Genomic DNA, 72,089 nt, shown 5'->3' with positions numbered 1-72,089 from the left:
CAATATTTGACCCTATGTTGGTCTCATCTCTCTGTATCTGATAGCAATAATTATGTCTTCTGGGTAGTTGTGGCACTGTATTGAAAAGGAAGATTTATTGATGGCATCAACAAAAAGAGTTACAGTAGAAGCATTTGATCCTAGAAACGCAATGTGATGTTTTCCTTGTGTGGAGATTTATGCTATTAATTTCATTATGCAATATTATATAATCAATGCAAAATATTGTACAACTACACTCATTCAGATTAATTAGGAAGAAAAGCTTATTTACTTTAATAATTACAACGAAATTATAAATTTCTTTTAAAAATAAAGCTGTGTCTGCTTCTTTCTGATACACGTAGTGACTTGTGGCTCTGAAAAGAGAGATAGTTTTCATGATTTTTAGGGTGCATATACAAATAATTCTATCATTATATAGAAATACATGCCTCTTATATGTTTGAAATTTTTCTGTTAAATAGATATTCTTGCCTACCATTTTGTGTACATTGATAACTTGCCCAGCAAACTATTTTAAGCAAAGATTTGTTTCACTCTAACCACAGTCTTATTTATTATAAATTCTAGATTAGCAAGGTAAAAAAAAAAAATCCTTAGACCTTGTTGATTTTCTCTCTTTAATTCAATGATCATAAGATTCAAATTTCAATGTTTGTTTCAAAGTCTCCCTGTCACCTTAATGAATGTGGCCTTTCTAGTCATATCCGTTACTCTTATCATTATAAAGGTAAAGAAATGTAGCTATATTTTTCAAATAAACAGTCTCTTTTTCATCTTAGAAGATTGGTAGCCTTGAAGTCAGGAAGTGTGGATCTTAAAGCTCTCTGAAGGCAATAGGAGTTGAATAAGCTGTTAAACAAGAGAACTGATAGTCCTTTGTTATCATCTGGGAACAGCATTGATTGATGTGAACAGAGCTCAGTATTGGTCTTAGATAAACAAGATGAAGACAAAAATTGAGAGTAATTGTTGAAGCTAAGTTGTAAGAAAAAATGTCAACAAAATAATTAACTTTTTCATTTCTCTGTTGCCTTCCCTTATGATCAAGTTCATGTCAAACAACCTGTGCGCTGAGCTACCTGCTCCATGCAGGTCAAATCCTGCATGAAAATGTTAGTTGCTCAGTCATATCTGACTCTTTGCAACCTCATGGACTGTAGCGCCCCAGACATCTTGTCCATGGGACTCTCCAACAAGAATAGTGGAGTGGGTAGCCATCCTCTTCTCCAGGGGATCTTCAGTTCAGTTCAGTTCAGTTCAGTTCAGTTCAGTCGTTCAGTCATGTCCAATTCTTTGATCCCACGGGATCTTAGGTGTTGTGTTTATTTACGTCCCCCCTTCCCATTTCACTGGGAACAGAATGCAGAGAAAACCAAACAAGCTGTACACACTTTAAAAAGCACCCCAAAATGTACAAATGAATTTATTTATAAAATAGAAATAGATTCATAGACTTCAAAGAAAGTTTATGGTTATCAAACGGGAATCTTGGGAGTGGTAAGTTAGGAGTATGTGATTAACGTATATACACTACTATATATAAAACTGGAAGAGGAAATGGCAACCCATTCCAGCATTCTTGCCTAGAGGATCCTGTGGACAGAGAAGCCTGGTGGGCTGCTGTCCGTAGGGTCACACAGAGTGGGACATGACTGAAGCGGCTTAGCAGCAGCAGACAATACAAAACACATAACGAACAAGGACCTACTGTATAACACGAGGAACTCTACTCAATATTCTGTAATGACCTATATGGCAAAGAACCTGAGAAAGAATGAGTATATGCATATGCATCACTGAATCACTTTGCTGTGCACCTGGAATGAATACAACATTGTAAATCAACTGCTGTGTTGTGCTTAATCCCTCCGTCATGTCCAGCTCTTTGCAACTGGTGGACTGTAGCCCCCCAGGCTTCTCTGTCCATGGGGATTCTCCAGGCAAAAACACTGGAGTGGGTTGCCATGCCCTCCTTAGGGGATCTTCCCAACCCAGGGATCAAACACAGGTCTCCCACATTGCAAGCAGACTCTACTATCTGAAAATGCCAGGGAAGCCCGTGAATACTGGAATGGGTAGCCCATCTCTTCTCCAGGTGATCTTTCAGACCCAGGAATAGAACCAGGGCTTCCTGCCTTGCAGGCAGATTCTTTACCAGCTGAGCTACCAGAGAAGCCCGTAAATCAACTATATTCCAGTATAAAATAAAAAAAAAGGTAAATTTTAAAAAGTAAGCTTGCTAATACCAGAGATCAAATTGCCAACATACATTGGATCATAGAAAAGGCAAGGGAATTCCAGAAAAATATCTACTTCTGCTTCATTGACTACACTAAAGCCTTTGACTATGTGAATCACAATAAACTGTGGAAAATTCTTAAAGAGATGGAAATTCTAGACCACCTTACTTGTCTCCTGAGAAACCTGTATGTACAACTACCTGTATGTAGTTCCATGTCAAACCAGACATGGAACAACAGACTGGTTCAAATGGGGAAAGGAGTATGTCAAGGCTATATATTGTTATCCTGCTTATTTAATTTCTATGCAGAATACATCATGCAAAATGCTGGGTTGGATGAATCACAAGCTGGAACCAAGTTTGCCAGGAGAATTATGAACAACTACAGATATGCAGATGGTACCACTCTAATGGCAAAAATTGAAGAGGAACTGAAGAGCCTCTTGATGAATGTGAAAGAGAAGAGTGAAAAAACTGGCTTAAACCTCAACATTCAAAAAACTCATGGCATCTGGTCCCATCACTTCATGGCAAATATTTGGGGAAAAATTGGAAACAGTGACAGATTTTATTTTCTTGGGCTCCAAAATCACTGTGGACAGTGACGGGATTTTCCAGGCAAGAATACAGGAGTGGGTTGCCATTTCCTTCTCCAATGGCTTTTCCAGAAGTCACGTATGGATGTGAGAGTTGGACCATTAAGAAGACTGAGCATTGGTGAAATGATACTTTTAAACTGTGGTGCTGGAGAAGACTCTTGAGAGGCCCTTAAACAGCAAAGAGATCAAACCAGTCAGTCCTAAAGGAAATCAACCCTGAATATTCATTGAAAGGACTGATTCTGAAGTTCCAGTACTTTGGCTACCTGATGCCAAGAGCCAACTCAATGAAAAAATTCCTGATGCTGGGAAAGATTGAGGGCAGAAGAAGGAGGGGACAAAAGGGGATGAGATGGCTGGATGGTATCACTGACTCAATGGACATGAGTTTGTGCAAACTCAAGAAGATAGTGAAGGACAGGGAAGCCTGGAGTACTGCAATCCATTGGGTCACAAAGAGTTGGACGTGACTTAGGGACTGAACAACAATGAATAAAGCTTGCAATTGCTGGGTATGACCCTGGCAACTCCCTCAATGAAGGCAATTCACTCCCATGAAGTCCCAGAAAAGATCATATGCAAGGCTTTGCTAATATTCATAAAGAAACTGTTGCTTGACACATCAGACATTGGTAATATAACAATTTTAATTTTCATTTCATATAATTTGGCCTGTTCCAGTGCAATTTGTAGTTCTCCAAGCCTGTCTGGAGGAGCGACATGGGATAACTCCATTGTAAAAATGGCTAAGAATGCCTCAGTTTGCAGTCAATCCAGTACCAGAAAAATAACATTACACTTTCAGATGCCCATCTTCTTTGTCTGGATGTTTCATGCAATGATTTCTTTACCTGGGGAGGCTTGCTGGAAGATGGATGATAGAAAATCCTAGATCCAGACATTACTGCTGTTGAATTTTTTAGGAAGCATTGCTAGGAACCTCTCGTCAGATTTTTATCTGCCAGGAATTATCTTCCCACCAGACATCTTGTATATCTAAGTGTATCTCACTTGCTAGCGAAGGACAGTTGATTTTCCATCACCTCCTACGACAACACTCTTGGTGCTAGTTATCACACTTCACTCTTAACTGGAGCATAGACTAATATTGGCCTCCTTAATGAAATCCTTAGTTAAAAAATTAAAACTGTAAACAAAAATAACCATAGTGAATTTTGAGCACCATATCAGTTCAGCCAATTTAGTCTCTCAGTCTTGTCCGAGTTTTTGCAACTTCATGGAATGCAGCATGCCAGGCTTCCCTGTCCATCACCAACTCCTGGAACTTGCTCAGTTTCATGTCAATCCAGTTGGTGATGCCATCCAACCATCTCATCCCCTGTCATCCCCTTCTCCTCCAGCCTTCAATGTTTCCCAGCATCAGGATCTTTTCCAAGGAGTGAGTTCTTTGCATCAGGTAGCCAAACTACTGGAGCTTCAGGTTCAACATCAGGACTGATTTCCTTTAGGATTGACTGGTTTGATCTCCGGGCAGTCCAAGGGACTCTCAAGAGTCTTCTCCAACACCACAGTTCAAAAACATCAATTCTTTGGCTCTCAGCTTTCTATATCGTCCAACTCTCACATCCATACATGACTATTGGGAAAACCATAGCTTTGACTAGATGGGCCTCTGTCAGCAAAGTAATGTCTCTGCTTTTTAATATGCTGTCTAGGTTGGCCATAGCTTTTCTTTCAAGGATCAAGCATCTTTTAATTTCACGGCTGCAGTCATCATCTGCAGGGATTTTGGAGCCCAAGAAAATAAATGTCTGTCACTGTTTCCATTGTTTCCCCATCTATTTGCCATGAAGTGATGGGACTAGATGCCATGATCTTAGTTTTTTGGATGCTGAGTTTTACCATATAGTAAAACACCATTTAGTAGCCATAAAACAAATACTAAGCAAACAGCCATTTACCAAACACCATATAGTAGCCACAAAAAGAATTGCTGATTGACTAGATATGGTTAAATTCCAGATTAATACTTGTTTACAAGTTTTGTCTCCAAAAATCTTAAATTGAGTAAAGTTAATCAGCAAGATATGTTATTTTTTAGGGGCTAGGGAATAAAATCCAAGTCAATGCTTATGTTTCCAGCTCTGAACGCTTTTAAAAAATTCTGAAGAGAAAGCAGTCAATATGCTAGCCATTTATTCCCTTAGGTATTTCCCCAAGGTCTTTACCTTATGACCTAACTTTCTGCCCTTCTTCCTTCATGCTCCCAGGATTCCACTGAGGCTTCTCCAGAACCAAGCACCATCCACTGGAGCTTAAAACACTGCTCTGTTAGAATTTAACATTTGGCTTCTCAACCAAACTAAATAAATGTCAGTTTAAAATTATTGAACATGCTATATATTTTTGTAAAGGGAATCAATTTTGGAATTTTCTTAATAATGTTAGAGTGACCTTTACTCCGTATTCATGATTTAGTTTATGTGATGCAAAGTTATGGGTTGTAGCTCTCACAGGAATTGACATAGGACAACAACATATATTAATAGACACAGGGACTTTGTATTCAATTAGATTTGGTGTTCACAATTCAATTAAATCATGGTGTTCTACACTAAATATCTCTGTGATCCTCAGCAAGTCACATAACCTCTTAAGCCTTAGTTCTCTCACCTATGAAATAAGAGTAGCATGCTTTCCTGGTAAAGTTGACATGAGGATTAATTAAGATACAGTGTAAAACAATTAGCACATTTCCTGGCACAGAGTCCTATTATTTTGCTGTGCTGTGCTCAGTTTTGTCCAACTCTTTGTGACCCCATGGACTGATCTCATCAGGCTACTTACTCAGTCCATGGAATTTTCCAGGCAAGAATACTGGAGTGGGTTGCTATTTCCTTCTCCAGGGAATCTTCTGGATCAGGGAGTATACACATGTCTCTTGCACCTTCTGCACTGGCAGGCAGATTCTTTGCTACTGTGTCACCTGGGAGGCCAGAAGATAACAAATCAAAGCCACAGTAAGATAGTACTTAACATTTAATAATATAACTATATAAAAAAGAGAAAAAATGGCAAATATTGGCATAAAATAGCAAAATTATATATCCATAAGTTACTAATATTCTGCTCCCAATTTAGTAACAAGGCAAGGATGACTGCTATCAGTACTGTTCAACACACTGGTAGAAATTTTAGCCATTGCAATAAAGAAAAGGAAACAAAATGCAAACAGATCAAAAAGAAGAAAATTAAACTGTTTAATGATTGTCTACACAGAAAATCCTAAACAATCTGCCAGACCTTGAATGGTAGCCTTAGAATTAATAAGTTCAGCAATTTTGCAAAATACAAGATACAAACACAGAAAATCAATTATATTTCTATACACTATCAATGAATATGTGGACATAGAATTTAAAATACAATACTATTTACAACTGCAAAGTTTCAGTTATTAAATATGATTTACTATGGTGTGAATCTAACAAAACATGTATAGGATTTATATGCTGATATCTAGAGTGATGATGAAAAATATAAAAGATCAAAATGAATAGAGAGGCTTATTATGTTCATTGATTAGAAAACTCAGTACATGACAAATGTCAGCTTTCCTCAAAATGAAACAAAAGTACATTTTACATAAAGTTTTTAACAAAATTCCAGCAAGATTTTTTTACAGATGTAAACAAGACTATTTAACAGTTTTATGGTAAGGCAAAGAATTAGAATAGCTGAAACAATGATAAAAAAGAAGAAAAAAGTATAAGAAGTCAATTTACTTGGGATCAAGACTTATTATAGGGGCTTCCCTGGTGGTTCAGTGGTTAAGAACCTGCCTGCCATCGCAACAGACACGGGTTTGATCCCTGATCAAGAGGATTCCACATGCTGTAGAGCAACAAAGCCAGTGTGCCACAATGATTGAGACTGTGCTCTAGAGCCTGGGCTGTGCAACCACAGAAGCCCCTTCAGTGAGCAGCCCTCATGCTGCAGCTAGCGCGCACCCTCTGCTCCGTGCGACCAGAGAAACCCTCACAGCAATCAGGACCCAGCACACCCAAAATAAATGAATAAAGAAAGACATCATATAGCTATAATCACCAATACTATAATGGAAATATAGACATGGATCAATAAATCAAATGAAGCAGAGAGTTAAGAAACAGACCCTCAAAAATAAGGCCAACTAATTTTGACAAATATGTGAAAGAAATTCAATGGAGACAAGATAGCTATGTAAACAAATGGCACCAGATTAACCATATATCCATAAGTTACAAAGAAGAGCTTCAACCCAAAGTATATATGTTACACAAAATCAACTCAAAAAGATCAACTCAAAATGGATCACAGACTTATACATGAAATGTAAAACTATAGAAATATTAGGAAATAATAGGAAAATAAATCTTTGGGTTCTCAGACCAAGTGAACACTTGGCCTTAGACTTTACACCAAAAACAAATCTATTTTTTTACAAAAAGTTAACAATTGGAACGCATCACAATTAAAATCTTCTGCTTTGTGAGAATGACCATTAATAGGGCATAAAGAGAATCTACAGCCTAGAATATATCTGACAAGGAACTAGTATCTATACTGTATAAATGTCAAACCTCAACAGTAAAACAGACCAAAACAAACTTAAAAACAAAACTAAAAAAAATTCATTTGAAAATGAGCTAAAGAAATGAGATATTTCACTGGAAAGTATATACCGATAGTAAAATAACACATGGAAAGATATTCAACACCATTAGTCATTAGGGAAATGCAAATTAAAATCATAAGGATATATTCCTATAGCTTGTCATAATGGTTAAAATGAAAAATAGTGACAACACCAAATGCTAACAAGGATATGGTGAAAGTAGATCACTCATAACATCGCTGGTGGAAATGTAAAATTCTAGAGCTACTCTGGAAAACAGTTTGGCAGTTTCATATAAAACCAAGGATGAAATTACCATACAACCTATCAATTACACTCTTGGGAATTTATACCAGAGTAATGAAAACACATTCACTCACGAATCTGAACATCTATTTGCATAAGAGTTTTATACAGAATTCCCCAGAACTAGGAAAAAAAAAAAACAGATTTATTTAATGGGTCAAAGATGGAAAGAAAATATGGTATACTTATTAGCTGACCCACCAGAGAAGTCCAAGAATACTGGAGTGGGTAGCCTATCCCTTCTCCAGGGGATCTTCCAGACCCAGGAATTGAACCAGGGTCTCCTGCATTGAAGGTGGATTCTTTACTAGCTGAGCTACCAGGGAAGCCCATACCAGGGAATACTACTAGGAAATAAAGGAAATGAAATATTTACTTTCATGATAACTAGATCAATCTCCAGAGGGTTATGCTGAATTAAAAAAAAAAATCAGTCTCTGAAGTTTAGACACTATCATTCCATTTATATAACATTTTTGAAATGACAGTATTATACAAAAAGAGAGAAAATTAGTAGTTACTGAGGGTTATGAAGAGGTTGTGGGCAGGAGGAGAGTGAGTGTGGCTATAAATGAGAATCACAGAGATCTTGGTGGTGATAGAATATCTTGTACCTTCACTGCATAAATCTTAATATCCTTGTTGTGATACTGTTCTATGATTTTTCAATATGTTGACCTGTTGGTGGAAACTGGTAAGACAGTACACACAATCTCTTTGCTTTTTACAGCTATTAATATATATCCAACTAGAATTAACTCAAAACAAAATGTTTAGTTAAAAAAGTGAATAATGTTCAAAACTCCTTTTGTGTTTGAAAAAGAAACAATAAACTGTGGACTGTATTCAAGTAGTCACTAAGTGTACCATTTACTACTGAGTCGATGTTTTAAATATCCCATTACTGTAAAGACATTAGACATAGATAATTAATAAAATCCATCATAATTAATTCCTTCATTGTTCATACACTCATAGTATATATTTCCTGAGAAGTTACCATCTAATTTGACATTAATGGAGATGGAAAATAGATGATTTTGACTTTATAGAATGATGTACACGAATCCTACAGAATAAGGTTTTCTGTCATTGAAAAGTACTTGTGCCTTTATAAAGCAAGACTGGGCAGTTATAATAGTTTGTCAGGATCAGCTCATCATTGTGATAGATTTTATGTCTATTGTGTAGGCACATAAAATAACAATGTCCTATTATCTTGGTTTTTCTAAGCCTAGGTTGTAGCTAGGTAATGTTTTATGCGATTTTACAAATGATAAGGATGGTACAAATGTGTCCTTTTCTTAGGTTGAAGTACAAGTTGCACAGAGTAGAATGAATAAATGTACAGTATATAGTTGGATCAGTTCTAACAAAACTATACTCACTTAGAATCCACATCCCTATAAAGATGCAGAACAAGCGTATCCCCCCAGAGGCTTCCTCCTGGCTTTCCCCTCAACAACCGCTTACCTCTCCCACCATGTAACCGCTTCCTCTGCATCACGTCCTTTCAGGTTTCTAAACTGTTGTTTTATAAAATCAGGTGAGCTGTGTTTCATTTATCAAGTTGTAGAAGTTCTTTTTTTTTTTTTGGCTACAAATTCTCTCTGTGAGGTACAAGGAGTGTGTAGCCTCCTTAAAATTTAAGCATTTTTGCTAAAGTATCATTTATTATTTTAATTGACTACCAATGGCTTAATGATTATGGAGGATTTTTTGAGGCTTCTCAAAGGTTTCTAGGAAACCTTTGCTTATCCCCAAATTACGAAATATTCCCCCATACTTTCTTCTAGAATTTTATTGCTTTAACTTCTGTTGAAGTCTGTGGGTTATCAAATATTTTGAATGGTGTGAGGAAATAGTGGAGTTGTCTTCCTTTCTTCAATATGAACATTCAGTTGTTACAGAATTACTTTTTAAAAACAATCTTTTGTCCTAAGTGTGTTGCTTTGTACAAATTGAATTGCTTATCACCTAACTATGGCTCTGTTTCTGGACTCTATTACATTTAAAACAGTTTATTGAAGTATAATTCACATACAATAAAACATTAATTTAAACTACAATTTGACAGACTTGTCATATACATACATATATATACATATGTATGTGCATATATATATACATATCTGTTGTTGCTCAATTGTGTTCAACTCTTTGTGACCCCACGGACTTCAGCGTGCCAGGCTTCCCTGTCCTTCATCTGCCAGAGCTTGCTTCTCATGTCCATTGATTCAGCGATGCCATCCAACCATCTCATCCTCTGTCATCCCTTTCTCCTGCCTTCAATCTTTCCCAACATCAGGTCTTTTCCAAGGAGTGAGTTATTTGCATCAGTTGGACAAAGTATTGGAGTTTCAGCTTCAGCATCAGTCCTTCCAATGAATATTCAGGACTGATTTCCTTTAGGATTGACTGGTTTGATCTCTTTGCAGTCTAAAGGACTCTCAAGAGTCTTCTCCAACACCACAGTTTGAAATCTTCATATATATACACATCTATGTAATATATATATTATACAGTGTATATAAGCATATATATACTGTAGCCCACTAGGCTCCTCTGTCTATGGAATTTCCCAGGCAAGAACTGGAGTGGGTAGTCATTCCCTATACCAGAGGATCTTCCTGACCCATCTGAGCCAGCAGAGAAGCCCCTATGAAACCATTATCACATGAAGATCTTTATGCACCCATTAACTCAAGAGTTCCCTCCTGCAGTGCAAAAATTCCTCTACTTTCCTCTCCTGTATTCACCCCACCCTCGACTGCCTAGCAACAACTGATCTGCTTTCCTCCCCTAAGGCTTAGTTTGCACTTTCCATAATTTTATATAAATTGGACCATACAGCAATTCCCTTTTGTCTGTCATTTTGCTCAGCATAATTATTCTAACATTAATCTATTGTATATCATATATCAATAATTAATTTATTCATTTTCATTGTTAAGTAATACATCATTTTATAGCTACATCACAGTTTGTTTAGTCTATCAAATGTTGAAAGAAATATGGGTTGTTCTGCAGTTTTGGCTTTTACAAATTAAACTACTGTGAACAGCTCTCTCTCTCTCTATGTATTTCCATGGTCCTACACTTTCATTTGCCATTGGTAAACAGTGGAAATTGAATGACTTAGATAATATGGTAGATGTGATAAGTCCATGCTTACCTTTTTAAGGAATGCCAAACTCTACAAACCTAGTCATCTGTTTGAAACAAGGTAGCGTTGTAAGAAGTGAAAGTTTCCTGCCCATTATTGATGTTTGGGTATCTTTACACCAGTACCGAAGTACTGTTAATACTGTTAATACAGTAGTTTCATATTAGAAAAAGTTTACTTCTATTTTTCACGACTCTTTTTCCTGTGCCAATCTCTTTGCATTTCCATATAAATCATAGTATCAGCTTTAGTATTTTCACACACATAACACAATCTGTTTGCATTTTTACTGAGTTTGCATTGACACTGTAGATAAATTTGGAAATAACTGGTATCTTAATAGTATACAATTTTCCAATTAAAAATATGCTCATGTAGCCACTTAGGCAAACTAATTTATCTCAACAAGTTTTGTGTTTTTTAATGTCGAAATTTTGAACATTTTACAATTAAATTTGTTTCCAAATGTTTTAAGTATTTGGATGCCACTGGAAATTATATTGCGTCTCTTAATTTTCTAATTGATTTTTTTAGCATATAGATGTAGGCATACAAATCTATAGATATATAAGTATACTCTGCAATTTGCTCACATTACTAATTTAGTTGAACTTATTTTTTGCGTGTATCATTTAGACTTTTATATGGAAATAAAATTTTATTTTCTGATAAACAAAATTGCACTGACTTAAACCCTCCAGTAAAGTGACAAAAACTTATGGGCACCCAATTGGAAACTGAAGAAGTAAAACAATCCTATCCTTATTCATAGGAAATAGATGACACAATCCAGTGGATAGAGAATCTTAATAAATTTACATAATAACAACTGGAACTAGTAAATGAGCTTAGCAGAAAACAAATCAATATACTGAAAGACTGCTATGCCAATAAACAATGGGCAAACCATATATGATGGCATACCCCTTTAATTCACTGAATCCTGCAAAAGCAGAATGAATAAATGGAATATTCGCTAGGATTGACCACAACTTAGGCTATGAAATAAACATCAAGGAACATGAAAATACTGAAATCATACCAAGTATATTCTTCCAAAAAAATGGAATAATTTTAGAAATTAAGTAGAGAGGAAATTTTAGAAATTTACAAATATATGAAAATTAAATTAGATTTCTAAGAATTCCAAAGTCTGCTGCTCAGTGCTGGAGTGGCAGCTACATGGCGCTGGAGACTGTGAGGAGATACCCCATGTCCAAGGGCAAAGGAGAAGCTCCAGCAAGATGGTAGGAGGGGCGAGGTCACATTTAGAATCAAACCCATACGCTCCAGAGGTGCTCAGAGGACTCAAACAAACCTTGTGTACACCAGGACCCAGAGGCGCCACAGAGACAGACAGAACTGTGTTTAAGCATCTCCTGAGGAGGGATGGGTCAGCTGGCCTGCCACAGGGGCAGGGGCTCTGGGTGCTGCAGACCAGGATATGGCATAAGCAAACCTGGAGGAGGTCACCATTAACCCACCACAGAGCCTTCAGAACTTACACAGGACTGGGCAAACAGACTCTTGGAGGGCAAAAAAAGAAGCTTGCACACACCAGGACCAAGGAGAAAGGAGCAGTGACCCCACAAGAGACTGACCCAGGCTTGCATGTGACTGTCCGGGAGTCTGGTGGAGGTGTGGGTCAACAGTGGCCTGCTGCTGAGTGTAGCACTGCCTGCATGGGACCTTTTGAAGGCGGTCATCAGTATCTTCATCACCCCCACCATATTTTGGCATGAGGTCAAATAATAAGGTGGGAACACAGACCCACCCATCAACAGATAATTGGATTAAAGATTTGATGAGCATGGCATTGCCCATCAGAACAAGACCCACTTCCCCCATCAGTCAGTCTCTCCCATCAGGAAGCTTCCAGTTCAGTTCAGTTCAGTCGCTCAGTTGTGTCTGACTCTTTGCAACCCCATGAATTGAAGCACGCCAGGCCTCCCTGTTCAATACCATCTCCGGAGCTCACTCAGACTTACGTCCATCGAGTCTGTGATGCCATCCAGCCATCTCATCCTTGGTTGTCCCCTTCTCCTCCTGCCCCCAATCCCTCCCAGTATCAGAGTCTTTTCCAATGACTCAACTCTTCTCATGAGGTGGCCAAAGCACTGGAGTTTCAGCTTTAGCATCATTCCTTCCAAAGAAATCCCAGGGTTGATCTCCTTCAGAATGGACTGGTTGGATCTCCTTGTAGCCCAAGGGACTCTCGAGAGTCTTCTCCAACATCACAGTTCTAAAGCATCAATTCTTCGGTGCTCAGCCTTCTTCACAGTCCAACTCTCACATCCATACATGACCACAGGAAAAACCATAGCCTTGACGAGACGGACCTTAGTGGGCAAAGTAATGTCTCTGCATTTGAATATACTATCTAGGTTGGTTATAACTTTTCTTCCAAGGAGTAAGCGTCTTTTAATTTCATGGCTGCAATCACCATCTGCAGTGATTTTGGAGCCCCCCAAAATAAAGTCTGACACTGTTTCCACTGTTTCCCCATTTGCAATGAAGTGATGGGACCAGATGCCATGATCTTCGTTTTCTGAATGTTGAGCTTTAAGCCAACTTTTTCGCTCTCCTCTTTTACTTTCATCAAGAGGCTTTTTAGCTCCTCTTCACTTTCTGCCATAAGGGTGGTGTCATCTGCATATCTGAGGTTATTGATATTTCTCCCGGCAATCTTGATTCCAGCTTGTGTTTCTTCCAGTTCAGCGTTTCTCATGATGTACTCTGCATATAAGTTAAATAAGCAGGGTGAGAATATACAGCCTTGACGTACTCCTTTTCCTATTTGGAACCAGTCTGTTGTTCCATGTCCAGTTCTAACTTTTGCTTCCTGACCTGCATATAAGCCTCTTATCCTTCTTCATCAGAGGGCAGACAGACTGAAAACCACAATCAGAGAAAACTAACCAATCTGATCATATGGACCACAGCCTTGTCCAACTCAGTGAAACAATGAGCGATGCCTTGTAGGGCCACCCAAGACAGATGGGTTATGGTGGAGAGTTCTGACAAAATGTGGTCCACTGGAGAAGGGAATGGCAAACCACTTCAGTATTCTTGCCTTGAGAACCCCATGAACAGTATGAAAAAGCAAAAAGATAGGACACTGAAAGATGAACTCTCCAGGTCGGTAGGTGCCCAATATGCTACTTGAGATCAGTGCAGAAATAACTGAAGAAAGAAAGAAGAGACAGAGCCAAAGCAAAAACAAAACCCAGTTGTGGATGTGACTGGTGATGGAAGTCAAGTCCGATGCTGTAAAGAGCAATATTGCATAGGAACCTGGAAGGTTAGGTCCATGAATCAAAGCAAATTGAAAGTGGTCAAACAGGAGATGGCAAGCGTGAACATCAACATTTTAGGAATCAGTGAATTAAAATGGACTGGAAAGAGTGAATTTAACTCAGATGACCTTTAAATCTACTACCTTGGCCAAGAATCCCTTAGAAGGAATAGTGTAGCCATCATTGTCAACAGAAGAGTCCAAAATACAGTACTTGGATACAATCTCAAAAATGACACAATGATCTCTATTCATTTCCAAGGCAAACCATTCAGTATCACGGTAATCCAAGCCTGTGCTCCAACCAGTAAAGCTGAAGAAACTGCAGTTGAACAGCTCTATGAAGACCTACAAGACTTTCTAGAGCTAACACCCAAAAAAGATTCCTTTTCATTATAGGGTACTGGAATGCAAAAGTAGGAAGTCAAGAGATACCTGGAGTAACAGGCAAATTTGGCCTTGGAGTACAGAATGAAGCAGGGCAAAGGTTAATAGAGCTTTGCCAAGAGAACACACTGGTCATAGCAAACACTCTATTCCAACAACACAAGAGAAGACTACACATGGATATCACCAGACGGTCAATACCAAAATCAGATTGATTATTTTTTTGCAGCCAAAGATGAAGAACCTCTATACAGTCAGGAAAAACACCAGGAGCTGACTGTGGCTCAGATCATGAACTCCTTATCGTCAAATTCAGACTTTAATTGAAGAAAGAAGGGAAAATCACTAGACATTCAGGTATGATCTAAATTAAATCCCCTGTGATTATACAGTAGAAGTGACAAATAGATTAAAGGGATTAAGTCTGATAAAGTGCCCGAAGAACTATGGATGGAGGTTCATGACATTGTATAGGAGGCAGTGATCAAGATCATCCCCAAGAAAAACAATGTAAAAGAGGCAAAATGGTTGTCTGAGGAGGTCTTACAAATAACTGTGAAAAGAACAAAAGCAAAACACAAAGGAGAAAAGGAAAGATATACCACTTTGAATGCAGAGTTCCAAAGAACAGCAAGGAGAGATAAGAAAGCCTTCCGCAGTGATCAATGCAAAGAAATAGAGGAAAACAACAGAATGGGAAAGACTAGAGATCTCTTCAAGAAAATTAGAGATACCAAGGGAACATTTCCTGCAAAGATGGGCTCGATAAAGGACAAAAATGGTCTGGACCTAACAGAAGCAGAAGATATTAAGAAGAGGTGGCAAGAATACACAGAAGAAATATACAAAAAGATCTTCATGACCAAGATAATCATGATGGTGTGATCACTCACCTAGAGCCAGACATCCTGGAATGTGAAGTCAAATGGGTCTTAGGTAGCATCACTATGAACAAAGCTAGTGGAGGTGATGGAATTCCAGTTGAGCTAAAAGATAAAGCTGTGAAAGTGCTGCACTCAATATGCCAGCACATTTGGAAAACTCAGCAGTGGCCACAAGACTGGAAAAGGTCAGTTTTCATTCCAATCTCAAAGAAAGGCAATGCCAAAGAATGCTGAAACTACCGCACAATTGCACTCATCTCACATGCTAGTAAAGTAATGCTCAAAATTCTCCAAGCCAGGCTTCAGCAATACGTGAACTGTGAACTTCCCGATGTTCAAGCTGAATTTAGAAAAGGCAGGGGAACCAGAGATCAAATTGCCAACATCTGCTGGATCATGGAAAAAGTAAGAGAGCTCCAGAAAAACATCTATTTCTGCTTTATTGACTATGCCAAAGCCTTTCACTGTGTGGATCACAACAAACTGAGGAAAATTCTGAAAGAGATGGGAATAACAGACCACCTGACCTGCCTCTTGAGAAATCTGTATGCAGGTCAGGGAAGCAATAGTGAGAACTGGACATGGAACAACAGACTGGTTCCAAATAGGAAAAGTAATATGCCAAGGATGTATATTGTCCCCCTGCTTTTTTAACTTCTATGCAGAGTACATCACGAGAAATGCCAGGCTGGATGAAGCACAAGCTGAAATCAAGATTGAAGGGAGAAATATCAATAACCTTAGATACACAGATAACACCACCCTTATGGCAGAAAGTGAAGAAGAACTAAAGAGCCTCTTGATGAAAGTGAAAGAGGAAAGTGAAAAAAATTGCTTAAAGCTCAACATTCAGAAAAGTAAGATCATGTCATCTGGTCCCATCACTTCATTGCAAATAGATGGGGAAACAGTGGAAACAGTGACAGACTTTATTTTCTTGGGCTTCAAAATCACTGCAGATGGTGACTGCAGCCATGAAATTAAAAGATATTTGCTCCTTGGAAGAAAAGTTATGACTAACTTAGACAGCATATTAAAAAGTAGAGACAGTTCTTTGCCAACAAAGGTCTATCTAGTCAAAGCTATGGTTTTTCCAGTAGTCATGTATGGATGTGAGAGTTGGATCATAAAGGAAGTTGAGTGCCAAAGAATTGATACTTTTGAACTGTGGTGTTGGAGAAAACTCTTGAGAGTCCCTTGGACTGCAAGGAGATCCAACCAGTCCTTCCTAAAGGAAATCAGTCCTGAATATTCATTGGAAGGACTGATGCTAAATCTGAAACTCCAATACTTTGGCTACCTGATGCGAAGAGTTGACTCCTTGGAAAAGACCCTGCTGCTGGGAAAGATTGAATGCAGGAGGAAAAGGGGATGACAGAGGATGAGATGGTTGGATGGCATCACCGACTCAATGGACATGAGTTTGAGTAAATTCTGGTAGTTGGTGATGTACAGGGAAGCCTGGCATGCTGCAGTCTATCGGGTCACAAATAGTCAGCCTGAGTGAGTAGACTGAACCAAACTTAAAAATTCCAAAGGATTTAAAAAGATACGTTAGAAAATATTTGAAGAGGGAAAAGGTAAACACAATATACCAAAATTGATGGAATGCACCTGAAGAAGTGCTTATAGGAAAACATATAGATATAAAACACCTTTTTTTTTAAAAGAAGAAATATTTCAGATTGTTAGGCAGAATAATGACCCTCTTCCATGATGCCCACATGTTAATCCCTGGAATCTGTATGTATGTTATTAATATTTCTTATACTTCCTGGAAAAAGGGAATTAAATGTAAAGAGAGGTTTACTGATTAGGTTTACTAATCAGCTGATCATAAAGTACAGAGATTATTCTGAATTATATGGGTATGTAAGTACACAGATCTTTAAAAGCGGAATTGATAAACACAAGAGGGAAGTATTGAATCAGAGGGAGTCTTGAAGATGCGTTGGTGCTGGTTTAAAGGTAACCACGAACTAAGGAATGCAGGAAGCTTCTAGAAACCAGATATGGCAAGGAAATATATTCCCCCTCCCCCCACCCCCCACCCACCCCCGCCACCCCACCAAGAACCTCTAGAAAGAACTCAGCCCTGCTAAGATCTTGATTTGACTTCAGTTGGACAAATACTAACCTAAAACTACAGAGCTGTGGGTGAATAAATTTGTGTTATGTAAGCTGCTAAAGTGAAATAGCCTTTGGACTCAAGGTTGCTGATTTGTGTATTAGATTAATTCTGTTTAAGCTGCTTTAAACTGCTGAATGAGTGCTAACTTATTAGAGCAACAACTGGAATCTAATACACCAATCAGCAACCCTGTATCTGAAGACTAGTAAGTTACATGCAAAGCAAGCAGAAGGAAAGAAATAATAAGAAAGTAAATTAATAAAATGGAGAATAGAACAAAAGGTGCCTTTTGGGGAAACATTTTTAAAATTCACTAACTCTTATCTAGACTAATCAAGAAAAGAAGATGAGAATATTCAAAGTACTATAATCAGTAATAAAATATGAACATCCCTACTGACTTTATAGAAATAAAATGAATAAGAGAATATTATAATAAAATGGTGTACATAATACATAAACTGTATTAAATAAATAAACCTGTAATAGGACCCAAATTACCCAATTACTCAGGAAAAAATACATGAGATGAGTAGACCTTTAAAAAGAAGAGAGAAGAAAGACATTATTTAAGAATTTCCTGCAAATAAAAGCCCAGCGGCAGATAGATTCGCTGGTAAATTCTACCAAATATTTAGGATTTAATACTAGTTTTTACAGACTCTTTTGAAAATAGAAGAGGAGGAATTATTTTCTAACTCATTCAATGAGAACAGTACTACCTTAATACCAAAACCAGATAAAGATAACACATACAGAAAATAAAATTACAAACCAGTATCCCCTACACAAAATCTTTAACAACAACAACAGAAAACTAGTGAACAGAATACAGCAATATTAAAAGAAAAAATCATAGCAATAAGCAAGTAGATTTTACCCCAGATGCAAGATTAGTTTAATATCAAAAGTTAATCAATATAATACACTGTATTAATAAAGGACAAAGCTGTATGCAGGAAAAACTAAGAACTGAAGGGATTCCTTGAGGAAAAAAGACTTTTCAACTCATTCTTCTGAGAAAATTGACCAAAGAGAAAAACAGAAAGGAAAAAAACCACTGGAGGGTGTTGCTAAGTCCTTCTCCAGATCTTCCCAGCTCGGGGTCGAATCTGCATTTCTTGTATCTGCGGCAATGGCAGGCAGATTCTTTACACTGTGGAACATGGGGAATCCAGAGTTATCTTGCTGCTGCTGCTGCTAAGTCGCTTCAGTCATGTCTTACTCTGTGCGGCCCCATAGACGCCAGCCCATTAGGCTCCCCCGTCCCTGGGATTCTCCAGGCAAGAACACTGGAGTGGGTTGCCAAGTTATCTTACACACACCTAAAAAAATGGTCCCCATTAAGTTATGGTACAACTTCAGTTGTAGGCTGCATTATAATGTGAAAAAACGCAAATTGTCCTATTGATGAGACTTTCATCTATTTTGCACCCCCTCCCAAAATAAATTTTTTGCCACCATTTCAAATGCACATCATTTAGAGACCATGGTTACTACTGGCTTCAAATGAGTCAAACCGACAAGTTTCCATTTATAAAAAAAGATTACATTTGATATCTTTATAATGGGAAGGAATGTATTAACCTACAGTTTCTTTAACAGAAAATTGTCCTCTTCATCCATCCTTCAATCATTGTAATACTATAAGGATAGGATTTTCAATGTTACAAAAGTGATTCATTCAGTTGAATATATTCAATTGTTATTGGTGATAAAATTATTATTTAATTACTGTCAACTCTGCTCCAGATATTACTAGTAGGAATAGAACACTGACAGTAGAATGTAATTTGTTAATCAATTTCATAGTACTGCTCAGCTAAGCATAAATTTACCAATTAAAGTAAATTAAATAACTAAACCTGGAAGGGTATATTTGTACCATTAGTATTTTCACCTTATATAATCACAATATTCATGGCCAGCTAAAAAAACTTTTTCTAGAAGAATGAACAAAGCTTGTTCAGTGCAGAATAATTAGATTTGTATCAGTAACATCTCTGAACAGCTATTGACTTCCTCCCTCTCACCCTGCAACCATCCTATATTCTCTTTATCTCTCACTTTTTTCCCATTCTTTCTTCATCCTGCTATCTCTTGCTTTCCCTTCATTCTTTCCTTTTTTTCCTTTTTTCTTTTGCCTGAAGAAATCGTTTGCTAATCTTCCTTGATACTTTTTCTTTTGATATTCCTTAATATAATTATGACTTTCCCAGGTGAGGCAGTGATAAAGAATCCGCCTGCCAGTGCAGGAGACATGGGTTCAATCTCTGAGTCGGGAAGATTCCCTGGAGAAAGAAATGGCAGCCCACTCCAGTATTCTTATCTGGGAAATTCTATGGAAAGAGGATCCTGGTGGGTTACAGTCCATGGGGTTCCAAAGAGTAGGACACAATTGAGCCCAAGCACAATATAATTATAATTTAAAAGCTTCACTTTTCCTCACAATTTAAAGGGAAAAATAACAAGTACTGATTAATTTTTAATCCTATATTCAAAATAGTTTGCTCTTGTTGTGATAGTGAGGAAACAAATTTATTAATATCTTTGCTTTTGGGGGCACTCACTATGAAGAAAAGACTGAGAAATTTACATATTGCATATTTTGTGGTCACTACGATATGTCCAACTCTTTGGGACCCCATGGACTGCAGCACTCCAGGCTCCTCTGTTTTTCACTATCTCCCAGAGTTTGCTCAAATTCACGTCCCTTGAGTCAATGATATTCCCCGAAGTTTTATCCTCTGCTACCCTCTTCTCCTTTTGTCTTCAATATTTCCTAGCACTGGTTTCTTTTCCAATGAGTTGGTTCTTCATATCAGCTGGCCAAAGTGTTGGAGCTTCACCTTCAGAATCAGTCCTTTAAATATTCAGTGTTGATTTTCCTTAGGATTGCATGGTTTGATTTCCTTGTAGTTCAAGGAGACTTGTTTAAATATCCACTTTTAAGTATGGTAGTATGGATTTAAGACTGCAAATTAATGCTATGCTGCACTTAGTAACTCAGTCATGTCTGACTCTGTGACCCCAGGGACTCTAGCTCACCGGCTTCCTCTGTCCATGGGTATTGTCCAGGCAAGAATTGGTTGCCATGCCCTCCTCCAGGGGATCTTCCCAACCCAGGGACTGAACCCAGGTCTCCAGCATTTCAGGCTGATTTTTTACCATCTGAGTCACCAGGGAAGCCCAACTCATTGTAAATTAATAACATTCAGTATAACAGTTGATGAATTAAACAAGCCCACGTGGAAGGAAAGGATGCAACAAGGGCCTATGACGGTCCCAGGAACTCCTTTCCTTCCTGTTTGGGTCTCCTTGGGGCAGAATCTACAGGTGATAAGAGAGATCTGATGAGGACCAGTAGGAGTTCCTGCTACAAGTATATGGAATAACTTCAGGGCCAATGGTTTGAGTGCATCAGTTGAGATAGAATGTCTTAACACTACATCTTAGATTTCCCGGGGGAAAGAAATAATCTGAAAGATGATCAACCCACATGCCATAGTGCATGTTCAAAACCCAATTTAAACCATAGCAGCAGGTTAACACTATTTCCCCAAATATATAAATTGTAGAGTCTTCTAAAGCAGCTCCTGCTCTGATTATAAGAGACAAAGGAAGGCAAAGTAAATAAGCTCATATCATTAAATTAAATCTCATGCCTCTCTTGGACTCAAAGTTCTCCCTATGCGAGCTATTTTCTCCAAGAGAATTGAAAGGAAGACTGAGCAGTATCTTAGGCGAGTAACAGATGGTTAGGTCCGTGAGTGAAATGCCACTCCAGATAGAACAGCAATGTGCAGCTGGAGCGCAAAGGACTTGACTCACGTGACTCCCTTCTTCACACAGGATTTCAGAATGAGTCAACACTTGGGGTGCCTAATACGGTATCATGGGTTGCTGCTGTAAGTTTGGGGAGATAATTTGTGGCCTCATATTTTATAAACTGAAATACTTCCCTTTCACTGGAAACTGCTTCTTGTGGCCCAGCTGGAATAGAAACTTTCCAGAGAAAGGGAGAGAGAGAGAGGACAAGCAAGCACAATATATTAGCAGAGCAAAGGGAGGAAGGAGGAGAAGTAGGAAGGATTAGAGAACGACTTCTTTTTTCTCTTGTGGAAGTATCGGTTTTCTCTGACCCAAAGGAGAGTGCTTTGTCATTGTTTTCTTTATAACACTGATGAATTTCTTTTTGAGTGGGTATTGGGCTTTATTTAGACACGACAGGAACAGAGATTTATAGGCAGTCCGCTCAGAGGCTGTCTGAAAGGCCCCACAATGCTTCAGGGCACAGCTGTGATTTCAGCGTTCACTTCTGGTAAATAACCAACAGTTTCATACACTCCACCCCTTCATCCTGATTAGAGAGCTCTCCTTGAAAAATGAAGTATACTTGATGAAATTCAAAGCAAAGGCAGAAGAGAGGATGGGAGGTAGGTTTTTGTGGAGTTTTTTTTTTGTTGTTGTTGTTTTGTTTTCATTTCAACTTACACATTCTTAGAAAAAACTGTGGTATTCAGCCTGTCCTTGTGTTTTTTATAGAGAAAGGCAATTTTGTGGATGACAAATTGTATTCTAAATACCACTAGACTTCTCTGTACAATCTGATAGTTCTAAAATTATCTCTCTCTCTCTCTGTATATACACATAAAATAAATGTTTCTTAGTGAAAGCAAAAAAGTGAAGGTAAGGACCTGGACACAAACTAATTACTATAAACATAAACCATAAACATATCACTGGATACCACCCCTTCTCTTATTCTCTCTCGTGTGGTATGTACAATCAGTTATAGATTGTTTTAACTCAAAACTCATTGAAAGTTTTTATAATGTTTTTATAAATCCTTGTTTAATAACTGTACCATAATTTTCAAAACCGTTTGATTTCAGATTGCCTATGTTTTCAATTTTTCACAATTTTGCATAGCACAAAAATTATATTTTGCACACAATATTTTTTCTTCTATTCCCTTAGTATTCCAAAAGGTATCCTAACTTGGTATGAACATTTTTAAGAACTTTTGGCTCATATTGGCAATGGCTTTTCAAAAGATTGGATCCATTTACATTTCTACAATAGCCTCTTTGTGCTATCCTCACTAATAGGTATTATTTTCAGATTTTAATAAAGTATTTCTCCAGTTATTTTTTAATGTTTAAAATTTACTAGGAAGGCTGAACAAACCTATTTTATTACCATTTACCAAATAGTTCACCTGAAAATGTCTTAGTGAAATCTTAATGTTTCTATCTATCAGTTCAGTTCAGTTCAGTTCAGTTGCTCAGTCGTGTCCGACTCTTTGTGACCCCATGAATGGCAGCACACCAGGCTTCTCTGTCCATCACCAACTCCCGGAGTTCACTCAGACTTGTGTCCATTGAGTCAGTGATGCCATCCAGCCATCTCATCCTCGGTCATCCCCTTCTCCTCCTGCCCCCAATCCTTCCCAGCATCAGAGTCTTTTCCAATGAGTCAACTCTTAGCATGAGGTGGCCATAGTACTGGAGCTTCAGCTTTAGCATCATTTCTTCCAAAGAAATCCCAGGGTTGATCTCCTTCAGAATGGACTGGTTGGATCTCACTGCAGTCCAAGGGACTCTCAAGAGTCTTCTCCAACACCACAGTTCAAAAGCATCAATTCTTCGGTGCTCAGCCTTCTTCACAGTCCATTTTACATATTAGAGATGCCATCACAGTACATTCAAATATTTACTTCCCAGATTTCCTTTGCTTTGAAGTTTTGACTATTTTAGAGATTTTGTTTATTTCCACCTATACAAAGTGTCAGATAAGGCTCAGTAGCATATTTTTAAAATGTTATGAGTTCTTGCCTTCAACAAAGGGGAGGCAAAAAAGAGTTAAAATTCTGACAATACAAAAGAATAAAACAACTGGATGACTTCTCTATGTGGGTGAAAGAATAAACTCCAGCAAAGCAGTAACTTCAAACCCAAACTGTAATCTTCAGGCCCTACAATATGTCTTTGGGTTCCATGGGTCCAGCTTATCAACAGGCTAAGTTCAAATAATAGCTAACATTTCTAAGGTATTGCAGAGTTCGACAATTTTCTCTTGGTCTCCTTGGTGGGAAACAGGGAAAGAAAGGTTGCATCTGTCCCATCTGGGGCTGAATAGATGTGAGAGAAAAGAGTGGGCAGGATAGCGTCTCCAGAGGGGAAGAACCCATACCACGGCCTCCAAAGGCACATTCCTTCCCTTTACCTGCGCTTGTCATGAGCCATCTCGTCACTAGCAGCGGCCCAGCTCAGCTGGTGAGGACAGGCAGACACTGGTGAACCATGCTAAGTGGGGGCACGTTTCCACTGTGCTCACTCAGATGCTGGCACATTTACCTTGTCTAGGAACCTGCATGTAGCGGAAACAATGCCCAGAGTTCAGAACAATCTCCCACAAACATCAGGGCTATCTGAGAAGGAATTATTTTTTAATTCATTTCTATGAAAGTAAATATCTACAATTTAGATCATAAAAATGGAAAGAGCTGCAACATGCCTTAAGTGGGTCGGCTACACTCATATAGGTGTTTGGAATTAAAGGGAAGAATTCTAACCCTCTGAACCTTCCAGAGTCTTTTGCTCATTTGGCAAATATGGGTCAATGCTTACTTTGTGCCATGCACTGTACTTGGTTCTAAGGCTGTAAGAATAAAGACACCTCTAGTCCTGACTTCTCTTTGTTCATCAGTGGTAATGACAGATGCAGGACTCATCATAAATTTCCATAAACTAGTTTCTTGAATATTCTCTCTTCCAAATGTCCAAGATTCTTCTCTTTATATTAGATGTGATTATTTAGTAGAAAAATAATTTGAAATTCATGAAACTCTTTTGGGAGCATCTTATGAAATTGATTTTAAGCATGCATATCTGAAAAGAAATGTCTGCTATTTTGTCAACATTGGCATTAATGCCATCAATGCCCACCAAACCAACTTTATTTTCTCAGTAGATCACTTTCTATATCCTGGTCTCTATCTACATCTGTAGACACAAACCACTGAGCTATGCATTTATGACAAAGATGGTCTGATTTAGTCTGAACAAGAAGGACCCTAGCCAACAGTTAAATATGCATTTAATGTGTTCTGGACTTCTAGCCTGATTGATATTTGGCTTTCAGAGTGCTTTCCAATAGCAGGATTTTGTTGATAGGATTTCCATCAGGCTCTATTTATTTTCTCTTTCATAACAATATACAAGGTAGATTTAACTCCTGGTTAAGAGTTTGAAGAAGTTAAGGAAATTCTTGATTTGTCATAGAAAAAAAAGTCTACTGATTGTTTAAATACTAAGTTTAGCATGATGTTTATTTCAAATCTATTAATTTCTAAATACTAATATAAGTTAGCTCATTAGTTAAGAACAAGAGTTTTGGAATATGGCAGACATTGGTTCACATCTTGACATCTACTGGGGACTAGTTTGGGTTTCAAACTCCTTGATTTGGATGCTATCTCCTCTCTGGCATGAGTCCTCTTAGGGATTCTTTCTGTACTCTCATCTTGCCAACTTTCTGAATCCAAACCTTTGATTTACCCCTGACCTCAAACCCACTGGAGCCCAATGCCCAATGAAGTGCTTCTTACTGCTGGATGCAAGCCTGGTCAAAACCCATTGGAGGTCTGTTCCCACTGAACTGTTTGCTCCTACGGAATGCAAGCCTGGTTAACTTTGCCCTTCTCCTGCTTGGGTATGATCTAAATTTTGCGCATAAAATCAGTCGGTACTTTTTCAGTTTTGACTGACTCTCTTCTTTGTAGGCTAGAGCCTTCTTTTTGAGTATGTTATTCCATGGGAATGTGTCTAGGTGGATAAATCACTGGATTTTTGTTTCCAAAGTTTAAGAATAAATATATGTGCTTTGCTCAATGGATGCAATGCTGTGGAACTACTGATTTTTCAGAGGACTTTTAAAGTGAAAGCAATGGATTGTGGCTAAGGAAACTAATTTAGGAGCAAAAAAAAAAAAAAAAAAAAAAAAAACCTAGGTCTAACAGCTACCTTAGATGGTAAAGGATACACCTGTAATGTGGGAAATTCAGGTTCGATTCCTGTGTCATGACGATCCCTTCGGGAAGGGAATGGCTACCCACTCCAGTATTCTTGCCTGGAGAGTTCCATGGACAGAGGAGCCTGGCAGGCTCCGTGGGATCACATAGAATCAGACACCACTGAGCGACTAGTACTTTAAATTTCACAACAGCTGCCTCCACTGCAAATTTAGCACAGAGCAGTGCAAGTTACTAATATCCATTATATCTAAAGTCTCCTACTGACAGAAAATAAAAATGCTAAATAAAGTGCAGGTGGCAAGAAAAAACTAAATATTCACTGAAAGAATGAATGAATGACAGAAACAGGAGGGGAGATGGTACAATTTACTATTCTTCTTACTCTGAATTCTTTCTTGGGTCATATTCATCTTTCTATTCATGGGTAGTTTCATGGCTTCTCCTCTTTAACTTCAAAAATACATCATCCACCCACATCCAGAGAATCCCCTATCAAAAAAACTATAAAGTTCTTAAAAGAAAAGATTCAAGTTAATTTTTTCCCTTCTATCTTTACTACTGAATTTTCTTTAAAAATGTGAGAGGAAGAATTTTTTTAAGTACATAAAATATTTTCCTTCATTCTTTCTTTTGAGTTGTCTAAGAGGGCCATAAATGTACTTACTCAAAGTCATGTAACTTGGGGATGAGTAGGAGAGAGTGATAAAGCAACTCCGCTTTTGATTGCTTGACAGCTAGTGTTAAATGCTGTCTCTGGTGATGGCGGAGACTTTACGATAAGTCTGCTGCTGTGGAAAGGGTCAGATAAAATGGGGCTCATGCTTGAAGGACATAGTGAATGGCCAGACTGAGAATTGAGAAGAGCTGGGTCTTTCCAAACAATTTGAGAGTGTCTCAGGAGCTTTTGAGAGCTTTTTCTACCACGGAGCTCTTGGGCAGAGCACTTTATCCAATTGGCAGGTCAGTTTCCATACACTGCTGTCACTTTTCAGCTCACAGAATTGCGTCCTGCTAGTGAAGCCAGTTTTTTATCTTAACTTTGCTATCACAATATTGTGACTCTGCTAATGTCTAGATGGAAGTATATGGACTGAAACATCAGAGTCTTTTTCCTTCTGGATTTGTATCACAAAGGTTGATTTAGATACCATTATATCAGTTATGTTTTGCTGTATAATAAACCACCTCAAAATTTAGTGGATTAAAAAATATTTTTCTCACAAATATCCAAGGGAGGAGGAAGGCTTGGCATGAAGGGGGCATGCCTTATCCCTGCTCCACTCAATATTAGTTGGGTTGGCTCACTAGGGCTGAGAGGATCCATGTTTAGGATGAGTCCCACACATGACTGGCAAGTTGATTCCGGCTGTCAGATAAGAACTCGGCCACGACTGCGGTTCTTCTCTATGTGGACTTCCCCATGGGCTTCCCCACAGTGTGGCAGCTATGTTCCAAGAACAAGTGTTCTAAAAGAGCAAGGCAGAAGTGAAAGACATGTATGACCCTGCCTCAAAAGTGAAAAGAAAGTCCAAGAAATTGTCGCTCGGTGGTATCTGACTCTGCGATCCCATGGACTGTAGCCACCAGGCTTCTCTGTCCATGGAATTCTCCAGGTAAGAATACTGGAGTGGGTTGCCATTCCCTTCTCCAGGGGATCTTCCTGACCCAGGGATCAAACCTAGGTCTCCTGCATTGCAGGCAGATTCTTTACCGTCTGAGCCACTATTACACCTGAGCAGAAGTCATATCAGTTCAGTTCAGTTCATTTCAGTCGCTCAGTCATGTCCGACTCTTTGCAACCCCATGAATCGCAGCACGCCAGGCCTCCCTGTCCATCACCTACTCCCGGAGTTCACCCAAACTCACATCCATTGAGTCGGTGATGCCCTCCAGCCATCTCAACCTCTGTCATCCCCTTCTCCTCCTGCCTCCAATCCCCCCAGCATCAGAGTCTTTTTGAGTCAACTCTTTGCATGAGGTGGCCAAAGTATTGGGATATATAACTATCTATAATAAGATAAATTATACACATCAGTGGGATGTGTATATAAAGCGTTACTAAACCAAATGTGAACAGAGATGGCTGATTATAACATATTATCACCCTAGCGGCTTCTCATATCACTTTTTCTTCCTGTTTACTAAGGTTAATTATAGCCCTTTCTTGTGAGGTGCTGTAGCAGGTTTTTTAAGGGAAGCATGTCTATAATACCCCCACCTTTCCTGGATGAACACAATGTTAATATGATATATCCTCAGAGCCCTGCAACATAAATTGGAACTGAAGTGCCAGGAAGTATGAAAAATGGCAGAGTGACAATATACTGTGTCAGTGCTTACAATCATAGGCTTTTAATATCCGGATCATTGAACTACTATATACATGATGTATAGTATCAGTCTGGGAACAACGTGTCTCTGTTGGCTGGAAGGCCATCCTGCTTCCTTAGACTTCTCAGTCTAAAGCATCAAAGGGAACACTCTCAGGTTGTCCCAGGGCCTTGGATCTGTGTGTGGGATCAATTCCCATTATGATGCTGCAAAACCACAAGGATCTCAGCAGTATTTTGTTTAGTCATCCCAAATGTTGCTTTGAAGAAATGCTCTAAAACCAACATTTAAGAAAATTCTTCATTTACATTAGCAAAGCTATCTCAAATGACTGTTCTTGTTCAGAAAATACCTACAAGTGTGAAACCAGATGTTTCACAGTTTAATTTTTGTTTCTGAAGTTAGAGAATAGTATCTTAAAATTTCTCCCTTCACCTTTTTATCTTAAAACCAAGCTTACAATTACAATCGTGAATTTTCCTAAAAATGTAAAATATATTGTTGAATTTTAATCTTTCCATTCAATTGGAAAAAAAAGAGCAGAAAAGGCTGAAGAAAAATTGTAAATTAAAACACTGACCAAACAACCCAACGCCAAATGCAAGCAAACAGACAGACACATACACAAGGCTGGTTTGGCTAACTGGATTTAATTTGTGTATTCTCCACATTTCATGGGTTTCCTAGATGTGCTGGTGGCAAAGAACCTGCCTGCCAATGCAGGAGTTGTAAAAGAAACGGGTTTGATCCCTGAGTCGGGAAGATCCCCTGGAGAAGGGCATGGCAACCCACTCCGGTATTCTTGCCTGGAAAATCCCGCGGACAGAGGAGCCTGGCGAGCTACTGTCCCTAGGGTCGTACAGAGCTGGACAGGATTGAAATGACGTAGCATGCATGCACGCACGTTTCATGAGTACAGTAGGGTTTGGAGTGTGTTATACTTCAGCTTCGGATCAAATATGCATTCGGTTCTGAGGTTCCTCTTGCTTAAATCTGTACATTCCTTAGCATTTGACCCTTAACTCTCCACCATCGTAAGGGTAGATTGCGTCATTTAGCTATCATCATAGACAAGAAGACACAAATGCGAGTTAATAACCATCAAAGGTGTCTATTTCCTTTTCCTATAAATCAGAGCATGCTTCCCTACTGAATTTTGCAAGAAGGAAAACAGACTCCCTCCTGCCGATGTGAGCAAGTAAAGCTAAATCTCCCTCAAGATTCGTTTTGGCTTCTTGCAGCTGTATGTTAGTACCTTTTTATATGCAATTTTACTTCATTTAGTCTTTAAGGTTGTGCCTGAGGTTAGTTTAAAAGGTTAGTTAAATGTTAATGGATGTTAATGCTGCAATTAAATTGTTAAATCAATTGAAAACTGGGGCTCCATTTCTATCTGCGTTAGTGCCGGCCTGAGCTGCATTGGCGTATAAATTAAAAGCTGTAAATCTAGCGAAGTCTAATTAGAGACCAAATTTCTCATTTATCTTATTTTCACAGGACTGTAAGCACTGATAGATAATCAACGAAGGGCTAAAACTTTTTAACATTAAAAAACTATTTTATCTATTTCAGGATTCAGGTGACTGATTATAATTCAGATCCAATTACTGTAAAAGGTCATATGTGAAATGAAGTTCTTTCAGACACTCTTAAGTTTTCTTTTACAAGTTTGCATACAACCCACTACCATTCCCATCCCCCAAAGCAAATAAAAATACATTATTCAAGACCACCTTTAATGGCATCTTAGAGTAACCTTGGTGCTAAACAGTGTGTTTAATAGACTACTTCATTAACGCAAAGGGGGAAAGATGGATTTGGAAGCCTTGTAGGAGATTCATTAGGGAGCAAAATTAAGCCTTCGTGGATGTCTAAGGTGAGGATTTTTTCACTGTTGCTTCATATTGGCTTTGCTTTACCCAGTGTCTGAGAATACGTGCATATAATCAGTTCAAATGAAAGGATTTGTCAAACTAAATCCTCCTCAGTTCAGTATTGTAGAACTCTGTTAAAATAATTCTGTGTATAATTCAACTTTGGTCCCACTTTAGTTGATCATACTTTAAAAAAAAACATTCTATTCACTATTCACTAACTTATGGCACTTAATAATGAGGTCTAACCATAGCTTTTGATATACGAATGTTGACATGAAGATATGTTAATTTCTACCTAAGTCAGGAGATCAACAATCATCTTCCCAAAGACTAGGAACACACACATAAGTTTTGGTTTGGAAAGCTGCTTTATTATTTAAAATTTTTAATGAAAATTATATTTTCCATGAATGTTAGTTTCTTTAATAAAATCTTCTGCCCAGAGAAAGTACTATTTTAGGAGAAGTTATAAATAGACATTCAACTCACTCACTCAGCTGTAAGAAGGCCTCATTCCTCTAATGAAGACACAAACCATGTCCTTCTTCATTCATATTCTGTAGTTTCAGCCACTGATTAAACCACAAAAGAACATCAGAAAGTGAACTGTTGAGCAGATTGAATGTTCTGAACTTTTAACTTTCTTAATTTTGTCATGAATTCAGATCTACTAAAACTCTTGATTACAGACTCTTGTAGAAAAGATAGGTTGCTTGTCCCCTGAAGCAAAGGAAAAAGATGTTCTATTTTTTCACCCTCAAAGAAACACTGATTTCCTAACAGCATGTTTGTTTCTTACAAGCATTTCAAACTCAGGAACTAACACACACACTAACACCAGGTGAACCAAAATCAGTCTACATTCGTGAATTGCTGAGACTTTGAAAAGGAGGGGTTTACAACATCTTAACCAGAGACTGTGCACATATGATGAAAAGGTATAGATGTATCAAGTACATACCTGCCAAGTACTTTCTTTCTCTCTTTCTTTAATTAGAGAGGAAAAGCAATAGCAAAAGATACAAGGCCGGCTTTTTTAGCAGGGTAGGAGTTATCACTCTACCAGGTAGAAAGAGGCTGGGAAAGTCTTTGAGTAGAAAAAGTAGGATGGGATATTAGATTTTTTTTTTTTTTTCTGATCACTAATCTTCTGGGAACAGGATTTTTTTTTTTTAAATATATTCAAGTGTTGACAGGAAACTATCCACTGAGAATAGACAGACACCTAAGGGCTATTACTTAACGATCTCTGAGAATGATTTGCAGCTGAAGCCTACAATTCTGCTGTTAAAAATAAATTCTTTTGAATTAGATATTTTTACTCAATGCACATGCAAACATCTTTTAAGTTCTACAAGCCACTGTCAGTCACTGATGTGACTTTCACAATGTGAAGCTACTTCGGATCTAGTTCTAGGGCTGGCGAAGGGCATGAGTGAGGCGAATTTTACTGGAGGCTGGCGAGGTGGGAGTCTGAGCAAGAATTCCTCCCCCAGTGGGGAGATGCAGAGACAGTGCTTGGAGGCAAGCTTTGGAGGCAACTAAGTTCAAACCTGGCTAGTTTGCATATGTTCTAGGGCATCAGGCAAGATTCCTAACCTCTCTTTGCTGGCATTTCCTCATCTTTTTCTTGGTCCTTCACCCATATTCCCATGGCTTTGAATGCTATCTGATTGCAGATGACTAGTGAATATATTTTTAGCACTGACCCCTGATTCCTAAATACTTTTGTTAAATAGTTTTACTGATACAGCTTCTTAGATTCGTTTATTCATATACTCATTTATTAACTCATTCGTTCATTCATTGTTGAGTGCTGGCAACATGTCAGGTCTTATAATACCATTAACGGTTCTAGAGTGAGCAGCATAAATTACTTGCCCTTTTAGCATTTATATTCTAGGGAAGGAGTAGATAGTGAACAAAGAAGGGAGAAATCTAACAATTTCAAAAAATATATACACTATGTAAAAATTCAAGGCAGAGTAGAAGCAAAAAGTGACTGAGCATTCTCTTTTGGGTTGACGGGACAGGGGACAGAGATTTAGAAGAGTTATAGGAACAGGCCACTAACTAATAGATATCCACAAGTGGGACTTGTCAAAAACAGCTTTTGTGATTGTCTAACTCCCTAGCTTTCTCTTCCTTGTGAATTTCTCTTCCTGTTTTCCCACCTCAGTTAATGGCATCATCATTTACATAAAAACCTAGAAGTTTGGGGGTTTTTTTTTAGTCTTCTTTTATCATTACTCACTCCCCTGCAAATCCTATCCACCAGTAGTGCAAGCTCAGTCTGTTCAGTTTTGTCCAACTCTTTGAGACCCGATAGACCATAGCCTGCCAGGCTCCTCTGTCCAAGCAGCAGTAGGTTGATATTAAAGCATCACCTTATAGAAAGTTGACTAATGGTCAGTGGACTTAGGTGACTAGCCCAGGGTTATACAACCAGTCAACGGTGGATCCCAGGTTTGTTTGGAATCAGACTTTCTAGCACCATTTTTGCATTTTTCCTTTCTGACTCTGAAGGAGGGGCTGCAAAAGAGACAAGAAGAGCTGTAAGTGCCCCATATTTGTTCAGAAGTTTACCCGACTCCTCAACTTTACCATACCTTACCTGACAATTTCTGCTCAAAGCTGGGTTTTACTTGTTTCCTGCAGTTACTAGGCCAGTTTGAACTCTCTCACATACTTTCTTCTATGTTATTTTGCAAGTACTCCCTGATCATTTTATGCTTTGTCCAATGTTATAGCTACATTTTAAGTCCCTAAAAGATAGAGGCCAATTCTTCTCCCTCCATATATACACTTGGTGTTCAATAAATGCTTGTTACAATTAAACATAGATTTTATCTTCTATTCTCAGAAAATTTACAATCTAGGAGGTGCCATAAACAAAGACTCATGACAAAACTTAAGTGATGGCAAATCATAGTGAGTAATGAAATGCCGTAACATCGAGTATTTTAAAAACTGATGAGCAAAAGAAATCACTGGAAAACTGAAGAATGAGTATTAGCTTTAATCAAGGAGGAGGAGAATGGGATGAATAGATTTCAAGTATGACAATGAATATGTCATTTACAGATCAGGCTACATGATGAGAGCTAAATGTTCTTCAAAAGATGAGCTCATGCACAAATATTTATCAAAATCTTACCAGATGTCACGTACTCTATAGCATACACAATAGCAACTGAAATAAATATTGTTTGGGTCTCATGTAGTTGATAGCTTAGCAACAAAAGACCAAGAATTTAACAAGCTATGCTGTGATGGGAGTTCATATCTGAAGCATCTAACTTCTGGAGGAGGAACATCAAGAGGGGCTTTCTGAAAGAAATGCTGTTTGCTGTTTGGAGAATTATTAATGGAAGGCAAAAGTTGAAAAATTTAGATTAGACTAGATCAGATGGCACTTTATATAGCCTTAAACAGTGGGGCTACCAAATTTGATGGTTAGAGGGAGGGAAAAGGGAAGGAAAAGGGAGGAGGAAGAAGAGTCTGGAGGGAGACATTACTGGGGGTGAAATGAGAACTTTTGTTAAGAAAGCCCCACAGGGACCCAAAGAGGGAATGTCTCCAGAGGACATTTGTTAAAACAGAAAGGGATGATCTTGAAGAGGGAGCCAATGTTCCCTATAGAAGTGAGATCTTTGTCTTCATACTTATGCTCCATATCACCCAACAACTATCTTTTCTTGCCACTTTGATCCGTACCAATGTATTCATTTCATTCTCTACCTAATTTTCTTTATTATCACTATCACTTGCTCCATCTTCTCCTACACTTCAAACACAGAGACATCTCTTTAAGATACACCATTGGCCTTACACTTCCTTAGCATAGTCATCATCTTTGTGAAAATTATGTTTTCCAAAATTGTACTCTGGTAGAGGAAAACAGAGCTGACCTAAATGACTTTGGAAATTAGTAAGTCATAAAACTAAAGATGTGCGAGTTGGACTGTGAAGAAAGCTGAGTGCAGAAGAATTGATGCTTTTGAACTGTGGTGTTGGAGAAGACTCTTGAGAGTCCCTTGGACTGCAAGGAGATCGAACCAGTTCATCATTAAAAAAATCAGTTCTGAATATTCATTGGAAGGACTGATGCTGAAGCTGAACCTCCAATACTTTGGCCACCTGATGCAAAGAACTGACTAATTTGAAAAGACCCTGATGATGGGAAAGATTGAAGGCAGGAGGAGAAGGGGACGACAGAGGATGAGACGGTTGGATGGCATCACCAACTCAATTTATATGAGTTTGGGCAAGTTCCAGGAGTTGGTGATGGATAGGGAAGCCTGGCATGCTGCAGTCCATGGTGTTGCAAAGAGTCGGACACAACTGAGTGACTGAACTGAACTGAACTGAAAACTAAAGTGAAATGAAACTGTAGATGAGCACTGTATTTTAGTTAAGGAAATTGTTTCCCATGGTGCTGTATGGGCTAACAGTTCTGATACCACACAGGAATGCCTCACACAAAATATGAACTCTGTCAAAGGGATACAGGCCCTGACAGAAAGAGTGCCCAAAGGCCTAACTGGAATAAATTGACCAAGAAATGAAAGTAGTAGTATGCTATAATTCAAAGTATAAAATAAATATCCATGTGTCAATAATGATCTAAATCAATGATTGAAAAATAATCATTAAAAAAATACATAATTATAGAATAGAGACATATTTTGTGCAGAAGGACTCCAAATAATTTCTGTAGATATTTCACTCTCAAGAGGATAACAGAATTCCCAGTCCTTGCTGTGGCTTCCTTACAGAAGTACAGGATGGAACGGGGCAGGAGGAAGAATATCTTGATAATGGAGAAAGCTGACAAACACTATCTCAGAGAAGTCATCAGTGCCAACACCCACAGTTATAAGTCATATCCACAATATGTACTCTCGATATGACGGGATGAGAGTGGCGCTGTGATCTTTCTTCCAAAGACATATAACCCAAGTCTAATCATGAGAAAAATATCAGACACATCCTAGTAGAATGACATTCTACAAACTACCTGGCTAGTACTCCTCAAACTGTCAGGGTCATTGAAAGCAAGGGAAGTCTGAGCATCTATAATAGCCAGGAAGACCCTGGCTAAATGGAATGTGGTGTCCTGATTATGATCCTGCAGCAGAAAAAAATATTGTTTTATATTAAGTAAAAATTAAGGAAATCTGAATCAACTATGGATTTTAGTTAATAATGAAATACTAATGTGTTAGCTTATTTAACTTATATGCAGTGTACATCATGAGAAATGCTGGGCTGAATGAAGCACAAACTGGAATCAAGATTGCTGGGAGAAATATCAATAGCCTCAGATATGGAGATGATAACACCCTTATGGTAGAAAGTGAGGAAGAACTAAAGAGCCTCTTGTTGCAAGTGAAAGAGGTGAGTGAAAAAGTTGGCTTAAAACACACATTCAGAAAACTAAGATCATGGTATCTGGTCTCATCACTTCATGGCAAATAGAAGTGGAAACAATAGAAACAGTGAGAGACTTTATTTTGGGGGGCTCCAAAATCACTGCACATAGTGATTGCAGCCATGAAATTAAAAGATGCTTGCTCCTTGGAAGAAAAGCTATCACCAACCTAGACAGCATATTAAAAAGCAGAGACATTACTTTGTCAACCAAGGTCCGTCTAGTCAAGGCTGTGGTTTTTCCAGTAGTCATGTATGGATATGAGAGTTGGACTGGGAAGAAAGCTGAGCAGTGAAGAATTGATGTTTTTGAACTGTGGTGTTGGAGAAGACTCTTGAGAGCCCCTTGGACTGCAGGGAGATCCAGCCAGCCCACCCTAAAGGAGATCAGTCCTGGCTGTCCATTGGTAGGACTGATGTTGAGGCTGAGGCTTCAGTACTTTGGCCACCTGATGTGAAGAGCTGACTCATTTGAAAAGACCCTGATGCTGGGAAAGACTGAAGGCAGGAGAAGGGGATGACAGAGGATGAGACGGTTGGATGGCATCACCGACTCAATGGATATGAGTTTGAGTGAACTCCGGGAGTTGGTGATGGACAGGGAGGCCTGGTGTGCTGCAGTCCATGGTGTCCCAAAGGGTGGGACACGACTGAGTGACTGAACTGAACTGAACGGAATGAAATGTGTTAGTCACTTGGTTATGTCTGACTGTTTGCAACCCCATGGACTTGCCAGGCTCTTCTCTTTGTGGAATTCTGCACACAAGAATACTAGACGGGCTTGCCATAGCCCATTCCCTCCTCCAGGGGATCTTCCCAACTCAGGGCTCAGACACAGGTCTCCTACACTGCAGGCAGATTCTTTACCATCCGAGCCACTTATAAAGCCCTATAAAGCATATGTACTTGCTTAGGGCTTCTGATTTACATTAACAAACTGTCCTCCAGAAATGTTCTACTACACCAATTTTCACACTCATCAGCAGTGTTGGGGAGAATATTTTGGCCCACAGAAGGTTTTGTTGTTGTTCGTTTAATCTGTACGTTTAGTAAGAAATCTATGAAATCTTCACAAACACGTTCTCAACAGGATAGACTATAAGTTCTACTTCCTCAGTTGCTATTTGCTGCATGCTTACCCTTTGGTAGACTTTGTGTTGTCCATTTACTTTACATCCCTCATCCAATGTGATGCTTACAAGATTCATCCTCCTGCGTTCAGATGTGAGAAGGGGAACAGCCTGCTAGTCACAGGCCTTTTGTTGTTCTTTAGTCGTTAAGTGGTGTCTGACTCTTTTGTGACCCCATGGCTGTAGCCTGACAGGCTCCTCTGACCATGGGATTTCCCAGACAAGAATACTGGAGTGGATTGTCATTTCCTTCTCAAGAGTATCTTCCCAACCCAGGGATCAAACCCACATCTCCCGCATTGCAGGCGGATTCTTTACCACTGAGACACCATCGGCTCATTAATTTTAGTAAACGTTAGGTGAAGAGTTGACTCATTGGAAAAGACTCTGATGCTGGGAGGGATTGGGGGCAAGAGGAGAAGGGGACGACCGAGGATGAGATGGCTGGATGGCATCACGGACTCGATGGACGTGAGTCTAGGTGAACTCCGGGAGATGGTGATGGACAGGGAGGCCTGGCGTGCTGCGGTTCATGGGGTCGCAAAGAGTCGGACACGACTGCACTACTGAACTGAACTAAACCATATTTATACAAAATGTTATTCAGAGGAGAAATTAGATATAAGGTCTATGTATACCCTTTACAATATCCACACAATTTTTCTATAAATCTAAATGGATTTTAAAGGTAAATTTTATTAAAAATCATAGTTTCAAGCTCAACTCATTTTCTGAGCAAGGACTCACATTTTAAGTACCCGCTGGACTATTCCAATGAAATGTTCTGTGGGAACCTCAAATTAAGTTGTCCAAATCAAAACTCATTATCTTAAGCATCACATCAACTAAGCTTCTGAATTTCTTTCTCTCTCATAAATAGACAGCAGTAAATAAAATTTAAGAAAATAAAATAATGACACACGATTATTTTAAAGATTTTTCAGACTGGACACTTGACAATCATCAGCCCCTCCTCCGTTCCTGTAATCCATCGACATCAGTTGCCAAATGCGCATTCTATGCCCACAGTGACTATTTGCTTATTATTTTCCACATTATTGTTTAGACACTCATCGATGTTTTGAGTTATTTTCAAGGGTCTTTAAAATGACCTTTTAATCACTCTTCCAAATACATATTGTTGTTGAGCTAATGTCATAAAACTTAATTCCATTCGCGTATTCTTTCAGAAAGTTACAGGTAGCTACCCACTGCATGACATCCATAGTCAACACTTTGTCTTGGCCCTTTGAGGTGCACCTTCAACCTTACTTTCCAATATCTGTTCCCATATTTCTTTATGAAATCATGGCAGCCTCATTCTCCCATTTCACACCACTCTCACAGCCTCTCTTATGCCCTCCCCGCAGAGCCTGTAAAATTTGGATGCGTGCCTGCTATGTGTCACATACATGAGTGTCATGCATTCCTGCTGGAGAGGAAAGAACAAGGAAAGACATCCCTTCCTCAGATTCCATATCTGCCTCTTTACTTGTACTTATCCTCCCCTGCCCTGGCCTACCCTCCCAGTTCTGGCTTTCCAGACCTTACTCACCCTTCACCATCTACCACAAAGATAAAGCCAGTTTAGTAAAGTGGCTAAAAGCATGGGTGCTGAGTCAAAGCAGACCTGAGTTTAATTTCTGGCCTTGTATTTTATTCTTTTGAAAAACTAGACAATTTGTGTCCTCTCTAAGTGTCTATCTGTGAAACCGGGATTTGGTGCAGATTATATGAAATAAGGTACTTGCTAATAAGTTCCCCAAATACAACAAATCTTTAAAATTTACTTTAAAGTTCTCCTTCCAAAGGTCAGCTTTTAATGAAATCTAGCCTATTTGTATATGCTTTTTGTTCATTTGTCCTTTTGATCCCCACTGGTTGAGATTCTGTGGGATTTTGGTGTCTCCTGTCTGCTACTTTCCCAGGCCCCCTTTGCTCCACGGTGTTTTGTCCTCTTGTTCCACAACATTGCCATTTTATAACAATCCCTCCGTGTCTCGATTGGCCTCTCTGTATAACAGAAATACTGACAGTACCTCCCTCAAAGGAGTTTTGAAGGTGAAGAGATTGATGTGTACACAGCACTTTGAACAGTGCTTAATATGTAAGAAGTACTAGATGCATGATTTTACTTTTTGTTAATAGGGTTATCATCTCATCTGCCAAGGTAACAGACAATGAGGTTCCTTTATATCCCCTATATTGACTAGAAAAAATTCAAGTATATAGTTGACGTTGAGTGAAGGCAAACAGGAGTGGAATCTGATGTGATGGGACACCGTCTTCCTTTCTCTGAGGAGGAAAATATGGATCAGTTAGAACCAAGGGCCAAAGCCATGGACAATCAAGGTGCAGGGCAGGTGACAAAGAGGACACACTGGGGAAGGGCCAGGCAGAAAGAGACGATTCAGGGGGATGAACCCGTAAGGAGCAAAAGTGCGGAGAATGAGCTGTACTAAATAAAGCAGTCTTTATTGGTGCCTGATGAATAAATGAACAACACTAATGCTCCTTTGTGCTTACTCAGAGGTGTGTTCACCTCCAGGATAAGTTGCTAGATAATAATCTACCATCAACTAACGTTCAGTAGTAGACGTGAGACAAAATTCCCCCAAATGTAAGTCTAAGTAAAATTTTTGCATAAGGTATGACTTGATTTTTATTTAATGACGTAGTAGTCTCTTGTCAACCTGGATTATTTTTAAAACCCATATGTGAAAGATTAGTACAGGAAACACTGGTATGCTTTTAGAAACATTGAGTGGTAGCCACATCTTTCCAATAGTAAACATCAGATAAAGTAGCTACCTAGCTCTTAGTGACCATCTTTCTGTTGTATCACAAAAGCTGTCGTGAGCAATCCAGACAAGGACTACAGGACCATTAATGGCTAATGTTCTGTCCTCCCCTTAAAACCTAAAACGTAATTGCAAGAGAATTAGAGAATTTCTTATTAATTAGAAATCTTACACATATATTTCCATTTTGGAAAGACATTAAGAGTCTGTTTGAATTTTTTTGCTTGGTTTTTCATCAAGCTTGAATTTGAAGGTCAATATACATGTCCTGTGTTTGTTATCTCTCATATGGCACTAGCATGTTCCAAATTCAGAGGAAGAAATCACACTTTCTCAAACCATTTAAGAAGAGGCAGCGATGTGGTCTGAAAAACCCCAACCAGATAGGGAACCCGTTCAGACTGCCCTGGAAAAGGTGACCTGAAGAACCTCATTACTTTTATGGGCTTGACCTAATCCCTCATAAAACTTTCCTCTGTGATTTCTCAATATAATCCTTGAAACACCGAAAAAGGGAAATGAAACCCTTCCGGCTTGTACTTAAACTCGACCCCAAAGCATATATGTTTATTAGCCTCATAAACCCAATGCAACGGAAGCATTCATGAATCGGGTTCAGGGGCTGTGAGGAAGGGTAATTTGTCACTGGCGATGACATCACTGTTATCACCTACATCACCATGGGACTTGTCTGAGCATCCTTGCACAGCAGTGCTCACCAGGCACTTCAGGCAACAGTGGAATAGTGGTTGTTGGTAGCAGTTCATGGAGGCTCCATCAGAGGCAAAAGATAAATTTATTCAGCATTTCTAGGGCCTATTTTGCGAGAAGGAGTAATTGAACCGTCAAATAACAGAGCTGTTAGAAATCAAGCCGTTCTCATGAGGCACCCTGTTTTCATTTCGTCAGTTCAACCTCAGGATGTTAGAAATCCTTATGGCTCGGTGTTGGAATTTGAATTTACCTATTATGTCTAATGGCATCACCGACTCGATGGACATGAGTCTGAGTGAACTCCGGGAGTTGGTGATGGACAGGGAGGCCTGGCGCGCTGCGATTCATGGGGTTGCAAAGAGTTGGACACGACTGAGTGACTGAACTGAACTGATTATGTCTAAGTTCTTATTTCCTTTCTTTCCTTCCGCTCAGGCTCTATAAAAAGTATGTATAGAGGGAAGTGGGGATGGGTGGGTGAGTCTTAGAGAAATGCAACAGCTGAAGGGTCATTCACTACCTCCAGTCTTATCAATAAGATAATGACTGGACCCCATGACCAGAATACCAGGGAGCCCAGTGGTTAGCAGACAGGAGACAGGAGCCCCCAGAGGCATCACTTCGTTTCAAAGTTAGTCAGTCTACCCACCTCCCAGCAAGGCCGCCTGCCGCGGGCTCCCTGGGAGAGGGTCGTGAACTGGGGTGGTGAGCAATTTCCCTTTTCCCTTTCCTGCCGGTGCGTCCCCTCCCCGCCCCCCTCCCACTCAGCCCCTCCTGGCCGCCCGGGCAAGTCTTGCTTGCAGCAGAAAGACTCAAACGCTGTCGTGATCTGACTGTTTTCAAACAGGCTTGGCTCCTGTGAGCCTTACCAGCTGTGACTAATAGCAAAGAGAAGCGGGGGTTGCGGCGGGGAGGAGGGAAGAAGCTTCTCGAGCCTGCAGGCTTCAGACAGGCAGGCTCTGGGGGAAACAAGAGAAAGCCATTAACTAACCACAGTGTTATCTTGATTCTCTGGGAGAAACGGGCTGGGGACGCCTAATGAACTAGCCTTAACGTTTCAAACTGAACGTGCCTCTGGGAGCTCTACTAGAACAAACAGCGTGACAGATCAATGCTTGGTTCCTATATCAAGAGAAAAGGTTATTCACCCCTCGAAGGAATTCGAGGGTTAGTATATCTCTATGATATACTTCCTCTCCTTTTAAAATTTTAACTTTTCTCAGCATGTTCAGGAATAAGCAGTGGGTAAGAGGGCGTGCCTACATGCGGACGGTGTGTTTAAACATCTGGTTTCAAAGTTCATTAAGAGGAGATACGCCTGTAAGATAGAAGAGCATTTCTTTTTACGCCTTCTTGACCATAGCTCATTTTTGAGGGGTTGCTGTTGCTCCGCACAAGGTAGATATTTCAAAAGAAATTATACAGCCTTCAATTTCCACACCTCAGACTGAGGTGGGGTCACGGTACAAGCAAGTAAAGCTCACTTTCTCGGTTCAAAAAGCCCCATGTGGCTACTAGCCATAGATTTTCAAAAGGTGACTGGGTTTCTTCACCAGTCCTCCTAACTGTTCATTTTCTAGGAGGCTTAACTGCCTCTCAGTTATCATTTGGAAGAATTTCTGGATATGAAGTGACATAAAATGCAACTTTCTCATCTTGTCGGTCAGTAATAACTGAGATGGAATGTGTTTTGTGTTGCCCTCCAGGGTAGCCAAGGGGCTGCCAATTGTACTCTGTCAAAAATGATCTTGGACTCCCAAATTAAAAAAAAAAAAGAAGAGAAAAAGGATAAATTTCAGGAAACTGTTGTTAGGTTCAGACTCATACTTGAATCCTGCTAGTCTTTATTCTTACAGGAGATTTTCATTTAAGATAGGTCACATAAATTCTTTCTTTCCTTGCTTTTTTTTTGGTGCTAATTTTTAGCCAGCTGTGTGTCCTAGTGAGTTTATGGATTATTTTCTCTCTCTATCCCAACCCTGGGATTTCTTTGGAAGGAATGATGCTAAAGCCAAAACTCCAGTACTTTGGCCACCTCGTGCGAAGAGTTGACTCATTGGAAAAGACTTCGATGCTGGGAGGGATTGGGGGCAGGAGAAGAAGGGGACGACCGAGGATGAGATGGCTGGATGGCATCACGGACTCGATGGACGTGAGTCTGAGTGAACTCCGGGAGTTGGTGATGGACAGGGAGGTCTGGCGTGCTGCCATTCATGGGGTCGCAAAGAGTTGGACACGACTGAGCGACTGAACTGAACTGAGCTGAACTGATCCTCTATGTCAGTGTCAGACTTTTTTGGGCGGGGGGGGGGGGGGGGGCTCCAAAATCACTGCAGATGGTGACTGCAGCCATGAAATTAAAAGACGCTTACTCCTTGGAAGAAAAGTTATGACCAACCTAGATAGCATATTGAAAAGCAGAGACATTACTTTGCTAACAAAGGTCCGTCTAGTCAAGGCTATGGTTTTTCCAGTGGTCATGTATGGATGTGAGAGTTGGACTGTGAAGAAGGCTGAGCACCGAAGAATTGATCCTTTGAACTGTGGTGTTGGAGAAGACTCTTGAGAGTCCCTTGGACTGCAAGGAGATCCAGCCAGTCCATTCTGAAGGAGATCAGCCCTGGGATTTCTTTGGAAGGAATGATGCTAAAGCTGAAACTCCAGTGTTTTGGCCACCACATGGAAAGAGTTGACTCATTGGAAAAGACTCTGATGCTGGGAGGGATTGGGGGCAGGAGAAGAAGGGGACGACAGAGGATGAGATGGCTGGATGGCATCACGGACTTGAAGGACGTGAGTCTGAGTGAACTCAGGGAGATGGTGATGTGTCCATCTCCATCCACACAGGCCTGGCGTGCTGCGATTCATGGGGTGGCAAAGAGTCGGACACGACTGAGTGACGGAACTGAACTGAACTGATCCTCTATGGAAGTGAAAATGAAAGTATTAGTAGCTCATTTGTGTCCAACTCTTTATGACACCATAGACTGTAGCCCACCAGGCTCCTCTGTCCATGAGACTCTCCAGGCCAGAGTACTGAAGTGGGTTGTCACTTCCTTTTCCAGGGTATCTTCCTGACCGAGGGATCAAACCCAGGTCTCCTGCATTGCAGGCAGATTCTTTACCATCTGAGCTACCAGGGAAGCCCTTAAATTCTGGTAATTTGATAATCTGTCTTTAATAAACAAAAGTGAAAGCAAGTTCTCTCTCCTCCTGGAATCTCACTCTCTCCTAGATTCCCAAGTGTTCTTTGGAACCGCTGTCTAAGCAGAGTTCCTTACATCAGAAAGGCAGCTATCTATGACTAGCATTTATACAGAACAGACCTCTTCACTACCCCTTATCCATCAACATGCCGTCCTATTCTGCAAAGTAAATTATTGGAGAGTAGTATACTATGCAGTTACTATTTCTGTGAAAATTTTAAAAGGCTTACTACATGCATACTTTGACCCAGCAATTCCAATTTCAATAATTTTTCTAAGAAAAATACCAAAGATCTGTTGAATTTGACCTATATAGTTATCACAGCAGCAATAATGTTAAACATGCTTTTCCAACAAGCATTCACTGTCTTGCCACCTTTCATTTTTCTTTTTAATACCTGCTAAGTAAACCAACTTTCTCTATTAAGTAAAAAATAGAAAATTAGGTAAATCTCACTTGAATTATTATGGTATATTAGCCTATTTGAGCTGCCATAACAAATATGACAGAATGAGTGCCTTAAGCAACAGAATTTCTTTCTCACAAGTCTGGAGACTGAAAATCTAAGATCAAGGTGGTGGCAAGGTGGTTTCCATTCTGAGGCCTCTTTGCTGGGCCACCATCTCTGTGTGCTCATGTCATTCCTTCCTTGTGTGTGGAGTGAGAGGGGGAGAAATGAGAGAGAGGGAGAAGAAAAGGGAAAAAGAGAGTTTTCTTCCACATCTCTTAATAAAGACACTAATCCTGTTAGATCAGGGCCTCACCCTCATGACCTCATTTAACCTTAATGACTTCCTTTGAGCCCCCTTCTCCAAATACGGCCACCCTGGGGGTTAGGGACTCAGCATAGGAATCTGGTGGTGATGAGGGGTATGATGGGGAACAAACATCCAGTCTACAACATGCAGTTTCCTAGTTAGTAAAAGTTTTTCTTAATGAGACATTCTTTAGAGAAGCATCTCATTGAGTCTCAAATAAGATTCTATAATTAGACCAAAGAAGCTTCGCACCACTGCTTGAAGCAAGTCTTCCTTGTAGCTGTTCACACATTCAGTCAGAAGGTCTGGGCTCTACCCTTAACCAGCTATGCAACCGGATACAAGGTTCATGACCTTTCTGGATCTTGATTTCCACATGTTTAAACAGAAGGAATTAAACCAGATGTCTTAGCTCCAAATTTCATGCATCTGTGACTTGTTTCTTGTAGCTCAATGTTCTCACACCTGTGATACAACTGTCAAAAATGATAATGTGGTACATAACATTCGTAGTTGTAAGAATTGCATATACAAATGATTTATGTGTGTGTACTGATTTTTTCACTAAGATCATTTATACATATCATTCTGGATCATTGTTATATTCAACAGAATAAAGTATGTAGAATTCCCTTTAATTCAATCCTTGAAGTTGGAAGCAAGTGGAATGAAATACAACTCAAATATAAAGGAGAAATTGGATCCATATTTGGAATTTCATCAAAAACAGGAACAGGGAGGAACATTCCAGGAAAATTATGTAATTCCTTTTATGAGTAGAATATTGGTGAACATATTTCAAAATCTGAGCCATATTAATACATTTTATATTAATATTTATTGCCTAGCAATTTCCTCCATATATGCCATAAAACAAAGACAGCTTTGTCTGATGAACTCCTAGTACCAATTATATAAACAAGTTGGTAAGGACATAAAAGGAAAAAGGAAAAATGTTTAAATATTGGATTTTACATCAACAAGTCTGTAAAAAACTCGAAGGTTGGAGGTTATCAACTTTGGTTTGACTCTTGGGTTAGTCTTCAGTCAGCTGGTCTTATAAAAGCACAATCTGCTGATGGGTATATTGAGGAAGTTGGAATAATCAGTCTCAGAAGGGGCTGCATTTCAGTAGTGAGTGAAATCATTCCTGGATTCGAGAGTCTAAAAAATTTCCATGATTATTAGCGACAAAAGTCTCCACTTAACTGTGTAGTATTTTAACAGATAGTTACTTTAAAAGACACTCATTAAGCAATTTCCATTAATAGACCCCACTGGGCATAGGTGGCTCAACTTTCAAGGCTTTCTGGGTGTGTCTTTTTATGTAGTATTTATTAATGTTTTATATTATCTTTTTTATATCTGCTTCTTGCTGCACCCCCTCATTGCCTTAAATACAAAGTTCTGGTCCCAACAAACTCCATGCCACACCCAATGCAATTTTAAGCTACTCTAGGTTAAATGAGATATTAAGAGGGTAAGAATCAGACAACAGTAAGGCACAGCACTTCTGTAATGAGGAAATAGGTTCACTGTAAGGATGAGGACATGTTCAGAAACAATGCTTTCAAGGTAAAGCTATTTCCAAAAGAGTTTAGCCTGGACAATTATCCAGATAAATGCAGCTGGAGAGATAATCAATTTGGAGAGGGCCAAGCAGAAACAGAAGATGTATAATTTAATTATCTGATTACATTATTTTCATAACTTCCATTTTACACGTAATTGCCAGCTATCTTTATGATTTTATAGTTTACAAAAGTAGTCAAATATTTCACAATGACCCATTAAAATGGAGAAAACTTGGGGGTTTGCACATGAATGTTTGAAAATTCCATGTCTTGTGCCAGCTGTTATAGTCTTGTTACCCAGCTGCTCCAAGAGGAGCTCTTGTTTAGCTGGCTTCAAGTTCAATACCCTCCCCCATCATCATTCTCCTGACATCATCCTGACATTAAATAACATCCAATCTCTCTTTATGATAGCATTCTGCTTTATTTTTGCCCACAAAATTATTACTGACTGATATTTTCTTGCTTGTTTTCTGTCTTTACTCATTAAAATGCAAGCTTTGTGAACACAAGGCTCTTTTCTCCGTGTTTATTTTCTAATTGAAGTATACTTGATTTGTAACGTTGCATTTGTTGTTAGTGTACAGAAAAGTGATTCAGCTCTTTATTATTATTATTATTATTATTATTGTAAATTTTTACTGGAATATAGTTGATTTACAATGTTGTGTTAGTTTTTGCCTACAACAAAGTGAACCAGGAGTACATATACATATGTCCACTCTTTTTTGATTCTTCTCCCATGTAGGTCATTGCAGACTATTGAGAAGAATTTCCTGTGCTATACAGTAGGTCCTTATTCGTTATCTATTTCATATATAATCGTGTGTATGTGTCAGTCTCAGTCTCCCGATTTATCCCTGCCTCCCTCCGTTCTACATGTATGTACATCTATATCCTTTTTCATATTCTTTTCCATTATGGTTTATTACAGAATATTGAATATAGTTCCCTGTACTATACTCTTTTTTAAGACCTTGCTTACCTGGATTTCCAAGGCTTAGAACAGTACATTGTACATAATAGTGTCTTATTTGTTACAGGAATATCAGAAGAATGAATTAATAAACGATCTTTAGTTGCCTCACTGCACTTGAGGGTGGCATTGCCTACTTCAGAGCTGACCCAACCACACAACAGGCAAATCCAGTTTAAAATGTTTTGCCTAAGAAGCACCCAGGAAATATTCATTTTTTCCCCCTTTTATCTTTTCATTTATTGCTTGATTGCAAGTAATGAAAGAAAAGAAAGTTTCCATGCATTGAATTTTTTACCTCTTTTCTTTAATATGAAAAAACTAAATACATCTCGAGGAAATAGGGCTTGATTCCCAACTAACGCCCACCGTCCTCCTTTCTGTAAAACAGTTGTTTGGATTCTGAGATTCTTATTTTCTGCAGTGTGTGTCTATTTCTCTCGATGGTTCTGTTTACAGGAGAGAGATACCTCTTTAATTTGTGTTTATGTGTGTTGTTTTTCTTAGTCTACTCCTGTCTTTTTTTCCTTCCCTAAGAGAAGACAATCAGGTTCTCATGTTACTACTAAGTGTTCTAGCAGATGGAAAAAGGTTGCCACATGAGGTCATTGCTGTGTGGATGAACTTGTAGACGCTGACATATCAGAGAGCATCTAAGGGAAATGTTATAGGGGCCATCAAGGCCGCTTCAAATTTCCTGATTGCATATATTAAAACAGGATAAGCTCCAATTACTGGAGTCCTCGCTTCAGTATAATGCAGAATTGGAGCTGTGTGTGGATTCTGATCTCTTGAAGCAGCCAAGTGTATCCGAAAATATGAAAATTAAGTTATCTATCTATAGTTGGAAGAGCCAGAGAGCTAAGCAACCAGCCCCTATCATTTTGGGCAAGAGAAAAGGGGTCATGAGAGTTCAATTTGGGTTTGTGGCTTTTCACCAAACACGGGGTAGACTTGAAATGCACAGCTTCGTATTACTTTTTCCTGGTGATAAGTCAGATAAGATACGGAAACTTAGCCTTAGTGGTTTTAAACCTTTCTATCTGTGATCATAAAGTGACCATTTACAAATTGGAATGCTTTACTGACCTGAGACCTGCTTGCTTCTGGACCTGTCACTACAAGGGGACTTCCAGCTAAAACAACAGCAGACTGATGCAAAAAGTTTCCCATCGTCTGTAGAGAGGAGTGTACCAGAAGACAGCTGCTCAGAACAGCTGTCTGCTCACACAGCCATCTTAGGGGAGAGTGATTAATGAACTCACTTGGGCAGCGAGGAGCCCAGTTCACTGATCCATAGTTGCAGCACAGGTATTGATGTGAAACTAATGAGAAATTTGATGCTCAAATTTGAATGTTTATTCCAATTACCAACCAACAGATCCAAATTTTTTTAAAGCTCAAAGCATTAACCTTTTGTTAAGAATGGGCAACATGAAACTGTGGTTTTACACTGTGTGCTGGGACTTGCAAATTGATGTGACTAGAGTCTGTTTTGACAAATGGTACACCTCCCATGCACATCACTTTCTTTAAATGTTAGGTTTTTAACCAAGGAAGGAAGGAAAAAGGACCAGTCCTGTGCCTGTCACACTGGCATCACTTAGCACTAAACACACAGATGTAATGAAAAGTCCCTCCAAAAGCAAACAACAAGAACTTAGGCTGCACATGTCTGAGTGTGGAGTCCGGAGTGAGGATACTGAGATTCTAGACTTTTCCCCTGCTCACCAGATCACATGCTCATTACTCTGCACACCCCTGACTTTTACCTTTAAGAAACATATTAACCCTTACTCGAGAGAAAGGGCAAGCATTGCAAAGATGAGGAAAAAAAGAATAAAATAAGAGATTTACTTAAGATGATAAAAGCTAGAGAAGAGAAGGCTTTAAAGAGTTGCAGCAAGTATATTAGGTCTACAGCATGCGTATAGTGAATATTTGCTGCCCATTCATGCCCAGCATCCATGGAAGATACTGTTAAACAATGCTCCCTTTTACATTAGCCGGGATCCGCTTTCAGTGGGGAGATGTGGACAGCACCACCAATCAGTCAAAACCAATAGCGGAGGTGACATCCATTTGCTAGTCCAGAGTGAGAAGGCTTGGGACCCCTGCATGTCTCCTCTTGGCCCCCCTCCCTCAGGTCTCCTCCACGCACACTCACCTGTCACCTTGTGAGAAGTTCTTCCCGGACCACTGACACAGACTCGCAGCTCCCTTCCTTACCCTGCATGCCCTGGCTCTCACTTCTACTCGACACTTTCCATTTTCCCTTATTTGTTTGCTTATCTGCTCCCTCTACACCCAATCCAGAACGTTAGTCCCATGAAGGAAATGAGTTCATCACTTTTGTTTGCTGCAGAGTCCCCAGCAACTTGCTGGGTGTCTGACTCATACCGGGTGCCCGGTAAATGGGTGAAGGCATACAGAAGTGGATTTTGAGTAAAATACAAGCAGGGATGTCCTATGGCAAAAATAATGGCTCTGCTCTCTGAAACCCATTCATACAGAAGTAGCTCAAGCAGTAAAAGTTTCTGAAAGTTAATTGCTATAAAGATCAAGGTCAATTGGATCCATCAAACAAGGTAAACAAGGTGGCTTTCTGAGATGGGAGACCTTTGAGAAAAAAGAACTCAGAATCTTTGTGTCCACCTGTCAGAAGAATGATAGACGAAATCCATGAATCATACAGAAAATGGACGACCACCTCCGAGGTCCCTTCCAAATGTTTTGTGACTTATCTATTCCTTCAGAGGCTGGATGTCATAGTTAAAGATTTATGCGGTTTCATTAAAGCTATCACACAATGCCCACAGGCTTAAAGGAGGTTGTCATGAGATTCCAGCCACTGTTCCTTCTTGGGATAAGGCTAAGAATATTCTTATTCTCATTCTTATTAGGCCCTACTCATGGAGGCATAAGAGTGATTTTGGTATATTCTTGCTAGGGAATGACTGAGGTTATCGCAGTATGTAAGCTATATCCTCGAAGCAAGGGTCCTTTCAAAGTGAAGGGAAATATTTCAGACTATTAGAATCTCATTTAGGAAATGGCAACCTTATTGCATGAAATGAGGCCATGATGTGCAGAAAGAGTTAAATGTTCTTCCAGAAGAGCCTGACTCTAAGCCAGGATATGGCATTAAGCACAGAGAAAATTGGGCTGAATAATCCCTTTAGACTCTTTAAGGTGCTGAGCTGACATTTTGATACGTTGCAAGTTGGCAAGTCAACGTTTCGTAGTTTATCTTCAAATTCCACATTTTAAAAGTCTTATTTCCTTCTTCTGAAAAGGCTATACCTGCAACCGCCTTTAGTCCTACCTACACAAAATTAGATATCTTTTTTGTTCATTCAGAACAGGGAGAATTTAATATTCCAAATTTTGTGAGAAAAGAAACCCCATTTCTCCTTAAAACCTGTGGCTTAAGTTTCATAATAGTCATGGAATCTTATAAAGACAATAAATTATGAAATGACAGCAAGATGTAAGACACTGCAGAGGCAGTGTTTTTGAAAATAAAAATGTAAGGTATGTTTGAAATATGAGTTTTAAAATCAGTTAGGGCTATTTTATGGGGTTTGATTACAGATGCCAAAATATAATCCCTTTTCTACTCATCAGACAGGCTACTGAGACTGTTTCCCTGCTAAAATGTCCAAATTTAACTGAAGGAGAGTTTTCAAACCTGACTAGTGTGTTGTGATAGCTAAAGGAATATAAATCAGGGTGGGATTGGAAAGGAGAGTCTGTGTTTGAAAATTATTGTATGTGATAGTCACAACAGACAATCTGTAAAATCAGGTCTTGCAAGTCACATGTACATTAATTTTCTTCCCTTATCATGCACACACCCTGTTCTCCAGAAAGCCTGCCCCATTCCTCAGCCTGTTTGCTTATCTTATGGCCCCCATTAGAATTCATCACTTCTTCATGCAATTTAACACACGGAGAATTACCTGCCCCTTGTTGCCATCTTTCCTAGGGGGTGGGCTTCATGAGAATTGGCTGTGTCCATCAGTATTTAAGTATCTCCAGCTCTGAAATAAAGTAGGGTCTGCATAAAATTTGCTAAATATAGGAATTATGTTTGAGCCTCGTCTACTGCAGGTTCTATGGTATGCTTGAGTCTCGTCTACTGTGGAATCCACCACAAGGATTCTCCGGCCTGGGTACAATCACCTCAACTACTGTGACTCCTGTTCTAGCCCATGACTTACTGGGACACACAGTCTCTAGGTTTCTGACCCAGAGACCTTCAGTAGAAGGAAGACTGAAAAGTCACAAAAGTGACCAGTACTACACTTGGCATCTCTGATATCTTACTTAATTCCTTACATACAGGAAGTTTCAAGAGCTGCTGGATAGGGTACGAATAACCACCAGTCATTGGCTCATGAGTAATTCTGCTTGTGTGGAAACCGGATTGCCTCCAATTTGCAAATGGGAAGGATTTAAGCCAAAGGATCTCTAGCTGCTTCCAGAACTTGCTAGTGCCACCCATGAGTGTGGTTATGCTGTTTTTTAATTACTATGTACATCCAAGAATGTACCATGTAATCAAAAGACCACAGCACTGTATATCTGTAGCAGAGAAAATCCTTTACCAGATAACAAGAACGGGATTTTCTAGCAACTTGTATGGTCAAGTTTTCATGTATCAACTAATGATAGAAGGAAACCTACCTAGACAGAAGAGCTTAGCTGCAGAATAGATTTTTTTGTTTTGCAAAAGTATATAAATACCACTATATTCACTCTCTTCCTTAAAAAGTGTGATAAAGTTAAAATATAAATTTCCAACTGTGCAGTGCCTCTGTATGCCTCTTTGTCTAAGTTGTTGACATCTGAGAGACAATCTCTCCTATCTGTTTCCCATTTTTTCATCTGCCTAGCGTGTGTGTGTATGTACGTAGTGGAGTCCAGATTTGAAAGGCTCCTTCACCTTTGAAATGTGTGCTCTCTCACACATGCGTGCACACACACACACACACACACACACACCCTTGAAATAAAGTGCCCGATCCCTGCTTTGGTTTTCCCCCTCTGGTGGGTCAAGGGTCTCTCTCTGCGGAGTCTGTCTGCGCACCAGCAGTCATGCGGAACCTGTTTCTGACCGTCAGCCGGTGCGCTTGAAAGGGAAGGCCATAGTGATGGGCTGACCTTCCGGCCCAGCAGCCGGAAGGGAACCCCATGGGGATCTCCTAAAGGGGATGTTTCTGCCTTGGTCACATCAAGGTTGTTCAGTTCAGTGACTCTGTTTTAAGTGTTCCTTGTATTCTCCACTGACCACTGGAAAAGGCAGTTTTGTTTCCTTGCCCCAGCTTCAGAGGCATTAAACTCTTCACCTTGACTTTTCTTGGAACTGCAAAACTAGGAAAGGGCGAAAAAAAGAAGAGCTGAAAGAGGTAACAAAGACCTTTGGCGCCCTTATCATACGGGTAACCATCGTGCTCACCCGGCCTATCGGGGAGGCAGTGGGCTAGCTACACAAGGGTGGCCCGTTTTACAACCCATTTGGCCCTTTTTATATGCAGGGAATTTTAAAACTGTTACGCGTTTCTGCCTTTTTTCATCGGAGATCTCTCCAAATATTTTTGAAAGTGGTGGTGGGAAAAGAAGACTTTTCAATTATGGCTACATTTCAGAAAAATCAATGATCTTAATACTCTGCACGGTGAGGTATTAGGGTGCAGGACTGACCAAAGGTGTGCTGAAAGTGCAGATAAATAGTTTTTCCTAAAGAATGCACATAGTTAGCATTATTTTATTTAGCTTGACAAAATCAGCGCTTCAAAGACACTTGTTAGCAGCTTTAAAAGATTAAATATTAGCCTTTGGACAAAGGATCCACGAGCCTGCATTTCATGTTGAACAATTACGGGCCACATTGCCTTTAAATGTTTCAGAGAGACGGTTAAATTTTGAAGGGGAAGCTTTTCTATTCGAGCTGTGTGAACAAAGGCAAGTTTGTATACGGGAGGGCGGCCCAGGGGATTTCTGCTAAGACAGATGAAATGATTGTGGTGAAATCAAACCACCTCGGCAGCCTCTTTGTCCAGGCTGTGCACCCTCCCCGGTGTTCTCCTTTTGCCTGGGAAAAAGTCCGGCAGTGGTCAAGCAGAGGTGGGTCAAATGAAGCCAGGCTGAATGTGCGCATTGACCTCCAGGGGCCTTGAGGACGATGAAAAACAGACTATGCACAGAGAAGCGCTTTGAAAATGGTGAGATGTTATTGTTATTACAATTATGATCTTTAAATCCGCAAGACATGTTCCTGGAGAGTTTGCTCCAGTTCCCTTTCTGCTGCTGGAGAAAGTAACCTGAAAGGTGGGGCTTTCTCATCTCTCTCTTTTTGAGCTGAGCTCAAATAAGACAAAATTATAAAATTCATTTTTGGTTAAATTGTCTGAGAGAAGTGACTGTTCATTCAACACGTTCAATTCAGAAATTGATGAAACAATTTCATGATAGCTATGAGGAACTGATACCGATTTGGAAAGAAAAATCACACCAAACACTGAGTCCTTTTACAGTGACTCGTAGAATCCTCGGTACCTAGGAAGTAAAGATGTACCCCATTTGACACACAGCATAAATCAGGGAGATAATGTTGACCCCCACGGGCTGAGGAGGTGATGTAGGATTAATAACTACCTCAGAAGTATTACTGGACTGGCTTGCCCCAAGGAGTGACAAACTTGGAGCCATCTTCCTTAGCAAATGGAAAAACTAAAGTTGCTGTACCCTAAAATTCCAGTCCAAATGAATTTGTATTTGGATCTGTTGATACACCAGGATAAGTCCCCAGCTAACAGTCCAGTTCCCCAAATTCTCAGTAACATCTGTCCAATTTCAACTTGTGGCTGTAGATTGAAACCATGCAAAATCCTGTGGTTACAGTAATTTCCACCAGGAAACCATGAAACAACGAGTGGTATGCAAATGAAGAATTTTCAGTCCACTTTTTGAAAAAATTTCCAAGCTGGAAATTGAGGTTTGGTAGCACACAGGGCCTAAAGTGATGAACTAACTCCAAACACAGCTCTGGAAGTGGAAAATTTGGAAGTTTCCTTTGCCCTGACAAGTGTTTTTAGTTTGTTTTTGATTTATAGGATTTAGTGTCTGGGAAAAAGTCTTTCTGAGAGAAAGCAAGAAGGAGATGGTAGAGGATTCCTTACTCCGCTCCCCGCCCCGCCACATGACCCTATTAAGAGCTATCATTTCCTCAGGAGGTCCTTTCATTGCATTGAATCCAGACCACAACCTGCAAAACAGGCATTATTATTATTCCCATTTAAAAGTCGCACTACATAAAGGTTGACTAAGTTTGGAGCAAACACTCAGACTTTAAACACTGACACAAAGCTTCAGAAACGCAAATCTTTCTTCCTTCGCAAATGGGACTTCAGCTCTGTCCTCCCCTCCTCTTCACTCCTAATACTGTTCTGACAGTTTCGGGCTTTGGAGACCCCCGGGAAGAACCAGGTGGGGAAGAAAGCACGTGGGCGACTCCTCTCAGACCGGGTTTAAGTGTGCTCTCATCCTCATCCCCATAGCATTAGCGCTGATGTTGGACTCATGCCAAAGGTGGGGGCGGGGGGGGATGCGTTTTGCAAGTTTGTTCTCAAGGTTGGTGGCCTCCAGTCAGGGCTTATCTCTAAGTTACTTCTCAGGAACGGGGCCAGATCAATACTGTATTCTCTCAGACCTCTCTAAACCCAGCGGGGAAGGCAATCACGGCCGGGCGGCTCCCTGCACCTTCTGGAGCGGATCAATACTCCGACAGCGTGGAGCTTTGTTCCTCCCCCGGCTCTAAGATGTTCCGCATGCTCTACATGATTGCTTAAAGGCTCGCCTTCCCTTCCCCGTGGATGACAACACCACTCCCACCCTCATCGTCCCTAATACTATCACTACAATTGCCTTGACATGAAATAGCAGCACAAACCCAGCGCCTGGGCTTTCAGGTGTTTTATCTTTTTTGAACATCTCTATTAGTAAGGGCTGTTGATTTGCCTTTAATATGTAGTCGGAGCTTTAATGCAAACCTGCACTTATTTACAGTGCTTTGCGAAACCCACTGAGATGATTTTACCTGTGGGAATCATATAGGGACTGTTGCAGGGGAGAGAGAGGTATAAACTCGTAAGCCCAAGAATATTAGCTTAAACTTTATGCGGCTTGAAGCCCATTATAGCTACCCCATACCGCCACAGAAATTGTCTTAGAAGAGCTCTGTGTCTTATTTACTTTTTAAATGATGCTGGGTAAAATGAAATATTTATTTTACTGTTTTTCAGCCAACATTCCAATAAGTGGTAAATAACACGGAGGCTCAACAGATCCTGTTTCTCCAGTTCCTGTTTGTTGCTGTTGCCTGCTAAGTAAAGTTATTGATATGCTCTGAGCCTTTACCACACACATGTCTCCTCAGTGCTCATCTCCCTCCAAATACACCAAAACAATAAAACATAAAAGATAACATATATTATGTGATAGCATTGAAATAGTGAAGTTTAAATGAAAACTCATTACTTTAGCTTAAGGAATAAAAGTCCAGCACTTTAGTCTCTTTCTGATGGCTTCAACCACATCCCTTGAGCTTCTTCCCTGTTGTTAATGCCCCTGTCCTGGGTCCCAACCTCCATTATTGCTCTTTTGTTGTTTCAAGACTTCTCCATACTGTTCAGCTTGTCCCTTCCCCTTAGACATGTGTAACTCTCGGCCTTTCTTTGCTCCTTTAAGTCCATCACACCCTTCAGGATCTGGTGCCCGTCTCAGCCCCTCTGGGAACCGCTGGAAACAGTCCGACCCAGTGGGTCACAGTGGAGCACTGCCGTTCATCGGTTATGAGTCAGACTGCAAGACAGCTGGACGTCTGCAGTCAAAAGCAGTTGAACTTCCAAAGTTTGCCAATAATTTTTTAATGATACTTGGGGCGATGGATATTGATGATTATCAACTGGTCAATTAAGACATGAAAGTTCAAGGTTATCCTTAATCTTTTTATTCTTTCACTGGTACACTGATGTATTTCTAAGAATAACAGAAAGGGCCACACATTCTTAATTGCACCTTCCTTGAAACTTGTCTTAGAGAACTTGTAGGCCACTGAAGGTCACCCACTGGTAGTATGAGATATCTAAGATGTGCTGTAACACTCCCCAATGGATCATTTTTATTTGTTGGGTCATCCACACACTCAGTGGGATTCCCAGATGGTGTAGTGGTAAAGAATCCATCTATCAATGCAAGAGATGTAGGCTTGGTCCCTGTGTCGGGAAGATCCCCTGGAGTAGGAAATGACAACTGCCTCAATATTCCTTTCTTTTCCTTTCTTTCAGTATTCTTGCCTAGAAAATTCTATGGACAGAGGAGTCTGGTGGGCTACAGTCCATGGGGTCGCAAAGAGTTGGACACACTGAGCTACTGAACATACCACACACCACAGACTCAACACTATACCTTGTATAAATCATTAGGCACTGAGCAAATACTAATTAATGTGTTGGCTGGTGGGAGTCATCTTTTAATAGAAACCAAGTATGTCTGTTGGCTGTACATGCACTGTGCCCATGAGGAAAAAAAAAAAAGGGAAATAATTTAGAATGTATCCAGTATTGCAAACTAATTAGATGAATTGTCACTTCTGATGGCAGATACACCAAGCAAAGTTGCTTTAGTTAGTAGTTTGCTTAATTTATTATAGAGTCCATTTCAGGTTGAATATTTAAGTGCAGCTCCTGAGTACACTGGACTACTAAGATATATAATTAAAAAGTCTAGCTGAAGCATTCTGATGCTTTAAGCTGTTTCATATAGCTGAGAAAAGAAAGCAGGTGTCAGAAACTTGACTATTTTACCCGGGAAAAAAAAGAATTGGTTTTACCTGGTGGATGAACTCAGAATGACAGCCATATAACAATGCAGTGTTGCAAAATACAACATGTAACATATATAATGTGTGCAGAGGAGAGAAAGAAAATGATACAGAGTAAATTATTTCTCCTTCATTCATGTAAGTTGATTACAAGTGAATTAATATGCATTTTCAAGGGCGTATTGTATTACGGCTAAAGAAGTTACAAGCAACATGTGCAAGATTTTATGAAATTTATTTTGAAAGCATCTGTCTGAGATAGTGATGTAGACAATGAAAGCATAATGGAGGACAGAAGTCATTATACAGAGGACAGGTAGCTGCTGAACAGTGAAACCACAGCAATTTAGAAAGTTAAAAGAAATTAAAATTCGAGTTCTGCATTTAATTGTTAATGTAATACATTTTCAACAAGGTAAAGACTTCCTTCCCTCCTTTTTTTTTGTATCCTTCTTCCTGCCTCTCCTGCTTTTCTCTCTGTCTCTGACTCTGTCCTTTGTCTCTCTCCGTTATCTGCTGTCTCTATGTCTCTGCCTCTGTCTCTGTATTTGTCTCTTTGTCTCTATTTCTGTCTCTGTCTCTCCCTCAGTGTGTCTTCCCTGTATGTCTCTCTCTCTCTCCTTGAATTCTATAAAGAGGAGTTATCAAAGTCATCGATTTGGACACGTTTATGACATGGCGGGAAGAGACTGGCTGATACTTTGCAATCTATGACCTTGAGAAGCTACTTGTTTTCATGATAATTTTCTTTTAGTATCATAGTGCTCATTCAAGCTGTCTACCCAGTATCCCACGCCAGCTTGGTAATAATATGCTGCGTTAACTTATTTTCGCTCATAGAATAAAAAGTGCTATACCAAATGAGAGGATCATTGATATCACCATTTCCTTAAATCCCTCATAGTTCTTGTCCATTATTCATTACTATTGCTACTCAGTGAACATCCACTCTGAGCCAGGCATAGGTTTTTAAAATGTCTTTGGATGGCTAAAGATCTCTATCAAGTAAATGTTCACATGTGCGTGCTCAGTCGCTCAGTCACGCCTGGCTCTTTGTGACTCTGTGGACCATAGCCTGCCAGGCTCCTCTGTCCATGGACTTTTCTGGGCAAGGATACTGGAGTCGGTTGCCATTCCCTCCTCCAGTGGATCCTCTTGACCCAGGGATCAAACTGATGTCTCCTGTGTCTCCTGCATTGGCAGGTAGATTCTTTAGCACTGAACTACTTGGGAAAAGCCCATCAACTGAATGTACTTCATTGTTTATAAGAATACCACGTTTAGCATAAAGACTTTCATTTGAATCTTCCCCCATGTCTACCTGGAAAGTATTTACATTTTCATGCTAGTGATGGCATGGGTTTAGTATTTAATATTTAGTTTGGGGCATTTTTAAGCATAAAAAATCAAGCTGGCTTAGATTAGCCATTTTCAATCCAAAAAAGTTAACTTCTGGAGAAAAATTCATCTAACAATCTAACTGTTTACCTAACCAGACAAAGTTCAGTCCTTTCTGTGACAGGACCATAGAGGTGCACAGAGGTGTATTGAACACTGTCTTCAGATTATTTTCCCCACTTTCTAAAGTTATATCAGAACCATACACTTTTTAAAATAAAATTTTGCTTTTTAAAACATTAGACTCACAGTGAGTGAAGTCGCTCAGTCATGTTCAACTCTTTGCGACCCCATGGACTGAGTGTAGCCTACCAGGCTCCTCCCTCCATGGGATTCTCCAGGCAAGAGTATGGGAGTGGGTTGCCATTTCCTTCTCCAGGGGATCTTCCTGACCCAGGGATTGAACCCAGGTCTCCCATATTCTAGGCAGACGCTTTAACCTCTGAGCCACCAGGGAAGCTTGTAAAAAATTGTACCATCAATCTACAATGAATGAATGAATGTGCAATTTGTCATCTTCCCAGAATTAGGTCAGACTTCCCAGTCCTTCTTATGTCTGGCACCAGCTAGATCCTCACGTATGCTCAACTTTCTTTAGGGGTCCCCCTGAGTTCCTCAGGGTTGATAGTCTGCTTGACTGAATCACAGAACTCAGGAGAGCTCTTTACTTATAATTATAGTTTTATCCTAACAAAAGGATGCAAATTAGAAACAGCCAAGGGCAAGTCTGGGAGAGTCCCATATGTGAAGTTGCCCTTGTTAGAGAAGCTTGCTCAGGCTTTAGTGTCCAGAGTGTTTAGTGGGGCTTCATTAAATAGACATCATCCCTGAAGTCATTGGTCAAATGACAATATCCAGGCCTTCTCCTCTTCCCAGAGAACGGGTGGGTGCTGAGTAACTCAAAGCCCTACCCTCTAATTACCTGATTGATCTTTTTGGCTTGATTCTCTTCCATCTTGAGTAATTTTATTAGCATAAACTATGTAGGGATTCACCATGAGTCACTCAGCATAGACAATAAGATGTGGTCCAAGGGGACCACCAAAAGGAAAAAAGACAGATAATCCCAAGGCTGTAAAGAGACATTCCTAAAGATAGGAAGTTCCAAGTGTTAGAGTAGACCTCCCAGGGCCCAGGGACAAAGCCAGCTAATGTCTTTATTATACAGAAACATTATTTTGCTGAACCATATAAGATACAAACACCTAAGCGTTTCCACATGTTTCTCTTGTAAGAGCAAGGATATTTTCATAGTAGAGTACAACATTTAAAATAATTAAAATGTAACTATTGAAACTACGGAAATGAAATACATATAAAATAGTGTTATTTAATACATAGTCCAAATTCAATATTTTGCAGTTGACTCAACTTTTTTTTTTCCTTTCAATTCTGTTTCCAGTCTGAAATCACACATGTCAGTTAATGGTTCATCTTATTACTTTTTTTTAAAACAGAAACCATTCCTTAGTTTTAGTCTTTTCTTTCATGACATTTGATAGTTGGGAAGAGCATAGACTAGCTGTCTATACCCATTATTTAAAAAGGTGTTTTTAAATAAAGGTGTTTATTTAAAAAGCCTCCCAATTTGGAATTATCTGATTGTTCCCTCCTGATTTGATTCAGGTTATTCATTTTCTGCCAGGATTATTGTATAAGTTTTACCCTGTCCTTCTCTGTGAACCATATCAGGAAGCACATGATGTTGATTTAGGTTGTTTATACACTATTTTTCTACTGTAAAGACCTCTAAATTTTTTTTTTTTTGCTCTGTAATTAATAAGAAATCCAAATGGAGATATTTGTAGACTATGTGGACACACTATTCTTTAACAAAATCTCACAATAGTTTTATGATCCATTGATAGTTCTTATCTATATTAATTATTACCATGATCATTCCAAAGTGGTGATTTTCTAACCCTGTTTGTCCTCTAATATTTGTTACTTACTAGAAAAGAGCTTTCTCTTCACTCCTTTGTATTTGCTTGTTTGTTTAACTTTTAGCATCAAAGTCTGGATTCTTTTTTATTTACTATATTGTTATAATTCTGCTAAATTTTCACCTGTGAATGTATGTGTTCAGCAATAATTCACAAGCCACTATATGTGAAATGGTGAGATTTAGGAAATACTAGTTTGTATCTCTTACAAATAAGAAAGCTGTCATTTGGAAACAGTCAGAATAGGAATCCTTCATTTAATTCCTAACTTTTTAGACCTTCTCAATGAAATATGAATGTTGCAATAAACATTGTCCATTTCAAACAAGCAAATAAATAAGAGTACAAAATCTTTCTAGCTGTAACTGTAATTTTGCAGAGAATGAGCTTTTATTCAAACGATCACAAAAACTGATTCAATCTGTACTCCAAAACATATCCCCTATTGAGAGAGGAACTGAACACATCCTTAAAGGTCAACTGGTTTTAAAATTATACCAATCTGTTTCATTCAATCATTATACAGTGATTTCAATGGGAGGATGAACACGGACCTCCTGAAATTCACCATGTGCAATGAGATAAGCCATGGAGTATAGAGAGCTCTACTGGATGTAAAGCTTGTCATTACCTTCTGACACAACAGTTCCCTTTTACCCACTGCCTGCCTGTCAACACTGGCAACTCTAGCATCATGTTGTCTTCCCTGGCATCTCAACTAGACTCCATCCCCCTTAGCAGCATGCGTGTAAGATAGTTCCCTCTTCTGAAGACCTGGTAGCGCACGTTGATTAAGGTATACATCCTTCCCTGAGAGAAGACTTGCAGAGCAGGTTATCAGGAAAGAGGACGGAGGGAACATAAAGATGCTGGGTGTCTACTGGGAAGGCAATTATCTATTGTAAGGAATGAGGAGGCAGATGCCCCAAGACAATGTAACCTGCCTTCCAGCCTGGTCACTGGCTAATCTGGCCACACTTTAATAGATGCTTTCTCGAGACACTGCCCTACACCAGTGCTCTACTCCAAGGGATGCTTGGAGAGAGGGAGCCACATGGCAATCATTCAGAATGACATTTATTCAGACATGTCTAAAAACTGGCCATCTAGCTGACCATACGGAATTTCTGCTTTCCATACCCAGCTCTATTTCTCTTTTTGTCCATGAAACTCCTCTCCTTCTAACATGTCATACAATTTACTTATTTACAAGGATAATTTATTTCCTTATCCTGGAAGACAACTCTTACCACCCCCATCCCTCCCCCAACTAGAATGTAAGCACCAAGAAGGCAAGTATTCCTGTTTTATTCCCGGATATGTGTTTGGCTCTTAGGATATAGCAGGAGCTCAATATTTGTGAAATGAATGAATGTCTACATTGTGAATAAAGTGCTCTCTCATTTTCCCTTAAGATGAAAGTCTGTAACTTAAATTCTTTGTTTCTATCATTTTAAAAAGGGACAATTGGACACACACCAGGTTTTCTCATTAACATCAAGTTAATTCTCTACCTAGACGTTTCCCAGTGTTCTTGGATATTTTGCAAACAGTTCCGTTCAGTTCAGTTCAGTTCAGTCATTCAGTCATGTCCAACTCTCTGCGACCCCATGAATCACAGCATGCCAGGCCTCCCTGTCCATCACCAACTCCCAGAGTTCACGCAGACTCATGTCCATTGAGTAGGTGATGCCATCCAGCCATCTCATCCTCTGTTGTCCCCTTCTCCTCCTGCCCCCAATCCCTCCCAGCATCAGGGTCTTTTCCAATGAGTCAACTCTTCGCATGAGGTGGCCAAAGTATTGGAGTTTCAGCTTTAGTATCAGTCCTTCCAATGAACACCCAGGACTGATCTCCTTTAGAATGGACTGGTTGGATCTCCTTGCAGTCCAAGGGACTCTCAAGAGTCTTCTCCAATACTACAGTTCAAAAGCATCAATTGGTGCTCAGCTTGCTTCACAGTCCAACTCTCACATCCATACATGCCCACTGGAATAACCATATGGACTTCCCTGGTGGATCAGACGGTAAAGCGGGAGACCCGGGTTCAATCCCTGGGTTGGGAAGATCCCCTTGAGAAGGGGTACTCCAGTACTCTTGCCTGGAAAATCCCATGGATGGAGGGGCCTGGTTGGCTACTATCCATGGGGTTGCCAAGAGTTGGACATGACTGAGTGACTTCACTATCTATGAAACCATAGCCTTGACTAGACAGACCTTTGTTGGCAAAGTAATGTCTCTGCTTCTTAATACGCTGTCTAGGTTAGTCATAACTTTCCTTCCAATGAATAAGCATCTTTTAATTTCATGGCTGCAGTCACCATCTACAGTGATTTTGGAGCCCAAAAATAAAGTCAGCCATGGTTTCCACATCTTTTTCCCATCAAGTGATGGGACCAGATGACATGATCTTGCTTTTCTGAATGGTGAGCATTAAGCCAACTTTCTCACTCTCCTCTTTCACTTTCATCAAGAGGCTTTTTAGTTTCTCTTCACTCTCTGCCATAAGGGTGGTGTCATCTGCATATCTGAGGTTATTGATGTTTCTCCTGGCAATCTTGATTCCAGCTTGTGCTTCTTCCAGTCCAGCATTTCTCATGATGTACTCTGCCTAGAAGTTAAATAAGCAGGGTGACAATAGACAGCCTTGATGTAGTCCTTTTCCTATTTGGAACCAGTCTGTTGTTCCATGTCCAGTTCTAACTGTTGCTTCCTGACCTGCATGCAGGTTTCTCAAGAGGCAGGTCAGGTGGTCTGGTATTCCCATCTCTTTCAGAATTTTCCACAGTTTATTGTGATCCACACAGTCAAAGGCTTTGGCATAGTCAATAAAGCAGAAACAGATGTTTTTCTGGAGCTCTCTTGCTTTTTTGATGATCCAGCGGATGTTGGCAGTTTGATCTCTGGTTCCTCTGCCTTTTCTCAAACCACAGTGTCTCTTATTGTTGTTATTGTCTTACTAAGTTCACATATACGACACTGAACTGGATGTTTTTACAACAGGGATTAACATATACACAAGGCACAAACACATACTCTGCAAAACACTGTGCATTTCCAGCCCAAGGGTATTCCAAGGAATGGGCAGTAATGTTTTGGCTTTTTGAATGTTACTGACAACCTGAAAAAAAAAAAATGGTTGCTCATTGCATCTCACGGAGTCAAATGTAGTTCATAAACCTTCTACAGTTTAGCTTGAATTAAAGCCTTCGGTGTAATTCAGAAATTCCACACAACTAGAGAATGAAGAAGTCAGTGCTTATGAAGACTTCTATGAGTGAACTGAAGAAGCTCTTCAGAAGTTCACCCTTTGCTAGTAGCATTCAGTTAGGAACTTAAGATAACCTGTATGTGAATATTAGAATAATTCAGAGCCTTCACAGAGGTTCTCGGTATGATTTCCAGGGATTCCTAGAAGATTTAGTTTCATGTGTGTATGTGAAATATTCTGTGAGGAGTCCATACATTCCATGTAGTTCTCAAAGAACTCCATGATCCCCATGCAAAGGAAAAAAAAAAATGCAGATTGTGTGTTAAAATCACTAGATTTTTATCTGATGTCTTTGGAAGTGATAACAAAAACTGTGGAAACTGACTAATTCAAGGCCAGAAAGAAGATGTACCTAGACAATGATTAAGGAAGAACAAGGACAAAACCCCAATTTGTTGATCCATGGTGGAGTTTTCTGAGGATAATTGTCTTTTTCTGCAAAATGAACTTAATCACATTTGCCGTGTTCACGTGCTTGTTCAGAGATTGAGTGAGGGGTATGTGGAATGGTCTTTATAGCTTATGAAAGTGAAAGTGAAAGTGAAGTCACTCAGTCTTGTCCAACTCTTAGTGACCCCGTGGACTGTAGCCCACTGTACTCTGTCTATGGGATTCTCCAGGCAAGAATACTGGAGTGGGTTGCCATTTCCTTCTCCAGGGGAATCTTCCCAACCCAGGGATCGAACCCTGGTCTCCCACATTGCAGGCAGATGCTTTAACCTCTGAGGCACCAGGGAGACTTCTTATAGCTTATAGTTATCTTTATTACCACATGCACAGCATTATGTAGACGATTTCATCTGTGTTATGTGTGTGCATGGAACTATATGAACAAGTTAACCCAGATATGATTGCTCTAAGATCTCCAGTTGCTTCAATTCTGTAATTTTTGAAATTAACCTTTTCAATGACTTCTAAACTTTCCCAGAAAGTGCACATTTTCCAAGACAAACTCCTCCATTTCTCTGAGGTTTTGTAAGTATTAGTAGATTTTACTATATTCCTAGGTTGTTCTGAAAAGGTCTATGCCACATCATTGATAAACACAACTTGCTATCAACTTAATTTTCTCCCTCATTTTCTCTACCATATATATATATATATATCCTTCAACTCCTAACATTTTCTCTTTTACTTTTTAGGACGATGCAATCAGCAGCTTTTCACCATCCTTAGAAGGTGGATGCAGTATAAGATGCAACATATTATTTTTAACCTACTCTGCCAATAATTGCCATGTAATGTAAGCATTATTAGAACATAAATAGATTTAATTATTTAAATATATAAAAGGGTTGAGGAATCACACAAAAGGGGACAACTTATCATTTTAAAATCTCAAAATGGGTAGGAACATTCTGAACTGAAGGTACTATCCCCTATGTAAGTAATCCCTGAAAATCTCATCTGTGCCAGGCACTGACTTCAGGTCTGGGCCATCAGAATCTGTTCCCTAATATAGAGGATAGGAGGCTTCCCTAGTGGCTCAGAGGTTAAAGAATCTGCCTTCAATGAAGGAAACCTGAGTTTGATCCCTGGGTCAGGAAAATCCGCTGGAGAAGGGAATGACTACTCACTCCAGTGTTCCTGCCCTAGAGAATCCCGCGGACAGAGAAGCCTGGTGGGCTAGAATCCACGCGGTTGCGAAAGAGTTGGATGCAACTGAGCAACTAACACTTTTACTTACATAGAGGATAGAGAGAGAAAATAATCCCTAAACACATCAATTCCTCAAGTGATCTTAAATGGCGATAATTTTTCAAAATAATGAGAGTTATCTGCTTCAAGACAGAGATATGTAGAAAAAAAATTAACGTTTGTTTATTTAGTTGTGCCAGGTCTTAGGAGTGGCACACCAGATATTCGGTCTTCATTGCATCAAGTGGAATCTTTTTGTTGCATTATATGGGATATTTAGGTGTAGAATGTGGCATCTAGTTTCCTGACCAGATCGAACCCAGGCCCCCTGAAATGGGATCATAGGGTCTTAGCCATTGGAGCACCAGGGAAGTCCCAAAAAACATAAGATGACCAGAGCAGACACCCCTGAAGCGGTGCTATTTGAAAAGATGCCCTGTGTATGAAAAGGAGACAGTCCCGCAAAGACAGAGGGAAAACTCCTGCAAGCAGAGAAAGCAAGAAGCACAGTGTCAGAGTTTGAAAAATAGAGAATAAACAAGTGTATCAGTGATTCATGCTTATTTGGAGGAAGGTCAGCCTGGGAAGGCAGGCTAAGTCCATACATTTTGAACTTTATTTGAAAAGCTTTTATTCAGAAGATTGTCATGAGGAGATTTTACATTTTGGAAGATCACTCCATGAGCATCAAAGGGCATGGCTGAAGTCAGAGTGCTGAGGATCCAAGGCACCTCCCTGGGGGAAGTGACAGTGGTCCAGGTGGGAGGAAATGATGATGACTGATGAAGATGGAAGGAGCAGGAGGGCCACTGAGGCTGGAAGACTGATCACTTGGAGTGCTGGAACAGGGAAAACAGCCAAGAATAGTTCTTAGGTGTCCAACTTGAGTGACAGTATGGAGGATATTGTCATCATTGGAAATGTGGGCTATCAGGTGTGAAGATACGAAGTCCTACTGTATAGCATAGGGAACTGTATTCAATATCCTGTGATAAACCATAATGGGAAAGAATATAAAAACATACGCACTATTATACATTTAATAAATATATTAAACTAATATATATACATATATATATATATGCATACATACTAAGTCACTTCAGTCATGTCCAACTCTTTGTGACCCTATGGACTATAGCCCACCAGGCTACTTTGTCCATGGGATGCTCCAGGCAAGATATACATATAACTAAATCACTTTGATGTACAGTAGAAATTACCACGGAGAAGGCAATGGCACCCCACTCCAGTACTCTTGCCTGGAAAATCCCATGGACGGAGGAGCCTGGTGGGCTGCAGTCCATGGGGTCATGAAGAGTTGGACACAACTGAGCGACTTCACTTTCACTTTTTACTTTCATACATTGGAGAAGGAAATGGCAACCCACTCCAGTGTTCTTGCCTGGAGAATCCCAGGGACGAGGGAGCCTGGTGGGCTGCCGTCTATGGGGTCACATAGAGTAAGACATGACTGAAGTGACTTAGCAGTAGCAGCAGAAATTACCACAACCTTTTAAATCAACTATCCTCCAATAGGGGCTTCCCTGGTGGCTCAGAGGTTAAAGCGTCTGCCTCTAATACAGGAGACCTGGGTTCGATCCCTGGGTCAGGAAGATCCCCTGGAGAAGGAAATGGCAACCCACTCCAGTACTCTTGCCTGGAGAATCCCATGGACGGAAGAGCCTGGTAGGCTACAGTCCGTGGGGTCGCAAAGATTCGGACACGACTGAGCGACTTAACTTAACTTAACTTATACTCCAATAGGAAAGGATTGAAGTTGAGGAAATATAGGGGTATCTGACACATAACTTGGAACTAAAGAGGCAAAATGTATCACTGACAGTAGCTAAAATTAGCTATTCAAGCACAGTAACTTCTGCATTAGAATGTGAATTTCTTGAGAGCAAGGACCCTGTTTTCCACGTTGCTGTATCCCTCGTATATAGGTAAATGCCTGGCATGTAGATCCTCACTAATTATCAACTAAATGGACTAAATCATTGAATTTGGGAGAAAGGCACATTGACACCAAATTATTGGCCACTCCAACAGTACCAATTTATGTATTGCTTTTTAACATCATGAAGTGAATGGATGGGATTTTCTTCAAAACCAAAGAATCAACTTTACTTGAGTTCTATGAAGACTGAAGTCTTTTTCTTTAAGACAGTAGACACTTCACATTTATTTTCCCAGTCTCCAAGGGTCCCACTCTGGTGCTTTCAGCATGAGTTCTCTCCCATATCTCTACCAAAACCAACTTCTTAAAACTAAGAGATATATGTTAATATTAAGAGTAGGATGGTTTTATTTTCACAGAGGACAGATAGTTACTCCAAGGACCAAATCACTGATAGTGAAGATTCAGGCCTTGAAAATCTGTAAGCAGTGTAAAATGTGGACTAGAATAAACGGTATTTTGGATCTAATTCACATTGTCATGGGGAAGCCATTGAATCTTCCTGTGACTTGGTTCCTTCATCTGCAAATATTATGCACTAACTGCCTTGCTTCTCTTTCAGTGGGATATTGGCCAAATACAATGTTGATGTAGGAATTGTGCTTTCTAGGTCTCATTTTATTCCTAGAACTTTATAAAGTAGTTCTCTGTGCACACAAGTCCCTTAATTAGTACTTTTGACACCTGTTGAAGTATTTCAGGTGAGATATCAAAGTTTGTCCTGATTAACTGTAAAAAAAAAAATCATTCCCACAATAATATAATTCACAATATAGGTTCATAGAAGTAATTTAATTGGTGATGAGAATATTTAAAATCAACTCATTTTTAAGACTTTTCCAAGATGCTTGACCGAAAGCTTTATACAATGAGTATATATGAAGTTCTAAGAAAGGATTGGCATAAACGCCAAGATTTTCTGGAAATTTCTGTTTTTCATTTGGTTTTAATATAAATGACAGAGATATACATTTATTTATAACCAACACATACTTTTAAACATTTACCATGTTTTTTAATGAAAAACAACAACAACAACAACAACTGAGAAGACTTGCTGGGTCAAAGAATTAAAGGATTTTGTGTGTGTGTGTGTGTACGCAGGTGAATGCACACATATGTGTGTGTGTTCGTGTCTTTGGAAGCAGCAAGGAGATAAAAACATAATTACTGTACTGTACTAAACATACTGTACTAAACATTGAGGTGGGCACAAAATGCTGTAAGAGTACAGGGAAGAAGCCATCAATTTTCCAGAGGATTCAGGCTTTACAGCTAAATCTGCCCCTTCCAAGGCATTTATGCTAACAATCAATAACTCAAAAGGGACCACCAAGCACTGCCAACTTGTGATAAGACCATCTTCTCCTTACCTCTCGCCTCCATCAACAGATGTCCAAAGGGAACACCAAAAAACTTGTCTGTAGTATGAGAAGCAGGGTAGTGGTTATGTAGTAGCCTGAAGGTGACTCAAAAGGTAATACAAAGTGGGTTGGTGATGCACTGATCCTTGATGTGGGCACTGTTTACATGGGTGTTTTCAGCTTATAAAAATTCACCATTTCTGTTGAGTATGAACAGTTATACACATCTTAGGCCAGGTTCCAATTTTTTTAGGTTTAATTGAAAGGGAGAGAGAGTAGAATCCTTAAGAGATTTGTGTGTCCAAATGAGACTCCCTTACTCAGCTCCCACAGTGCGATGGGCAGGAACAAAAAGAGGCCCCCAGAACTGTGTCTCCTGAAAAGATACTCCTGATCTAACGCACTTTCTAAAGCATCCTACAGCTTCCCCCATTATTTTCCTTGACTCATTCAGGGCTATTTATCTACTCCCATTTTGCTGGATGACTGCTGTTTCTTTTTGTCTGCCCATCTCCACTGACTTAAAGGGTAGATCTCTTCTCTTCCACATACCTTTGCCCACTAAAAAATTTATCTACAACCTAAAAGTTGAGAGTTATGTTTTATTCAGTGGGAATTTTTAGGATTTCAATGCCAGGAGGCTGCATCTCAAGAAAACCTGAGACAACTACTCCAAGGAGGCAAGGAAGAGAGGACCCAGGTTACATAGGAATTTTGAAACAAATGGCAGGAAGTAGGAACAAAAAAAATTGTTGTCGCCTATACAAAACGAGAAATCTCAAGGAATTTAGCTCTTTTCTATGTAAGGGAAGACGCAACAGTCTGGGCTCACTGAAATCATTCGTTTGATTGGCACCTCAGTTATCTGGGGCCAGTATGCTGTGTTTTCACATCCTGAGTTTCCTCAGAGCTCCGCAAGGGTAGTAGCTGCAATTTGATGGCTGCTGGACGGCAGGTTTTCTTTCCTCCCTGAGTTCCCTCAGGGCTCACCAGTTTACCATCAGCTGTGGCTGCAATTGTGGCTGCAATTGCTGATGATGGTGACATTTGTTTACTGATATGGCAATCTGTATTCCATTTATCACCCTTAATAATTTGGTCTGGGGGTGGGCTAGATGTCTCTCTTGCTCGACATTGCTCTTTTCCACCACCCCCCTCCCATTTACCCAGGATGAATCTTAATTTATCAAATTATACCACCCACTACCTCTTGTTTTATACCACCCAGTTACCTCTTGTAACTGACAGGAAAATGTCAGTTTTCATTCTGATCCCAAAGAAAGGCAATGCCAAAGAATGTTCAAACTACCACACAATTGCACTCATCTCACACACTAGCAAAGTACTGCTCAAAATTTTCCAATCCAGGCTCCAACAGTACATGAACTGCGAAATTCCAGATGTTCAAGCTGGATTTAGAAAAGGCAGATGAACCAGAGATCAAATGGCCAACATCTGTTGGATGATCACAAAAACAAGAGAGTTCCAGAAAAACATCAGCTTCTGCTTTATTGACTACACCAAAGCCTTTGACTGTGTGGATCACAAGAAACTGTAGAAAATTCTTAAAGAGAATGGGAAGACCAGACCACTTGACATGCCTCCTGATAAATCTGTATGCAAGTCAAGAAGCAACAGTTAGAACTGGACATGGAAAAACAGACTGGTTCCAAATTGGGAAAGGAGTACGTCAAGGCTGTATATTGTCACCCTGCTTATTTAACTTATATGCAGAGTACATCATGCTAAATGCCAGGCTGGATGAAACACAAGCTGGAATCAAGATTGCCGGGAGAAATATCAATAACCTCAGATATGCAAATGACACCACCTTTATGGCAGAAAGTGAAGAACTAAAGAGCCTGTTGATAGAAGTGAAAGAGGAGAGTGAAAAAGTTGGCTTAAAACTCAACATTCAGAAAACTAAGATGGGGCATCCCGTCCCATCACTTCATGACAAATAGGTGGGGAAACAGTGGAAACAGTGACAGACTTTATTTTGGGGGGCTCCAAAGTCACTACAGATGGTGACTGCAGCCATGAAATTAAAAGATGCTTGCTCCCTGGAAGAAAAGTTATGGCCAACCTAGACAGCATATTAAAAGGCAGAGACATTACTTTGCCAACAAAGGTCCATCTAGTCAAAGCTACGGTTTTTCCAGTAGTCATGTATGGATGTGAGAGTTGGACTCTAAAGAAAGCTGAGCATCAAATAACTGACGCTTTTGAACTATGGTGTTGGAGAAGACTCTTGAGAATCCCTTGGACTGCAAGGAGATCCAACCAGTCCATCCTAAAGATCAGTCCTGGGTGTTCATTGGAAGGACTGATGCTAAAGCTGAAACTCCAACACTTTGGCCACCTGATGTGAAGAACTGGCTCACTGGAAAAGACCCTGATGCTGGGAAAGATTGAAGATGGGAGGAGAAGGGGACGACAGAGGATGAGATGGTTGGATGGGCATCACCAACTCGATGGACATGAGTTTCAGTAAACTCTGGGAGTTGGTGATGGACAGGGAAGCCTGGCGTGCTGCAGTCTATGGGGTTGCAAACTGTCAGACTTAACTGAGCGACTCAACTGACTGACCTCTTGTTTGCAGTCTTCTATAGAGTTCTGGTTCCCTCAATTGCTCCTTTGAGGTTTTTGTTGCTGGCTGTTGTCCTTCTCTCTCTTTTTTTTTTAATTTTTATTTTTACTTTATTTTACTTTACAATACTGTATTGGTTTTGCCATACATTGACATGAATCCACCACGGGTGTACATGCATTCCCAAACATGAACCCCCCTCCCACCTCCCTCCCCATAACATCTCTCTGGGTCATCACCGTGCACCAGCCCCAAGCATGCTGTATCCTGCATCAGACATAGACTGGTGATTTGATTCTTACATGATAGTATATGTTTCAATGCCATTCTCCCAAATCATCCAACCCTCTCCCTCTCCCTCTGAGTCCAAAAGTCCGTTATACACATGTGTCTTTTTAGCTGTCTTGCATACAGGGTCGTCATTGCCATCTTTCTAAATTCCATATATATGTGTTAGTATACTGTATTGGTGTTTTTCTTTCTGGCTTACTTCACTCTGTATAATCGGCTCCAGTTTCATCCACCTCATTAGAACTGATACAAATGTATTCTTTTTAATGGCTGAGTAATACTCCATTGTGTATATGTACCACAGCTTTCTTATCCATTCATCTGCTGATGGACATCTAGGTTGTTTCCATATCCTGGCTATTATAAACAGTGCTGCGATGAACATTGGGGTACATGTGTCTCTTTCAATTCTGGTTTCCTCGGTGTGTATGCCCAGCAGTGGGATTGCTGGGTCATAAGGCAGTTCTATTTTAAATTTTTTAAGGAATCTCCACACTGTCCTCCAAAGTGGCTGTACTAGTTTGCATTCCCACCAACAGTGTAGGAGGGTTCCCTTTTCTCCACACCCTCTCCAGCATTTATTGCTTGCAGATTTTTGGATTGCAGACATTCTGACTGGTGTGAAGTGGTACCTCATTGTGGTTTTGATTTGCATTTCTCTAATAATGAGTGATGTTGAGCATCTTTTCATGTGTGTGTTAGCCATCCATATGTCTTCTTTGGAGAAATGTCTATTTAGTTCTTTGGCCCATTTTTCGATTGGGTCGTTTATTTTTCTGGAATTGAGCTGCATAAGTTGCTTGTATATTTTTGAGATTAGTTGTTTGTCAGTTGTTTCATTTGCTATTATTTTCTGCCATTCAGAAGGCTGTCTTTTCACCTTGCTTATATTTTCCTTTGTTGTGCAGAAGCTTTTAATTTTAATTAGATCCCATTTGTTTATTTTTGCTTTTATTTCCTGAATTCTGGGAGGTGGATCATAGAGGATCCTGCTGTGATTTATGTTGGAGAGAGTTTTGCCTATGTTCTCCTCTAGGAGTTTTATAGTTTCTGGTCTTACATTTAGATCTTTAATCCATTTTGAGTTTATTTTTGTGTGCAGTGTTAGAAAGTGATCTAGTTTCATTCTTTTACAAGTGGTTGACCAGTTTTCCCAGCACCACTTGTTAAAGAGATTGTCTTTACTCCATTGTATATTCTTGCCTCCTTTGTCAAATATAAGGTGTCAATATGTATGTGGATTTATCTCTGGGCTTTCTATTTTGTTCCATT

General features: G+C 39.7%; 1 long non-coding RNA gene across 2 annotated transcripts; it reads left to right on the top strand.

Annotated features, from left to right (window-relative positions):
• The first annotated feature begins 21,943 nt into the window (after window positions 1–21,943).
• On the top strand, window positions 21,944–54,931 carry LOC128066895 (uncharacterized). 2 transcript variants are annotated; one of them, XR_008201260.1, is made up of 4 exons: window positions 21,944–22,070; window positions 35,129–35,280; window positions 46,246–46,285; window positions 54,780–54,931. It is a non-coding gene; the product is annotated as an uncharacterized LOC128066895 (long non-coding RNA). The 2 variants fall into 2 exon arrangements; XR_008201259.1 differs by lacking the exon at window positions 46,246–46,285.
• Window positions 54,932–72,089: the final 17,158 nt, after the last annotated feature.

This window comes from Budorcas taxicolor, chromosome 21 (genome assembly GCF_023091745.1).
Source record: "Budorcas taxicolor isolate Tak-1 chromosome 21, Takin1.1, whole genome shotgun sequence".
Lineage (NCBI taxonomy): Eukaryota > Metazoa > Chordata > Mammalia > Artiodactyla > Bovidae > Budorcas > Budorcas taxicolor.
The sequence above is the reverse complement of the archived record's forward strand: the minus strand, read 5'-3'. Positions and strand labels throughout refer to the sequence as shown.